The sequence below is a fragment of the Arvicanthis niloticus genome, chromosome 8, assembly GCF_011762505.2.
Source record: "Arvicanthis niloticus isolate mArvNil1 chromosome 8, mArvNil1.pat.X, whole genome shotgun sequence".
NCBI classification, from domain to species: Eukaryota; Metazoa; Chordata; class Mammalia; order Rodentia; family Muridae; genus Arvicanthis; species Arvicanthis niloticus.
This window is the reverse complement of record NC_047665.1, coordinates 29,389,427-29,461,515: the sequence shown is the minus strand read 5'-3', so window position 1 is coordinate 29,461,515 and position 72,089 is coordinate 29,389,427. Positions and strand designations below refer to the sequence as shown.

General features: G+C 38.3%; 2 protein-coding genes across 2 annotated transcripts; both read right to left on the bottom strand.

Annotated features, from left to right (window-relative positions):
- Nucleotides 1-13,674: 13,674 nt before the first annotated feature.
- On the bottom strand, nt 13,675-22,756 carry LOC117713559 (serpin B9-like). Its single transcript, XM_034509811.2, has 6 exons — nt 22,598-22,756; nt 21,338-21,475; nt 20,304-20,421; nt 18,739-18,881; nt 15,132-15,287; nt 13,675-14,085 (listed from the first exon to the last, which is right to left on the bottom strand). The coding sequence occupies exons 1-6, from the start codon at nt 22,643-22,645 to the stop codon at nt 13,675-13,677; spliced, it is 1,014 nt and encodes a 337-aa protein (XP_034365702.2). The 5' UTR covers nt 22,646-22,756.
- Nucleotides 22,757-41,537: 18,781 nt separating this feature from the next.
- LOC117714095 (serpin B9-like) lies at nt 41,538-52,188 on the bottom strand. The gene is made up of 6 exons (XM_034510722.1): nt 52,030-52,188; nt 50,285-50,422; nt 49,697-49,814; nt 46,570-46,712; nt 42,993-43,148; nt 41,538-41,948 (listed from the first exon to the last, which is right to left on the bottom strand). The coding sequence occupies exons 1-6, from the start codon at nt 52,099-52,101 to the stop codon at nt 41,538-41,540; spliced, it is 1,038 nt and encodes a 345-aa protein (XP_034366613.1). The 5' UTR covers nt 52,102-52,188.
- Nucleotides 52,189-72,089: the final 19,901 nt, after the last annotated feature.

Here is a 72,089-nt window from a genome sequence, read left to right as displayed (position 1 = left end):
ATGCGAACCAATGTTTGTTAGCCATTTAAAAGTTTAGGCACCCTCCAGACAGAGTTATTAAATTAACAGGCTGGCAAGCCAAGGACAGATAAGATTCTGCACTGAGCCTTAGCTATCTAAGACAGAAGTACATTGCTTTGTATAATGCATATTCCATGATGGGTAAGGAAGGCATTCTTGTCAGATTGACCTAAGACAGGCTCAGTCTTGTTAATTAAATAAAAAGGGGGGAGAGGTGAAGAGCCTTTGGGACTGCTTGACAAGAATCTGACATGAGCCAAGGACAAGGAAATGGGTTGCTTGGCAGAAATATGACATTGGCCAAGGACTAGGAAGTAGGCTTTAGGCAGGAATCTGACATTAGCCTAGAACAAAGACATAATTTCAGGTAGGAATCTAAATTTTAGACTAGATCGAGGAGTCGGCTTCAGACATGAAAACGACTTTGGGCTAGGACAGGGAAGTGAGCTCAGATATTTTGATCATCCTGATAATCCCTTAGAAACAGTAATCACAGGAGTGTTAAGGGAATTGTGTTTATTGTCTTGCTTGTTCCTTGACTATATGCATCTATTGTATTGCTAGACCCTCAACCTAGATCTGACCTTAATACACCCATGTAATTAAAATGGTATAAAAAAGGAGGAGAGGGATGGAATAGGGTGTTCTAGGGAGGGGAAATGGGAAAAGGGGATGACATCTGAAATATAAATAAATAAATAAATAAATAAATAAATAATCGAGTAAAAAAATTTAGAGGCAAGATGGGTCTAGCCAAATGAAGAAAGTTGTTACTGGAGGTATACTTTACAAGATCATTAATGGTACTTTATATGTTCATATTTTTCTGTTTCCTGTTTACCAATAGGTCTGTAGTCCCTGCCAGATATACCGGCTGGAATGGAATCCAGTAATCAGGCCAGTAAACATGAAATAAATCTTTGGAAAATGTGATCCAATATAAATCCTTCCTGGTCTAGGTTATGCATATCAGAAATTTTATCAGTGATGATAAACTAGCTAATATCCTTGAGAAACAACACCGCAGTTAGGGAGCTGGATGTGGAGAGGCAGAGGAGTTTTTTTGCTTACAGAGACCTCTTAGGTGATGCACACTCTGCTGTCCAGCTTTCAGAGGGTATCTCTCACAATGAGGTGAATCCTGCTGCAAAGAAGACCACCATGTGTTATAATAACCTGTCTTACTTTGCCATCTCAGCTGCACCTCTCCTCTTCTTTATTGGGTCAAAATGTACTGTTTTGTCCACTTTATGTTTTCAGATATTAAAATATAGCACTGGCAAAGCCATTACATGGGGTGTCTTAAGGAGGGGTATTATGATCCAAGCACTGTGCTAAGTTCACTACTTATGTTGCACACATTTGTCCTATCAGGTAGCCATCTCCTATTCAAGGCAGGTTAATAGGTAAATAATTAAAAATAGGAATTAACCTTCCTTGATATAATAATTATATGAATTGTTACTTGATAATGAATAATTAAAAATGTGTTTCTCTACACACAAGACAGATCTCAGCAACCCATGATTCAAATAATTTCAACATGTCTTATTCCCATTGCAGTAATTGAGACTGACCCCAGGGCCCCTAGCATGCCAGGTAAGAGCTCTGCCACTGAGATACCCTAGCATGCCAGGTAAGAGCTCTGCCACTGAGATATAATCACATACTGCCTTCATAAAAACAAATAAATAAGTTAATAAATAAAACAAATAAACTGTAACAAATCCTTTGCATTTGAAATTAATTTGCCCAAGTTAGCACTGAACATGGGATCTTCCTATCTCAGTCTTTTTAGCAGTTGGAATGGAAGGCCTGTGCCATGGGACATAGTATGAAATTAGTTATGCATTATTTTCTATATAATGTCTTGATGAAATATTCCTTCAAAGTTACTGCTCGGAAATCATTGCCACTAAAGAAGTGTTACTGGAGGAGACACTGTCTTCCTTCCTCTTTAGCCCCTAATTCATGAAACAATATGTGAATATTCCTACTATTCCTTCTAAGAAGCTCATATGCATATGAAAATTTATGAGTTGAGGTTACAGGTGACTTACCGAGATACCTGGACTGTGTGTTGTCTCCACCATATTCAGAGTTCTCCAAAAAAATGGGAGAAATCTCCTACTTCAATTCTAATCACTGGTAAGCAATACTTAGGTTTGGTGGAGATTTGATGCAAATGCTGTGACTGATTTTTAAAAGGCGAATAGTGAGTTGGAATAGAATACAATGGAATAGAGCCAGCTGATCATTAAAGGACACAGACATTAGAGAAATTATTTTGTAGATCACAGAGATGCAGAGGCAATCAAATGGCCTAGATGGTAGGACTTGAGAGGACGCAGGGGAGAACACAGTATAAAGGATACTGAGATCTTGCAGCACCATTGCCTGAATGAGAAGGTTCTGGACACCAACCCTCATTGCCACTGGACAATGAGCTTTTGAGAAAAGTCAGCTCTCTGAATGTCCAAGGGACACCACCTCCCAGTTATATTTAGTAACTCTCAGGTCCTGTGATTCCATCTCCTGGACTCAGCCTAGACCTTCTAACGCTGGTAGTAGTCTCACATTTTTGAGAAGAACAAGGTACCCTTACTCCCACTTTTTTGGGCATCCATTGTGGTGATCAAGATTTGATGCCACTAGGGTGCAGTTAGTAGGCTCTGCTGTTAAGGCAGGCACTTTATTCACTGCAGAATGGGGAAATCATGCTCAGTGCCAAGTCCAGCTTCAGAGGGGACTGCACTCGTCTCAACTAACTCTAGCCTCTGCATGGTGTGAATGAGTGGAACTTTGGGAATACCTTTCATGAAAAGAGCAAAAAAGCTAGAATCCTTGGGTTTCTTAATGACAGGGACAAAAGGGAGGTTAGAAAGATGTCTAGATCATCTGCTGGTTTTAGTGGATCCCAAGGCTCTTGTCCATCTGAGAGATTCAGCTTCATGTGTCCTGTCAGGTCTATATGAGACCAGACCCATGTGCATAATCTTGGTTCTAACTTAAAGAAGACTTTTCCAACTGTTGGTGTGCAGACTGCTCCATTGGAGGTCTCCTTGTAAAATAACAGAAACAGATACAGAAACAAGTTAGTAAATGGCATGGTGTTTTGTTCTTCATGCTTTGAAAAGGCACATTGTATTTAAATGCTCCAAAGACCAGAAGATATCCTCAAATCAAGTATCTTTGGTGTCTCAACTTTTTTTTCCTAAATTAGAGTAATGTAGTTTATCTGTGGGGCTGCTTTCTTGAATGCATGTTTGTGTCCTATGCCTAGTGAATTCATGAATTCAGAGGCTAGAAGACAGCATAAAATTTCCTGGACAAGATTGATTCCTAGATCTTGTGGATGTTTGTCTACATGGCCATGCTCATGGTAGTTTAGGCATTATGTCTCAGGACAGAAGCATTTCTAACAGAGTCCTTTTCCTCAACGCATTGATTTGTCCTTGAAAGCATACATTCTGTAGCTTTGAGTATACTTAGAAAGCTATATGACAGTCATTCCTGATGTTTACATTTACTGCTAATTATCAATAAACATCACCATACCCCTTTCCCAGAAACTAATAATCCATTTCCTCCTTTTTTTCCCAGCCATGAGTATTGCTGTGGACAAAATATTTAATTGTGTGTTTGATCTTCTTTTCCTACCCTAATGTTTACAAGTGTCATCCTTACAATTTCAAGATGTCAGAGACCCGGGCATGGACCACATGCATGCTAAACAATGCCACCTGTAGCAGGTTGATTTAAGTCAGATAATTTAAATCTGCTCAAACCAAATTTTTTGACCTTGCCACAGAAGGGAATTTCAGGACAAAAAAGTTTAAAGTAGAGTAGAAGCAATCAAATATATAATTTAATTCAATAATATACAAAGAGAAACCCAGTAGAAGGAAAAAGGGTAAGACATATAAGCATTCAGGGATTGCAAAGGAGTGCACTGATTCAGTGTCTTTGTGTATATGTGATTTTAGTGGCTCTTAAAGGGTATATCTTACAAAGTTGTTAAGAAACCCTATGTCTCTAATATAATTAATAGAGGGCTAATTTTTATTTTTGAGTTATTTAAGACACACATTTAACCATATATCGAATGAAGGTATATGAGACTAAGCTACATAAGCATAACTTCAATGTAAAAAGATGTCTTGCTGAAAAATAGGAACATTAGAAGGGCTTCACAGACACAAGTAATCTGACCATGACTATGGGATCACTCATCTAGTGTTTTCCTAAGAATATTAAGGCGGTATTCTGGTGAGCCTGAGTACTCACTTAGTAGCAAACTATCTGTCATACATCCAGTCATTAAAGGCTTTACACTCTACATGGTCTCATTTGTGGGTCATGGATTGTCAGCTTTTCACTAATATCTTCTTTGCAGAACTTTCCCAGTTCACTTTGGACTTCTTCAGGTTACTCAGAATTCTGGTGCTCAGCTTCATATTTCCACAAGAGGATGCTCAGTGCAGTTATCTCCTAACATCTGACCCACTAGAGAGGGACAGCAGCAAATGGACCTTTAGCTTGTGGCTTTCTTGTGCACCTTGCTTGGATAAACATTTGTCTTACTTACATGCAGCATCTGATTTCTCAGTTTCTCTCTGTTCTCTACCAGCAGAAAGCAATTTCACCCTCCTTTTATTTCCGAGTTTCTCTATTTCCTCTGCCTTGACCAATCACCTGTCTTATTATGTCCAGTCTTAGCTTGTCATCACAGGTCCACATTGAACTTTGGTCCTATATCACTGAAACAGATGACCCATAGTTATCTTGTTCTTTGTCCTTGTGTCCTCTGAGACTGTGTTTTCTTTCTGCTCTGCTTTTTCTTCTTCATCACTCCTGCTCACTCTAGTGTCTTCCCTGTCATGCTCCTCCTCAACTTCCACCAAGAAGCCACATTATTGTCACTTCTTGACTAGAATGATCTGACCTTTGTTTTTTCTTCCTTCGTTTTCCCTCTATATTCTACTAGACCATAGGCCCACACTTTCAAACAATGCTCCCTCTTAAGTGCACATACCCTACAGCAATACTCCTCTCCCTCCGTTTACTTCATCTTCCTCACCTAGTTTACTTTCAGCATCCTCCTCACTGGACTTTCAGCTTGATGGCACATTGTCATATTTTTCACTCATTAAGTATTTTTTAATTAATATTTTCATGTTGCTATTGGTTATGGCTTGTATCCTAGCTTACCAAAGCAGTTCTTCCCTATAACAAAGCTCTCTTTTGTTTTTTACATAAATGTGGCTATAGTGTCGCTTCACTTTTGAATTGTAAACTCTTAGGATAAAAGCGTGGGTTGTTAGGCTATTAAGACATAACTCGTATATCCATATATCTACTACTAGATATCCATATATCTACTAGAGGATATTCAGATACTAGGATCCCCAGTTTTCACCAGCACCACCTATGTTAGACCTCAGATCCTGGCTCATAATCCAAGCAAAAAATATTCACTCTACTAAAGGCCAAGATGTTAATAGAATCCCAGGTAAAATCTTACTCAGCATCTGATAAGACTTCGTAAACACCATATTTTAGTCCCCTACATCACCATTTCCTCTGGGCTCTGTATCCTTGTCCATAACCTAGGCTCAAGTCTTCCATTCCAGCAGAGGCCACACAAGTTCCAAAATCCCCAGGACACCCAGATTTCTAGAACCCCAGAGTCCTTACTAGCAGACTGCATGCTACTCAGGACAAAAGTCCAGAGAGGAAACAGAAAGAAAGTGAAATAACATCCAAAGAAAATTCATTCAAAAATGATAAACTCAGAAATTGGCAACTAAAACTCTACTAACTGCAAACATAGGTCTGAGAGGCCAGCATAAGAACACAAATAACAACACAATCTTAGTTAGGGTTTCTGTTGCTGTGAGGAGATACTATGACCACAGCAACTTTTATAAAAGAAAATATTCCATTGCAGCTTGCATATGGTTTCAAAGGTTTATGCCAATTATTGTCATTTTGGAATTTATAATAGCAAGAAAGAAGACATGGTACGGGAGAAGGACCTGAGAATTCTATGTCTTTATCTGCAGGAAGGAGACTGTGTAGGCCATATTTCAAAAACCTATACTCCAAGAAAATTGGAAAACCTAAAATAAATGAACAAATATCCTGGAAGATCCCACTTAACAAAATTAAATTAAGCTGAGATAAATAAATTAAATAGACATATAAAAGCTAAGGAAAAAGAATTAGTCACCAAAAATCTCTCGACAACAACAACAAGAAAAACAACAACAAGACATCACCAGATGGTTTCAGTGCCAAATTCTACCAGACTTTCAAAGAAGAGCTAAAATCAATAATTTTCAAGTTATTATACAAATTAGAAACAGACAGAATATTGCTCAATTCATTTTATTAGGCTACAGTCACCTTGATACATAAATCACACAGCCTCAACCAAGAAAGAGAAGTTCAGACCAGTGTCTCTCATAAAGACTTGTAAATATACTCAATAAAATACTTTCAAACAAAATCTAATAACATGTCAAAAACATCATCCACAATGATCAAGTATGCTTCATCCTATATGTAGTCATGGACCAATGTATGAAAATATGTCAACTGTAATCAACCATTTAAACATTGAAAAATACCAAAAGCATGTGATTACTTCATTAGATGCTGGAAAAATCTTTGACTATGTCTCTTTTTATGATAAAAGTCTTGGAGAGATCAAGCCCATACCTAACAATAATAAAGGCAATATAATGCAAGAAGATAGACAACATCAGTAAATGGAGAGAAACTCAAAGAAGTTGTACCAAAATGGGGAACAAGACAAGGCTGTCCACCCTCTCAGTATTGATTCAATATAGTCCTTGAAGGTCTCTCTAGAGCATTAGGGTAACTAAAGGAAATCAATGTAATACAAATTTAAAAGAAGGAAGTCAAAATATCACTATTTGCAGATGATATGAGAAAGTAAAAAGAGACCCAAATAATACCAGCTCACACCTACAGCTGATAAACACTTTCAGCATAGTGGCTGGATACAAGATTAAAAAAAAAAACCAGCATCCCTGATATGTACAACCAACCAAAGGGCTGAGAAAGAAATCGGGGAAACAATAGCCTTTACAATAGCCACAAATAATAAGAAATACCTTGGTTTAACTCTACTATAGAAAGAGAGAGACCTATATGACAAGAACTTAAAGAATTTGATGAAAGAAATTGGAGAAAATATCAGAAAATGGAAAGATCTCCTACGCTCATGGATCCTTAGGATTAACATAGTAAAAATGGCTATAGTACCAAAAGCAATCTACAGATTCAACACAATTCCTATTACGTTCCAACACAATTCTTTGCATGCCTTGAAAGAACAATAGTCAACTGTATTTGGAAAAAATACCCATGCTCACTTAAACAGTTGTGTAAAATCAATGAGTTTTCAGAGGTATCACCATCTCTGATTTCAAGTTCTACTGCAGAACTATAGTAATCAAACCCACATGGTATTGGCATAAATTCAGAGAGGCAGATCAATTGAATCCAGTTGAAGATCCAAGCCTCAGCTGCCCTCCATGTGAAGCTCATGCCTTCAAAACTCACATCAAGTTTCCACCTTTTACATTACAAAGTTCTACTGATGTAGCCTGCCCATCTTGGAGGAGAGATGTATGTGTGTCAACACTTTTGTGATGAGGAAATACTTCTTGTTGTCCCAAAAATCCATGAAGGTTTTCAGTGGTGATGATCTGTTTAATTGTCACAGCTGCTTCTTTAGCCCTAGCATGACCAGTACAGACTCCTAACTAAACAATCACACTAGTATGCCCTAGCTTGGGTCTCAAAGGACACCTTGCTTTATCTGAAACCTTCCAAATCTGGCTTACGCTGTGTCTTTCTTTCTTTCCTTCTTTCTTTCTTTCTTTCTTTCTTTCTTTCTTTCTTTCTTTCTTTCTTTTTTTTCTTTTTTGGTTTTTTGAGACAGGGTTTCTCTGTGTAGTCCCGGCTGTCCTGGAACTCACTCTGTAGACCAAGCTGGCCTCGAACTCGGAAATCTGCCTGCCTTTGCCTCTCAAGTGCTGGGACTAAAGGCATGCGCCACCACTGCCCGGCCACATTGTGTCTTTCTAGGAAACCTTATTTTCTATATTTCCACTTTGATGGCCCATGGATCTTCAGACATTCAAAAGTTGTTCCAGCTCCAAATTTCAAGTACTCCTATGTTCTTCCCACAAAGTAGTCCAACACAAAACTCACATAGTCAGGTCTGTCATGGCAACAGCCCAGTTCTTTTCATTCATTTCTGTGCTAGTTCATTTCTGTGGCTGTGATAGAATTCACTGACAAAAAGCAATTTTGAGGACAAAGGAGCCCATAGTGTTTATTCTTCCTCTGCTCTTGACTTAATACCTTTCTTTTCTGTCTTGATTTTTTTTTCAATAATGGAATGCAAACTGATATTTTAAGCTGAAATCAGTTTGATAGTTAGTAGGTATAGAAAAACCAATATAGTTCTGAGACAGTACAAATATCCTCATGAAATGTGGGGTTTGAGAAGCTCTGAGGCTGTTAAGTACATTGTGTACTTAACACAGGTTAGGTAAGCAGGTTGCCACGTGCATTGTTTCAGGGAGGATATGCATAACTAAAAACAAGAAAGGGTCCCAGGATGATAAGTATTTCCCCCTGCTTTCTTGCTTCAAGAAACATGTGCTGATCCAAAACATAGTTTTACCTCCAAAAGAAATAAGAGAATGTTTATTATGACCTAAATATCAGGAGATATGGCCAAGCAACACAGTTTTAGCCGTCCTGTATAGTATATGCCACTGTAGAAGAGGTTAAATAAAGTTTAGTAGTCAAAGAGTCACAGAAGAATAGAAAGCCACAAATTAATACAATTTACAAATACCATGATGGGAGTGGGGGAGACATGAGAAATTTGGGCCACTGCAAAATGAAGGGTATCTGCTATGATTGTGGATGCTATTTTATATTGTCTTAGCCATTAGGTTGATGAAAGCAAGTAGTCTGCTAAGGTAATAGACATCTAATAGTTTGTCTAATTGTCCACAAAGTTTTGTCCGCAGAAATATTTATGGGTTGGCAGTAATTTGTTATAGATCAACACAGTTTTGGTTTTTTTCTCTGCAGCACTCCAACTCTCTACAATCATTGTCTAATCTACTAAGTATTTTGAAGAATCTGTAAGACATTTTACTTTCAGAGAAATCCAGATGATATTAGAGAAACCAATATTTTAATGGAGTAAACTTTCTATTTAATGTGTGCACTGAAAAGTGTTGACTAGATTACTAAACTTGACTTTTTAAAACAAACACAAATATGGTTTCAAAAATTATCCTGTAGAAGGATTCTGCCTTAAAGGGCCAGCTTGTGTGACTCAGCATCTTGTCAAGTTGACATGAAAGGAACCAGCACACCTTTCTAACACCTATTCAGTATCTGGCACACACTGTGATTTCCTTATATCCTATGTAAAATACACCCAAATTCCTTTTCTTTGCTGCTTCAAATTGGCTACAAGCATCATCAAAAATCACTGTTCTTTTGTGAACATTTGGCATGTCCTAGTGTAAATTTATAGGAAATATTACCTAATGGAAAACATTACCAGAGTATGTCTTAGATTAGCTTTATCCAGTGTATGATCCTATGTACCAAATATTACTCTTCTTACTGCCCTCTCCTGGTAAGAATAATTTTCTGATATTAAATTGATGGAGTTTTTAATGGGCAGTTTTCTGATTATTAACTTGTTGGCTCATATCATCTAATTTTCACCTCTCTCTCTCCCTTCCCCCATCTCTCTCTCTCTCTCTCTCTCTCTCTCTCTCTCTCTCTCTCTCTCTCTCTCTCTCTCTGTGTGTGTGTGTGTGTGTGTGTGTGTGTGTGTGTGTGTGTGTGTGCCCTCATGCTCTTGGAAAGTTCAGGAAACTACTGGCTGGAGTGAGTTTACTTCTTACATGCAGTGTGTTCTAGGAATCAAAGGTAAGTAGCCAGACATGGCAGGAAGGACCTGCTCCTGTTGAGACTTCTCTCAGGTTCCTGGATTATAGAAACCTTAATTTGTCCTTTCTTATTTCCTATTGCTTTCTAATATGGCTTTTCAGTTTTACTGTGTTGTTGAACATATGTGTAACTCTGCCCTACCTCATTAGTTGAAGCATTGTTTTTCCTTTTCATTGGTCATCAATACTTTCTCTTCAACACAAAAATAATTATAAATACTAGGACAAAAATTGTATGTTCTTATATAAAAATAACCACATTGGGCTCTTACCTCATCACACCAAATATAAATTTTACTTTAAAGTGGATCTGAATTGTAAATATAATGGTCACAAGCCACTGAAGCCTTGGATGAAAACACAGGGGCAGTTTATTTTGGCCTCAAGTTTGGCAATGAGATTCTTAGCTCATGAAGAAGGATTGAGTAAAGTGTGTGTGTATGTGTGTGTGTGTGTGTGTGTGTGTGTGTGTGTGTTCATTGAAAAATTCAATCTGTTTGTACTAATGAGAATTATCAAGAAAGCAGAGAAAAAATTATGTATAATATACAGAATAGGTAAATCGACACACAGGGAGAGAAGATTGGTGACATAGGCATATATATATATATATATGTGTGTGTGTATATATATATATATATATATATACACATATATATGTATATATATGTGTGTGTGTATATATATCCTGTTCATAACATGATACAGTCACCTTTAATATCTTTTTACCATGCTCTACTTTTATCTTTTACTTCCCTCCCTCTGTGTATATATATATATATGTATATACACATATATATAACAATATATGTTATATATATACACACACATATATATTGTTATTCATAGAACAGTAAATACAATCAAATGCTAAAAAGGTAGAATAACTGGTGTTATCTAACCATTAATAAATCCTATGTCACTATTTAGAATATTTTGTTTTGTTTTTTATTTGTATTGGTTATTTTATTTGTTTACATGTCAAATGTTATCCCTGTTCACAGTTTCACCTCCACAAACTTCTTATCTTATATGCCCTCCCTCCTGCTTCTATCAGGGTGCTCCCCTATCCATCCACTCCTGCCTGACTACCCTTGCATTCCACAATTCGGAGGCATCCAGCTTCTACAGGACCAAGTGCCTCCCTCACCTTTAATGTCAGATAAGGTAATTCTATGCTACACATGTAGCTGGAGCCAAGGATCCCTCGTTGTGTACTCTCTGGTTAGTGGTTTAGTCCCTGGGAGCTTTGGGGTGTTCTGGCAGGTAGGTATTGTTGTTTTTCCTATGGGATTGTAATACTCTTCAGCTCCTTCAGTCCTTCCCCTAACTCCTCCATTGGGGTCCCTGTGCTCAGTCCACTGATTGTCTGCAAGTATCCACATCTCTATTGGTAGGGCTCTTGCAGAGCCTCTCAGGCGACAGCTATAACAGGTTCCTGTCAGCAAGTGCTTCTTGGCATCAGCAACATTGTCTGTGTTTGATGTCAGCAGATGGGATGGTTCCAGAGGTGGGACAGTCTCTGGATGCCATTTCTTTCCGTCTCTGTTCCACTCTTTGCCCTTGCATTTCCTTCAGACATGAGCAATTCTGGGTCAATATTTTTGAGATGCATGGGTGGCCACATCCCTCACTTGGGGGCCATGCCTAACCACTGGATAAAATCTCCAAGGTTCTCTTTCCCATTTGTTGGGTAGTTTGGCTAATGTCATCCCAGTTAGGTTCTGGGAACCTCTTGCTTCCCTGGCATCTGGGACTTTCCAGTGACTATCCCCACTTTCCCATCACCCATAGCTACATACCTCTGTTCCATTTCCTGACCCTCTGTACTTCTCCCCTGTATCCTCCCACACCTGAATCTATCCCCATTTTCCCTCCCTCTGCTCTTTTCCTCACAGGTCCCTCCCTGACTTTACCTCCCACAATTATTTTGTTCCCCCTTCTAAGTAGGACTCAAGCATCCATACATACATGTACAGAAGATTGGTGGTTACACAGGTAGAGGTAGGGAAAAATAAAATAAAATTAGAGAGCTGAAAAGGGATTGAATGTGTGGCATAGTACCAAAAGGGTACATATAAACCTATTGTTGTCTTTCTTCTCCTTGAGCTTCATATGGTCTGTGAGTTGTATTGTGGGTATTTCAAGGTTTCTGCCTAATACCCACTTATAAGTAAGTACATACCATGTGTGTTATTTTGTGACTGGGTTGCCTCACTCTGGATATATTTTCTAGTTCCTTCTACTTGCCTGCAAATTTCATGGAGTCTTTGTTTTTAATAGCTGAGTAGTACTCCATTGTGCAAATGTATAACATTTTCTGTATCCATTCCTCTGTTGAGGAACAAGTGGGTTGTTTCTAGCTTCTAGCTATTACAATTAAATCTCCTATGAATATAGTGGAGCATGTGTCCTTGTTATATGTTGGAGCAAAATTTGGGTATATATATGCCCAGGAGTGGTATAGCTTGGTCCTCAGGTAGAACTATTTCCAATTTTCTGAGGAACCATCGGAGGGATTTCATTTAGATTTCTTTATTTTAAATTTGTGAGTGATTCTGAGAAAGATTACATGGACCATGTACATTTGGGAGCTGTTTAAGCTTAAAGATAAAAACAGCACCTCTGAAACTTGTGAGAGGAAGTGTTAAGCAACCATGTGGGTGGTAAACAGTTTTCCAGGGTCCTCTGGAAAAGCAGAGAGTTGTCCAATCTTCTGAGCCATGTCTCCATTATGACACTCTAACACATTGAAGATACTTATGCCTCCTGTATCTGGCATAGTGTGGGCTCTTATACCTACATTATGGGTATATTTACAGACACAGGTGGAGTTATAAAGGAATCTAAGATACAAAAAGTTAACAGAAAAACCCCTGTAAGTGATTTAAATAAAGTTTCAAGTACACATTGCTTTGTGAGAAAGCAAAATTTATTTTGAAATGCATTTAAGGACTTCAGAGAATTTAACTATTATAATTATAGAGAAACATAGTAGTTCACAGAAGCATTTCTTCTGCATGGAGAATATATGGTAGTTCAAGCTAGTTTTTATGACAATTAAATAAATTGAAAACAGGTAGAAAAGGCTAGTGCATAGAGGATCACACTATCTGCACCTGTCCACAAACTTACACAATATTGGGCACATACCTGGTGAGTAGTGGGCAGAAAGGAAAATGAATTTCAAATGTGGATAAGGAGCAGATACCAGTGAAATGGCAGTAGCAGTCATCACCCACAGAAGCATTTAGTAGGATAAAGTCAGATTAAGGCAAGTGATGGCAAGAGTTGTGATACCAGGAAAAGACATGGTATATTGTTGACATGGTTTGTCTGTGGATTGACTGGTTTTTTTTTTCAGTTACCTTAGAGAACTTTGTAGGCTATCTCAAGGATTTTTCTTTACCCTCTAAACTATAAAGGAAATGATAACACTCTGTGGTCCTCTGACCTGGCATAGGGCACATCAGGGTAGGGGCAGCTGAATGTGGGCATCACTAGATAAGGATGAAAAGAAGAATGTCCTCTCATCCTGAAATATGGTTTCTACCCACTTGCCCATGCTCACAGAGTTCTATGGGTAGTGAATTTGCCAAAAGAGAACTCTCCCCATATAATAACATTGTCTTTAAGGAGATGAGAACCTGCCACAGAACAGGATGCTGTTGGTTTTGTTGTGCTTGATGAAGAAAAGGAAGGGGTGGTCAGCACAGAAAGTTGGTGGGGTATCAAAACTTAAACACATAGGTACAGCTTTTACGACAACGGTTGCTGAAGCCTCTGTTCCTTTTTCATGGACTTCTACCACACACTTGTGAAGACACTTGGACAGACACAGGTCTTTCTCAGTAGACATTCCTGATAAGTCAGCCTTGCTCGCATCGAAGACATCCATTATTCCCAAATGCTGCAACAGGGTGTTCATATCATACTGCTCTTGCAGTTGAAATTTTGGAAGATAAACATGAACCTCAGTGTGATTCATAAAATCTGGTTTGGTCCAGGCTGTTAACTTCTCAAAAGTGAGACTGTTTTCCACCTGACAATTCAGATTTAGAGACTTTTAGATTCAAAGTTGAAGTCTTAACCAGAGCCACACAGGTAATCCCTGATCATAGTACCATCTGTCATCATATACCAGCACTGCCTTTTCAAATGGCCAGACCATGTGGGCATCCCATTGTCCTGGTAGCTTGTTTCTGGTTTCCGTGATAAAAATGGCAGACAAGCAGCACAGGGTAGGAAGACCTGGATGTCCGCTCCTAAATCACTTGTGAGATATCTCTTTCTTTTTCTGACAAATGTCCCTATCTAGGTGATTATTTTTAAATTTTTAATTGATTTTGGTTTCTAAAACTAGACTTACTTTCAAAGATAGCAAATCATTGCTGCTTAAATAAAAATTAAGTATTGGAAAAGAAAAGAGCTGATGAAATACTAACGCATACCCTATTGAAGTGATGCCACAGTTAGAAAGCTAGATGCTGAGAGCCAGGGAGCTCTTTTGCTCACAAAGGCCCTTTATGTCCTGCACATTCTACTATCCACAATTCAAAGGATGGTTCACAGACTGTGGGGTTTCCTGCTGTATGGAAGACCCATGTTTGTTACAATGACTTTACCTGACTCTACCCTCCTCAGTTTTTAACCTTTGTCTTCCTCATTGTTAGGTTAAAATGGGATATTGTTTAAGTCTGTTTTCTGTTCTCAGTTAATAAAACATAATACTAAGAAATATCATAATATGGGTTATATTTATGGAGCAGGATTATGTTCCAAGTAATGTGCTAACTTTTTGCCTGAATTGCCCTGATTTCCTCCTATTAGGTTGTCCTCACTTATTCTAGTGATGAAGTCAGGTCATGTGACAAGGGCACATAGACCATGATGGCAGTCTTGGACACAGCTTTTATCCTAAAGTTCTGTACCAGCACACAGCTTGGAATTATGTCTGTGAGTACTATTCTCTCAAACAGAGTTGTCAGAGTGAAGACTCTGAGGTCTGTGTAATAAGCACTCAAAGCAATACTGGATTATTCTCAAAGACATTTGGAGTGGTGAATGCTACAGAATCTCCTGGCTCACCTTGCTGATGTCCACACCCTCATCTGGGAGCAGGACTATGAAACTCAGCTCCTTGCCCTCATAGGGCATCACCAACACTTGTGTCTGAATTTCCTTCACATAGGCGAGGTCAAATTCGTCTTCCTGATGCATCATCTGCACTGGCCTTGTTTCACTCTGAACAGATAAATACATGACATCAAATATATAATTGAGAGAAGTTAGAAGGTTTCCAAATGAGCTGCAGTTAATTCCAGCAGTGTTTTCTACACTCAGCATGAAAACAATATTCAAGTTCCAGTGTACACTTCCACAAAGTCTTTCAGTCTCTTCCTATATTCATTAACATAGTTGAGTGTAAGCAGACACAGGCCTGTCTCTGTTAGGATTTCTACTGCTGTGATAAAATACTACTACCAAAAGGACTTGGAAAGGAGGATTCATATTAGGACTCTCAGGTAATATTTGGTCATTTAGTGAAGTCAGAGCAGGAACTCAGGAAAAAGCCATGGAAGAATGATACTTATTGGCTTGTTCTTCATGGCTTTCAGCCTGCTTTTTTACTCAACTCAAGGCCACCTTCCTCGAGTTGTCATCACTATAGTGTGCTGATACATACTCCATCTCTGATTAATCAAGAATATTCCCAACAGATTTGCCTCTAGGCCAATTCATGAAGACAATTTCTCCATGTAGACTGCTGCTTTCCATTTTGGTTGCAGTTTGTCTCATATTGCCAAAGCAACAAGTAGGACAGGGATGAACTATAGATTATGCTATACAGAAATAGAAATGTGCCATCAAATATCCCCCATTGTTGGTGGGATTGCAAGCTGGTGCAACTACTCTGGAAATCATTCTGGTGGTTCCTCAAAAAATTGACCATATCATTACCTGAGGACCCAGCTATACCACTCCTGGGAATAGACCCAGAAAATGATCCCACTTACACCAAGGACATATGCTCCACTATGTTCATGGCAGCCTTATTTATAATAGCCAGAAGCTGAAAAGAACCCAGATGTCCTTGAACAGAGGAATGGATACAGAAAATGTTGTACATTTATACAATGGAGTATTACTCAGCTATTAAAAATCAATGAATTCAAGAAATTCTTAGGTAAATGAATGGAACTAGAAAATATCATCCTGAGTAAGGTAACCTAATCACAAAAGAACACACATGGTATCCACTCACTGATAATTGGATATTAGCCCAGAAGCTGGCAATACCCAAGATACACCTCACAGACCACATGAAGCTCATGAAGAAGGAAGACCAAAGTGTGGGTGCTTCGGTCCTTTTTAGGAGGAGTAACAAAATACTCAAGGGAGCAATTATGGAGACAAAGTGTGGGACAGAAACTGAAGGAGAGACTGTCCTGGGTATCTATCCCATGTGCAGTCTCCAAAGGTAGATGCTGTTGTGGATGTCAGGAAGTGCATGCTGACAGGAGCCTGATATAGCTGTCTCCTTAGAGGTCTGCCAGAGTCTGACATATTCAGAGGCAGATGCTCACAACTAACCATTGAACTGATCATGGGCTTCACAATAGAGGAGTTAGAGAGAAGACTGAAGGAGCTAAAAGGGTTTGTGGCCCCATGAGGAGAACAATAATACCAACCAACCAGAGCTCCCAGGGTCTAAACCACCAGCCTGGGAGCACATAGGGAGGGACCCATGGTTCCAGCTGTATATGTAGGGGAGGATGGCCTTGTTGGGCATCTGTGGGTGAGGAAGTCCTTAGTCCCATGAAGGCAGATGTCCCAGTGTGGGTAAATTCCAGGGTGGGGAGGAGGGAGTGGTTGGATGGGTAGGGCCTTTCTCATACAAGCAGGGGGGGGGTAGGATAGGGGTTCCTGGGCATGGGGGAAATGGGGTAAGGTGATAACATCTGAAATAGAAATAAAATATCCAATAAAATAAATAAATAAATAAATAAATAAATAAATAAATGTAAAGCTCTTCTTGGGTTTAAAATGTTCCACAAAGGCTTTTGTTCCAAACCTTTTTTCCACATGGTGGCAGTACTGGGAGCAGGCCAAACCTTTAAGAGGTAGGTTTAGTGGGTCAAAGTTAGTATTGGTGAGCAGATGTGTCTAAGGAGGAGATTGGCACTTCAGACCCTTCCTATTTCTCTCTTTTGTTTTCTGACTGGTGCAAGATGAACAAGCCTCCACCATACATTTCCACCAAGCTTAACTGTACCAGCACAAGCTGGAGTGATTGGGCTGACTGACCCAGGCTGAAACTACTTGAACCATAAGCCATAATAAATATATTCTCCTTTGAAGTGGATTTTCTCAGAAAGTTAGCTACACTAATATAAAGGTGACTAACACATCAGAGGTAGGATTTTCACCATTTAATATGGTCAACAATCACATTCAATGAGACCCCATAATCAATTACAAATAACAAAAAAATTATCATAGAGTGCAATATTTCCATAGTGCTATGAATGGGACTACAGAGAAATGTATCCTCTCAGTAAACAGCATGGACACTGGAGCACACATGCTCAAAGGTTCACAATGGGTCACAACTTTCCAGCATAACAATGAAGAAAGCTAAAAAACATAGACACTCAGAGGCTTAGGTTACAACTACATTCTGACATACCATCAGAGTGAAGGGAAATCCCAAGTTAAATTACAAATGGGAAACATATGGACACATATCTCTGCTTCTTTTTGATTCAGTAACAGTGTGATAATCCATCAAAATGCAAAAAAAAATGATTGTTAACTGATTACAAGTTGGGGGCCATCTGGATAGAATTTTGTGTATCTCCTTGTGATATAATCAAGTTGTTTTAGTCCAGAGGTAGACTTTAAATAAAGAAGTAGAACATTTAAATTACAGTGTATATTAAACATAAAACTTGGTTAGTTGCCATCCATAGTAAAGATTACATTTCTCAATTTCAAAAATCTCATTCCTTTAAGATATCTGTGAAATCATTTCTAGTAAATATTTAATGAGGAGTTAAATATTTATGAGGCTGAAAACTGCATTAAAATGTATTTTATAGTGTGTAGTAATAGGGCAAAATATTTTAGTATCTATGTAAATACATATTATACTCTAATTAGAACTGACATTTAACCACTCCTGTTCAATATTAAAAAGCTATAAATGCTGTTTAATAATGATAAATTGATTATTAATTTAAAATGATCATTTTTAGTAAAAATACTCTACTGTATGTATAAATGTTTATATAGTCACTTCTACTCTTATTCCTGCTTCATATATGTATTACATTACCATATCAGCACAGTTTTAGCATTCTTGATCTTAAATAAAAATCCATTTCTACTAAGGAATTATGAGAAATGATCAGAAGCTGTATGAGCCCTTAACAGAATGTACAATTACATAGACAGGAAATACCTTTTGTTCCTATAATTTCTTTTTATGAAATTTAAACTTGCTTTCAAATATACAAGTCTCAAATGGTTTTCTGTGCTTTCCTAACTTCTTTTCTGGCTGAAAATCTCGGCTAGCACCCTATACAGGATATGCAGTGTCTATGATGGAACCCTGAGTTACACATTTGCAATTAAAGTTCTCCAATCAATTTCTTCATCACGCTAGCAAGAAGTGTAGGACACTGCTCCTTACCTTGTTTATCTTAAAGGGCTTTTCCTTGGTCTCATCTTTGTCAAAGGTGTTACACCATGTTCCTTGGAAATATAAGGCATTGACTAGAATCAGCCTGGTCTCTGAATCAAGTGAGTCTTCTGACAATACATCTGAAATTTTGCCTTTTGGAGAAAGCAGAGAATTCATTCAGTATATATATATATATGTGTGTGTGTGTGTGTGTGTGTGTGTGTGTGTGTGTTAAACTGATATGACATCTGAGCAGATCAAAGAACCAGTTTTCAAGTTTGCTTAATTTGTTAATCATATTCAATAATAAATCAAAACATTTCACTAGCAGCCATGTTTGACTTGAGGTCATACACATTGGAAGAACATTACTTGTAAGTCTTTCAAGGAAATCAGGTTTGGGAAAAACAGAAAAAGAGACTCCAAGATGAAGAACAAAATAAGCAAAAAGGGTTGGAGGGGTAGGGAGGGAACCATTGTAACTAACCCCCTGGTGTGGCTAATGTTACTTCTTAAATTGATTGAGTCTAGAATCTGCTAGGAGTCAAGTCTCTGAGTAAGTAACGGGGAGGAAGACCTCCAGGGTGGACATCATCCTTCTTGTGCTGCCATATATGAAGGTCTGAGAGAGATGCAGCACTGCTTTTGTCTGCTTGTCTTCACTAACTGCTGGTGATGGAATCTGGCTTGTTCATATCACTCCACCTACCACTTTTAGCTGACACAGGAACTAAATAGCTTTGGCCATCATCTGATCTCAAAAGGTCATGCATAAGAATCCAATATGAAATAGGCAAATAATCGATGAATTCAAGAAAAATTCTCATTCTCTACTGTCTGTGTTTTAGAAGAAATATGATATACCAGGTGATGCAGTGACATCTGAAAGGTTCAAATAACAATGATCTCAAAGATCTCAAAGACAAGTTTTGGAACCTGTCACATCTGACATCAAAACACGTAAGGTTCAACCCCAAATTGGAGGCTCTCTTAGTTTAATGTAACTGAGCAGTTCTGACAGAGTGTCATTAATGGAAATCAAGTCTAGTGTCATCAAGTGTAAGTAAGGGAATAGATACAGGAACTGTGGAAGCAGAATCAGGAGTCCTCTTCAGAGGTAAAGGTGGTGCCAGCTGAGACATCAAGGACTTTAGTAAGAAGCATTCCCAGGACTAGATTATAGAGAAGGTCTACCCATTATTCATTGGTTCAGGAATGATTGAGTCACATGTCCTGTAACACTACAGATCATCCATGTCTTCAAAGGTAAAGTGTTACACTTATAGTTAGACCCATGAGTTCTTATTTACATCAGCCCCTCTGTCCTACTCGAAATACACAAACAATCTCTGGTTTTAAAATGTGTGTGTGTGAGTAGAACCTCCATGAACTCATTGAGCTCTAAATTATACCATGTGGCCTAGATTGTCTGCATCAGTTTGACTCTGAAATAATGGTGAGATTAGACCCTGGTGGGGAGAAGGGAAATTAAAGAAAGATGAGGGAAGGAAGAAGACAGATGGGTGCATAGAAAGAACAAGAATGTGGGATATGAAGGAACTTGAATTGCTGACCTTCAGTCTGTTTAGAGACCCATGTGTTTATGTGTTTCCTGGACTCCTCTGGAGCTTCAGCAAGGGAGAGCTGCTCCATCTCCGAGTGATAGAATTTAAGACAGGACTCCTTAAAGGTCTTTGGAGAGAAAATATTCCAGGAGGTGACATTGAAATATAAAATATCAGAAAGCTTTCCCACCTTCTGGTTAATATGGTATTAATAAATGAAATTAAGTGAGTTTAGATACTGCTTTGTAAAACAAACATCTTCAGATAATAGGCCTTTGCAAGTGTGAATTGTGAGATATAAATAAATAAACCTATAAGTGGAAAAATTTGAAATGTTTAGAGATATCATTAAAGAATTACTGTCTTTAATGAAGGTTAGGTTGGTGAGTCTTACCATGCTGGCTAAGCTGTCTCAGAACTCAACTCATGATCTTCTCCTGTCCCAGGTTTTGAAATGCAGCTTTATTGATGTGTACCTACACAGGGGCCAGTACTTAATCCTTACTTTTCTCAATTTCTTTAGGGTCCTTCGCCATGAATCTAAAGCAACAAGCATTTAGGTATCCTAATGTTATCTTTCAACTGGTGTTGGGAGCCGACTTTTAGCAGAAAGCGGCTATCAACTTTGCAGCCATCTCGAGCCATATACCCTGATAAGAGACTTGTTTTTCAACAGCCTACAACAGCTGAAGTACACTCTGACAAATATCTTGTTTATCCCACATATATTGTTTTGCTGTTTAGAGATCCCAGCTGCATGGTGCACGTGGTAAAAGATCTTCAGCTGTGTTCTCCTGCTTGTGCTTATAGATACCCAGGATTCCCTTGCAATAGGAGACAATAAGAGGAACAAATGGGAGACAGTAAACAAGAGTTGGTCACACATTTTGTTTTTTCTCCATTCTTCAAGTCTCTTCCCTTTCTTCCCCCCACTCTCTCTCTAGCCAAACCCTGACCCTCAGACCTGAGCAGCAGAGTAGTCCAGAACATTTTGGCCCCCAAGTGCGAGGCAGCTCAAGCCGGGACAAACTGGTACAACTTACTGGAAGTAATTCACAAGTACTATCTGCAAAGAGCCTGTTGGCCATTCTAAGGCAGTACTTTTTGTTTTGCTCATTCAGGTTTTGGAAAAGCAACTGGAAGCCCTGATGGATGTCTTCATCTGGGTTTAAATGAAGTGCCTGTGGAGGAAACAATGAAACATTTTTAGGCGAGGGATGAATATTTTAGTTGCAAAAGAAAATTTCAAGGTATCTCAGGCAGCCATGTAAATGAGATTCTGATGTAAGACGTGTAGATATTGAAACAATTAAAAGTAGAAATTGACCTTCCTCCCCAGTGTATAATTACAAATCTGTTGCTCCAAAATCAAGATAGATTGCAGCACCCCATTTTTTAAAGTAATTTCAACCCCCTTTTGCCTGTTGCAGTACTTGTGACTGACTCACATTCTCAACCATGTTAGGCAAGAGCACTGCCCCTCAGCCATAATCACATCTCCCTTTCTCCAACTTTAAAACAAAATAAAACAATAAAAGACCAAAAGAAATTTCTATTTAAACATAATTTGCCGAGGCTAGCCTTGGGCTTGGCATCTTTCTGTCTTAGACTCATTAATAGTTGGATTTAAATGACTCTGCCACCAGGACCAGCATAGACTACTTAAAACTATTCTATGTGAAGTCTGGATGAAATATTGAGAGTTTCCTTTAAGTTATTACTTGGAGAAAACTCATTTCCTTTAAAGTACTATTACTGGAGGAGATTCAGTCTTCCTTCCTCTTTACCTCAGGCTCCATCAAACAGTGTGTGGATATTGCTATGTTATGGTTCAGGATTAGCTACACAAACAACTTGGACAGCAATCTCGGTTGGACCTTGGTTGTTTATTGAACACACATTCTAAGACTGATCAATTATGAATGCAGGACAGGAGCCAAGGTGGGATCCTAGGCAGTTCTTAGGACAAATTGTGTGGGGAAAAAACCACAAACAGTTACATTTGCAACATTTAGGCTATCTAGATAAACAGTGCGGTTTGACCTCTAACCTGATGGGCTGGTTCTAGAGGCAAGGAGCCTAGGGATTTTCCAGAGTCCAGGAGGCTTTTTGACAAAGAGCAACATGAAATTATGATCAGGGCAAGGAATAAGTCAAATTAAATTCATGAGTTACAAAATGAAGGTTGAGTCAATATAGCACAACAAGTGTCAATTTATAACATTTAAAATTTAACACCTACTGATCCTTCTTAGCAGTTCTTGTGCATGTGACAGGAGTATGGTTTGTGACAGGGAACTTACCTGAGATATCTGGACTGCAGTGTCTCCCTTTGCCCCCAAGAGGACCATAGCTAGGGCAGAGGAGGTGCTCACAGGAGAATAACACACATTTCCTGAAGGTTTGTCTTGACAGAGGATCTTCAGAATATGGATGGCAAAGGTGCCATTTGCTTCAGACAATATATTATTCATAATACAGAGTCTAGAGGCAAAGAAGAAATGGAACTCAACACAGAGCTAAAGGTTCATTGTTCTGATGAAGATAAACAAAGGACTTTAATTCTGGTTTTCATTTCAAAGCTCTTAACTGCTTTAAAGAGAATTTCAAAAATTCATACTATGTTACAGTCCTTTGAATGTTAAGGTTATTAGATAAGTGTGGTCATAACAGGAATCCAAATTAGCTTCTTTCTCATCTGCATAGATAGAAGGAAAGGTCACCAGGAAAGCATACAAAGAACAAGCTGCAAGGTAGGCTCTAATTTTAGTTCATAAAGACTTGATCCTCTCTTCTGAAGAAGGTTGCTTCAAAGATAAATAGAAAAGGGAAAAAGGAGAAATCGAGGGAATGGAACAGTCATGAGAATCTAGCCCCTCTTGCCTGGCTTTGGCAATACTGCATCCTAGACTAGGTATGTATAGAAACATTATGAGATAACCAGGCATGAACACAGTGCCCTCCACAACTGCCAGTTGCTACAGGATGCTGAATGAGACCCAAGGAGAAGGTGTTACTATCTACTCTGTTGTGTAGAGGACAGCATCCCCCTGCATTGGCTGCTCAGGGACCATGAATCAGCTGAAAGTACCCAGGCTGCTTTTGTCTTGAGCATGCTTCATCTCCCAGATGAAAGGACAGTTTGTCCCAGACTACCTGACACCTTAACCCAAGTCTGAGTCACTGTGCCTTCCATGGCTGTGATGTCACTGTCATATGACCATCAAACCCTGGGAGTGTGTTCCAGTGTTCTTCCTACTTTGCTAAAAATACAGACCAAAGTCCCAGGGAGCCTCAGAACACCCTAGTACATACTCCTTTCCACTCTTCAGACATAAGGACACAGCATCCTGAGTGTACCTAGATTTTTAGAGTTCTCTCATTGAGTCTCTCCCAAGACTTTGGGAAGAATGTTCTAGCTGCTTAATCTCAGTGACTTACCTGTGGTTGGGCATCTTATCTGATCTCACCTTACCACACTGATTATTGTCTCCACCATACTCAAGAGTTCTGCCTTGGCAAGAAAGATGCCTCGCAACCCACTTTAAATTAAGAGAAATCATGCTCAGGATAAAAGGGGATTAGTGGCTCAAACAATATGGGGTGAATAATTGTAAAATGGTTCAAAGAGGTGGAGCAGAATTCAGATGGGGTAGAGCTTGCTGACCTTTAAAGAGCACAAAAATAAGAGATTTTGCAGATCCTTGAGTAATCAAATGCAAAGGTAGTCGAATGTGCTGAGGGATAGGACCAGAGAGGAAGAAGGACAGATGACCCTGGGAGAAGGCCACTGAGATCTTGCCTAATCCTGACATAGATGGGTCAATACAGCTTCTAGCCTCCAGTCCTAAGCAAGCCTCATTGCCAGTTCTTACTGGAGTTGGTAGAACAGTGACTTCTGTGAATAACCACCAGATTGACCTCCATACTGTATCTTTTCCTAACTCTCAGATCCAGATTTACATCTCCTGGACTCAGTGTAAACCTATTAAATCTGTTCTTTTGGAGTCCCATTGCCCTGGATTGAGCAGGTTACCTTACTTCCAACGTTTGTGGTCTCACGCTGCAGTGTTCAATGGTCTATGACCCTGGAATGCAGAGTAACTGCTTAGCCAATTCAGATACTCTTTTTATTCATTGAAGGGTGGGGACATCCTGTTCAGGGCCCTAGGCTAGTAGTAGGGGGAATGGCCTGGCTTCATGCAGCTCTGGCCTCTGCAGGGTAGGGATGACTAGGGGTTGAGGAAGTAAAACTGTTAGGATCCTTGGTTCTCTGGCTGACAAGGAATCAAGGTAGAAGGTCGACAGGATGTCCAGAGCACCTTGTGACTGTAACTGTCCCTGAGGCTCAATCCATGAAAGGCATTCAGTGTGAAGGTAGTTACTCCAGGTGTCCTGTCATGTCTACACTTGTCCAGACCCATGTGCAGAATCTTGCTGTTGACTTCCAAAGCAATTTTCCATCTTCTGGGAATATAGGACTAATGTTGCTACATCAGAGGACTCCTCCTTGAAAAAGTCCATAAAGAAACACTGATGCAAATTAGTACAGGACATTCTACTGTCTATCCCTGGATAGCGTACACTATATTTTCATGCTTGAAAGAGATGATCTCTAGAAGTAGAATTCTGAGATTAGAATTCTGATCTTATGTGTCTCACATTCTTTAGTTTTTTGAAATTAAAATAATGTAGTTTTGTGTGGGGTTGTTTTGCCTGCCTTGTATGTCTGTGTACTATGTGCATTCCTTGTGCACTCAGCATTCAGAATCCAACATGAGATTTCCAACATGAGAACAGGATTGTTAGATCCTGGGCTATTTGCCCACTTGTCCATGTTGGTAATAGCTTAGGAACTATGTTCCAAGACAGATACATATCTATATAATAAAACCTTGTTCTCAACTTATTGACTTGTCATTCAAAGTATATATTCCTTGGTTTTGACAATACTTACAAAGGAATATGACAGTCATTATCATATAATTCCTGATGCATATGTTTGCTGCCCATGATCAGTATGTATCCTGAACACCTATCCTCTTTGCTTAACAACCACTGATCCATTTTCTTTTTGTTTTTCCAAGTCATGAGCAGTACTTGTGAATGAAATATATATTCATATATTTGTTCTTCTCTTACTAATCTAATGTTTCCAAGGCTCAACCTTACTCTTTCCAGATGTCAGTGAGATGGGCATGTACCACAGAAGTGCTATCTATCCAGTGCCACTTTCAGTGGATTGAGTTTTCAGAGAATTTATGCCTGATCAATTCACAATTCTTGACTTTACCATGGAATGAATTCCAGGAGGAGTCTGTATGAAGTTGAATTGGATTTATGAAGAAGCCATGGTGGGGTCTCAAGGAAGAGCATGTCCTCAGTGTCTCAAGAGGAGCTTCATTTGTGTTTTTTTGTGACTCTCAATAGATGCTCAGTAATCCTCATAAAACATTATAATTAATAGAGTTCTATTTTTTATTTTTTTAGTTACTTATGGACAAACATTTAAAACTACAGTGGATGAAGTTATATGAGACCAAGACACAAAGCCGAACTTCAACATAGAAAGATACCTTGCTGGGAAACAGGAACATTATGAAAAAATTCACAGACAGAGAAAAGCTCTCCCTGTCTACAAGATCACTCATCTAGTTCTACCTGAGACTGTCAAGGTTTTGGTTTGCTGGACCTGAAAGATCATTCAATTTCAAGGTATATGAGCTGCATGCAGTTTAGAAAAGATTTCCACTCCACATGCCTTCTTTGGAACTCATGGATGGCAAGCCTTTCACCCATCTCTTTCTTCCTGAAGCTTTTCTGGTGTACACTTTGGGCTTCTTTATGGTGTTCATCTTCTGCTTGTCTGTAGGTTCAGACAAAAACTACTTACAACACTTGTCCTCTAACTCCTGACCCAGCAGTGAGTAAGAGAAACATAGACATTTAACCTGTGGCTTTCTTGCTCATCTTCTTTGAGGAAAGGTTTGGCTTCCTTGCAAAAGGCATCTGCTTCTGCAGCCCCCCTCCGTTCTCTACTAGCAGAAGAGGATTTCAAAAATCCTGTCCCTCTATGTTTCTCTGTTTCCTCTGCTTTGCCTATCAAGCCATCTGATCATCTCCCATCTTAACATGGGTTTTCTGGGCCACTTTTTACTTTAGTCTCATATCACTATAGAACCTGGGAAATAGTTATCTTCCTTTTCATCATTTTGTACTCTGACATAGTATCTCCTTTCTGCTCTGCTTCTCCTTCCTCACCCCTGCTCCATCCAAAGTCTTTCTTGAGATCCTCTGCTACTTCTATGAACCAGAGGCCACTTCTCCTCTTCTCAGCTAGAATGCTCTAGGTTTTTGGGAGCAGGGGTGGCCTTTGGTCCCTGGATGAAGTCTGTTCTAACATGGGCCTGCTCTTTAAGAGTGCTCATTCTTAGGAGCATAGATCCCATAGCAATATTATTCCCTGTCTATTCTATCTTCCTCACGTCTTCGTGATCTTCATCTTCACTGTGTTTTTTGCTTTATTGTACATGGTCCCCATGTTTCTGTATCTAACATATTTTTTGTATTCAAATACTTTCATATTGTTGCTTCTTGGGGCTTGCAACCCATTTGTTTACAGCTATTCCTTTGCACCTCTCTACCCACCAATTTACCAAAGCTCACTTCCTTGGTTTTCACACAAAGTAAGACTATATGGGTAACTAAAGGATTATAATCTGGTAACTCTAAATTATGTGTTACAAGGCAGTTAAGACATTCCTTATATTGTAAATAAGTTATTTACTGTTAATGTTTACTATGAACATTAATGTATAAATGTTTGCATATTTAAACATGTGTATTGGACTTGAATTGGGTATCTCTCAAGGAATTTCTTGCTGATAAGGAATATATATATATATATATATTTTATATATATATATATATATATATATATATATATATATATATATATATTGAATATCTACCTAAGAAGTTTGTAGGTTTGAAGTGAGTAGTTTCTGTGCTATGTCCCTTTCAGTCAGGTATGAATTACAGTTTCTTTCTGTGTGTGGTTACCTTTATTTTAGACAATGGGTTCAATGTGGGGCATCATTTTGGTTTTGAGTTTTATTTACCCAATGACTAGTAATGTTAATCATAAGCTCATGTGCTCACGGGCTCTTTAATTTTTTTTCTGGAAGAATGCCTACTCAAATTCCTTCCCTATTTTTATTTTTGGGGTCATAATGATTATCATCATATTTCTAATAAATTGCACAACTTAAAATTTATAATTGTCTGTGCTCTGGTTAACTTTCATATTTATGGTAAATTCTAAATCCTCCCAAGACTGATAATTTTTACACTGTATGCTCATGTCAGGTGACTCTTCCATCTCTGTGAGACATGATTAGTGGAAAGATCGACCTTAGCATAGTCATAACCCTGTTCTGCTCCATCCTAGAACTTGCGTGGTCTCTGTTGAGAAAACTTTCTTTTTACAGGTTCAATCTCCCCTTTGATGGCTAATGTCATTCCCATTAGGTCCTGGGAACCACTTACTTCTCTGGCCTCTGGGTCTTTCTAGTGGCTACCCCCAGTTCTCCTTCCCACAGTGTTGTAGACCTCTGTTCAATTTCTTGAACATCTGTATTTCTCTCCTGTCTCATCCAACACCAGATCCTGCCCACTTTTACCTCCCCCTTCTCTTTCCCTCCCAGGTTGTTCCCTCCTTCTACCTCTCATAATCATTTTGTTCTCTCTTCTGAATAGGACTGAAACATCCACACTTTGGTCTTCCTTCTTTTGAGCTTCAACTGGTCTGTGAGTTGTATCACTGGTATTTCAAGCTTTTGCCTAATATTCACTTAATAGTGAGTAAATATCATGTGTGTTCTTTTGTGACTTGGATAAATCACTATGGGTGATCTTTTCTAGATCCATTCAAATCCCTGTGAATTTCATGAAATCATTGGTTTTAATAGCTGGGTAGTATTCCATTGTGTAAATGTACCATATTTTCTGGATCCATTTCTCTGTTGAGGGACATCTGGGTTATTTTCAGCTTCTGGCTATTATAAATAAGGCTTATATGAACATAGTGGAACATGTGTCCTTGTTACATGTTGGAGCATCTTTTGGGTATATGCCAAGGATTAATAGAGCTGGGTCCTCAGATAGAACTATTTCCATTTTTTGCAGAACTGCCAGAGTGATTTCCAGAGTTGTTTTACCAGCTTGCAATCCATAGGCATGGCACCTGGTTGAGAGATGAGAGACTCACTCATTTCAGAAATTTTAATCCATAATTGTTCCTGTCTAAAGGGACAAAGGGTGAAGCAGAGACTGAAAAGCCACCCAGAGACTGCCCCACCTAGGGATCCATTCCCTCTACCAGCACTAATCCCAGACAATATTGCTTATACCAAGAAGTGCTTGCTGACAGGAGCATGATCTGGTATAGTTGTCCCATGAGAGTTTATGCAAGAGCCCAACCAATAGATATACAGATGCTTGCAGCCAACCAACAGACTGAACAAGGGGACCCCAATAAAAGACATAGGGGAAGGACTAAAGGAGCTAAAGGGATTGCAATCCCATAGCAAGAACAACAATATCAACTATCCAGGCACCACAGACTTACCAGGGACTAAACCACCAACCAAAGAGTACACACGGAGAAACCCTTGACTTCAACTACTTATGTAGCATAGGATTGCCTTATCTGTCATCAATGAAAAAGGAGGCACTTGGTCCTGTGGAGGCTGGATGCCTCAGCCCAGGGGAATGATAAGGTGGTGAGGCAGGAGTGGGTGGGTGAAGGAGTACCCTCATAGATGCAGTGGGAGGTGGAATGAAATAGGTCCTGTGCAGAGGGAAAACTGGGAACAGAGATAACATTTGACATGTATTTAAATAAAATAACCAATTAAACAACAACAACAATAAAAACAACAAAAACAACAAAACAACCCCCAAAGTAAAACCCCTTTCATGCCTCCATCGCTCTCACTTAAACTCCTTTAATCAGACTTAGTAACTGGAGACTATATTTGTTCCCTGGGATTCCTGAAAATAAGAAAAATAATGAAAATAAGAAAAATAATGAAAATAAGAAAAGCAGAAGACATGATAGAGTTAAGCAGCCAAGAAAAAAATGTGTCTTGCTTATTAGGGTCTCATTGTTGTCTGAGTCCTCTCTGTCCTGCAATGTGATCAAACACACTGAAAAATATCTCTCTGGGAGACAATTTCCTAAGGATGGGCCTGGGATATTGCTTTTATCGGAATAGTGTTCAAATAGTTGTTATCCAAAGTGAAGTACAACTGTCTCTTTAGAGTTCCTTTTTACTTTATTGGGCAGACTGGTTACAGTTTTCTAATTGATTCTAACACCCAACTTTAGGGTGTAATAAATAGGCCTCTATTTGAAACAAATGTCATAATAATAATACAAGTGCAGACCAAGATCCAAACACATCCACTTAGTGTCAAAATGTCCCAAACCAAAACCACTGGTCTATAACAGCTTGATTTTGGTAACCTTGATTTGTAACTTCCTTGTGCAACATTTTCTGGTTGACTTAAAATCAGGGAATCACTAGAAGGCCCAAGGTTGGCCTCAAGCTTAAGATTCTCCTGCTCCATCTCCCCAATGCAAGGGTTTCTAATGTGAGCAAAGACAAACCTTTTTAAAATTATCTTACTGGCACTTTACATTCATTTTTTTTTTTTTACCTATGAACATTGTAAAACAGAGAGGATTATTATGTAAGAGCTACTTAAATCTGCTAAATCATACACACATGATGTCACAACTTCAGCAACTATTCCAAACCAATTAACAGGCTGAAATACTCAACATGTAATGCAGTCTTAGGGAAGAATGATCATAGTAGAGGTTATGGAGCACAGAGAAAGCCTTATGGAACTGAGTCTCTAGAAAGCTTTTGCTTTTGTTTCCCTAAGACACTTCACCTAGATCTAACAGACAGCACATTCCATTTGCAGTTACTAGGAAACATTTCCCTCAAAAGACTAAGGCTAAACTGGAAATCAGAGCAGAGCCTCCTCCATGTCTCCTCCTTCCTACTGTGTAATACATCCAATAAAGTTAAATTATTCAGTGGAAATAAAGGAGAGTTGACAATAAATATAAGCACTACTGTTAGAAATTTTTTAATTGTAATTTTATTTACTGTTTCTCTGGAAAGGCCACAGCACATGTACTCTGATCATTGTGCTGGTCAGAGGTGAGTTTTGGGAAGACATTTCTCATATTCCAACTATACCTATGAAAAGAGGCAATTCTTGCCTAGTGGCTGTTTCACCATGACTGTTTCCAAGGACCTCTCCATTCCAGGAAGGGAAGGGGGCGTGGTGGAATTTTCTAAAGGCCCTGAGCTGGCCTCTTCACATCTACTTCTCTTAGGTCCCTGTATACCTCCTGTCAAACCCAGATCCTTTTATCTTTTTTTCTTTCAAAGAAGAGTAGACCTCCAAGAGACAACCACCAATCTGTACAAACCATGATACAATAAGACAAGGCAAATGCCCTCATATACAAGCTGGACAAGGCATCTCTATAGGAGGAAAATAGCTCCAAGAACAGGCAAAACAGTCAGAGGTATAGTTGCTAGTAACCTCATAATAACAACAAGCTTACAGCAACAACCTATAAGCCTATAAGCAGAGGACATGATACATACCTATACAGGCCCTGTACCTGCCACTTCAGGTTCTGTAAGCCAATATAAGCCCTCCTTGGTTGATTTCGTGGTTGATGTTCTCCTGGAATACTCCATCATGCCTGAGTCTTAAAATCATTCCTCCCCATAATCCACTGGCTTTCTTGAGTCCCAAGGGGAAGGACTCTATAGAGACCTCCAATTTAACTCTTTCTGCATTTTGTCTGTCTTGTGCATCTCTGCAACTGCTCCAAGAGAAAGCCTCTCTGGTAATGACTAATCAAGGAACCTAACCTAGGTCTCTGCTAACCAATCCTTAGTCCCTCACCATCCAGGAAGACTCAGGCATAGGCTGCTTCTTGCAGAGCAAAACACCTACTTTTTAAAGTTCTTTCTGCTTAGTGTAATAGTGTAATTATTGAGGAAAATCTAAATAAAATATTTATCTTAAAATAGAACTTAAATCTCACTCAGTTTGTTGAGTGATGCCACTAGGCATCCCAATAGTTTTCTATAGAGAACATTTGAGCCATATGGGTTTCTGGGACATGGTTTCCTGTTCTGTTGAAAACACTGGCTCTTCCTTGCCCAGATAGAAAACTAATGGGTGATTGGAATGGTACACAAAGACTTTGTGTTCACATTGTGTCTGAAATCTTTGCTGAACCATTTCCAAACTTCATGTACCCACTCCAGTCCATGTGTCCACTCCAGGTGTCCATCACATGCCCTCTGTGTTTCAGCAAAACATCCTTCCACAAGACAGCTGCCAGAAAAACATCTCATGACACAACTGAGTTTTCAAAGAAACTAGAAATTTCTACTTCATTAGTCTTCAGTCAGATATAGTTTGGGTGAAGATCCTTTTCTAAAATGTAGGCTGCCATTGTCTTACAGAAACTTTTCAGTTTCATGAGGTCCCATTTACCAATTATTCATCTTAGAGCCTAAGCCATTAATGTTCTGTTTAAAAAGTTGTCTCCTGTGTAAGGAGTTCAAGGCTACTTTATGTTCTATTATATTTAGTGCATCAGGATTTATGGTGAGGTATTTGATTCACTTGGACTTGAGTTTTGCACAGGGAGGTAGATATGAATCTATTTGCATTATTTTATATACAGTCATCCAGCTAGACCAGCACCATTTCTTAAAGATGTTTTCATTTTTCCGTTGTATGGTTTTACCTTCTTTGTAAAAATCAAATGTCAGTATGTGTATGAATTTATTTCAGGGTCTTTGGTTTGATTGGTCAAAATTTTTGTACATATACCAATACTGTTCAGTTTTTATTTCTATTGCTATGTAGTATACTTTGAAGTCAGGGATGAGGTTACCTCCTGAAGTTTGTTTCTTGGTCAGGAATGTTTTATCTATTCTGTTTTGTTTCCCATATGGAGTTGAGAATTGCTCTGTCAACATCTGTAAATAATTGTGTTGGAATTTTGATGGGAATTGCATCGAATCTGAAGATAGCTTTTGACAAGGTGCTCATTTTTGCTGTTAATCCTATTGATTCATGAGCATGGGAGATCTTTCCATCTTACCTTCTCCACTTTTTTTTCTTCTAAGACTTGAAGTTCTTGTCATATAGGTCTTTCAATTGCTTGGTTAGACTTACACCAAGATATTTTATATTATTGCTGGCTATTGTAAAGGGTGTTGTTTTCCTATTATCTTTCTTGGACCATTTAATATTTGTATAAAGGAGGGCAACTGATTTTTTTAGTGTTAATTCTGTATCCAGCCACTTTGCTAAAGGTGTTTATCAGCTGTAGATGTTCTCCATGTAATTTTTAGGTTGCTAATATATACAATTATATAATCAAATACATATAATCAAATAATACAAATAATGATACTTTCACTTCTCCTTTTCCAATTTGAATCCTCTTGATCTCCTTTAGTTGTCTTGCTGCTTTAGCTAGAACTTCAGTACTATCTGGGTAGATAGGGTGAGAGTGGTCAGCTTTGTTCTGTCCCTTATTGTAGTGGATTTGTTTAAGTTTCTCTTTTTTAATTTGATAATGCCCATTGTGTTGCAGTATATTGTTTTTTATTTTGTTTAGATATGTGACTTGTATCCCTGATATCTCCAACACTTTTAACATGAAGGAATGTTGAAAGCTTTCTAAGGCTTTTTCAGCATCTAATGAGATGATAATGTATTTTTTTAATATGGTGGATTATGTTGAGGTATTTTTATACATTAAAGCATTCCTATATTGCTGGGATGAAGCCAACTTGATCCTGGTGTGTGATGTTTTTTATGAGTGCCTGAATTCAGTTTACAAATACTTTGTTGAGTATTTTTGCATCCATGCTTTAAAAAAAAATTGTCTGAAATTCTTTTTCTTTGTTGAGTCTTTGGGTGATTGATGTATCAGAGTGACTAAGGCCTCTTTGAATGAGTTTGGCAGTGTTCCTTCTGTTTTTATTTTGTGGAATAGTTTGAGGAGTATTGGTATTAGCTTGTGTTTTAAAGTCTGAGAGAATTCTGAATTAAAACCATTTTGCTCTGTTTTCTTTGGGGGTTCTCTTTTAACTACTGCTTCTATTTCCTTAGGGGTTAGAGGTCTGTTTACAGAGTTTACTTGATCTTTATTTAACTTTGGTAATTGGTATCTGTCTAGAACATCATTCATTTCATTAAGTTATTCCTATTTTGTGGCTTGCAGGCTTTTGAAGTAAGAACAAATGATTCTTTGAATATTCTTTTTGTTCTGATTTTTCTTAATTGGATAGTATATCTGTTAGTTAGTTTGACCAAGGGTTTGTCTATCTTGTTGATTTTTGTCAAAATACTAGCTCTTGGTTTCATTGATTCTTTCTATTGTTTTCTTTGTTTCTAATAGATGGATTTCAGCCTTGATTCTGATTATTTCCTGTCTTCTACTCCTCTGTTGAGTGTTTGCTTCTTTTTTTTCCCAATAGCTTTCAGGTGTACTTGTAAACTACTGGTATGAGAACTTTCTAATTTCTTTATGGAGGTACTTATGTGCTATGAACTTTGCTCTTAGCACTATTTTTATTTTGTCCCATAAATTTGAATATGTTGTGCTTTCATTTTCATTAAATTCTAAAAGTCTTTAATTTGTTTCTTAATTCCTTTCACAATGTAGCAAAACATTGAGTAGAGTTGTTCAATTTACATTAAAGTGTAGGCTTTCTTGTGTTTCTTTTGTTGTTGAAGCCCAGCTTTAATTGGTGCTGGTTTGATATAACACAAAAGGCTATTTCAATGTTCTTGTATCTGTTGAGGATTGTTTTATGACCATATGGTGAATTTGTCGAAGGTGCCATGAGGTACCTGAGAATAAGGTAGATTGTTTGGGTAAAATATTCTGTAGATTGCTCTTAGGTCTATTTGATTCATAATGCCAATTAGTTTCATTATTTCTCTGTTTAGTTCTTGTCTAAATGACTCTGCCAATTGATGAAAATGGGGTGTTTTATGTGTGGGGTTCCAAGTGCAATTTAAGCTTTAGCAATGTTTCTTTTATAAATGTGGGTTCTCTTGTGTTTGGGGCATAGATGTTTTGAAGTGAGATATCATCTTGGTAGATTTTTCCTTCAATTAGTATAAAGTGTCCTTCCTTGTCTCTTTTGATTAATTTTGGTTTAAAGTCTATTTTATTAGATATTAGAATGGCTACTACAGCTTGCTTCTTGGGTACTTTTCTTGAAAAAAATTTTTTCAGCCCTTTATTCTGAGGAAATATCTTTATTATCTTTGAGTTGTGATTATTATGTGCAGCAGAATATTGGATCCTGTTTTCACATTCATTCTTTCAGTCTGTGACTTTTTATTTAAGAATTGAATCCATTTATGTTGAGAGATATTATGGTCAGTGATTGTTATTTTTTTACTATTTGATGTTGGGTGTGTGTGTGTGTGTGTGTGTGTGTGTGTGTGTGTGTTCACGTGCATGCTTTCCTTGATTTTGCTGGTATGAAATTATGTATTTTATTTGATGCAGTTTTAATTCTTGAGTTGGAGATTTCCTTCTAGTATTTTACATAACAGTGGATTTGTGGTTAAATAGTGTTAGAATTTGGATGTGTCTTGAAATGTCTTGCTTTCTCAATCTATGGTTATTGAGTATTTTGGTGGGTATATTAGTCTAGGTTGGCACCTGTGGTTTTCTAGAGATCTGACCAGGCCTTTCTAGCTTTTACTTTTAATTCTGATAGTTCTGCTTTTTTACATTATCTGGCCTTTTTCCCTTGTGACTTTTAATATTTTTACTTTATTCTGTAAATTCTATTTTTGATTATTATGTGCCAAGAAAAATTTTCTTTTCTGGTCTATTCTAATTTGTGTTCTATAAACTTCTTTTATGTTTATATGTATGCATTTCTTTATGTTGGGAAAGGTTTCTTCTGTGGTCTTGTTTAAAATATATTCTGGCCATTGGGGCTGGGAATTTTCACCTTCTTCTATTCCTATTTTTTTAATTAGGTGTTTGTATGGTATCTCAGAATTCCTTTCAGATTTTTTTTTAGCTTTATCATTTTCTTTGACAGATTTATCAGTTCCTACTATTGTAGCTTCTATGCCTGAGATTCTGTCTTCCATCTTTTGTAGGATGTTGCTAATGCTTGCATCTGTTGTTCCTATTCTCGTCTCTAAGTTTTCCATCTCTAGGATTTTCTCAGTCTGTATTTTCTTTATTGCTTCTATTTCCAATTTCAAGTCTTGAACATTTGTATTTATTTTCTTCACCTGCATAATGATATTACCTTTGTATTTTTAAAGAAATTTAACCATTTCCTCTTTAAAGGTATCTATCATCTTTATAAGATTATATTTAAGGTAATTTTCTTGTGCTTTGGTTGTGTTAGGATATACAGGGTTTCCTGAAGTAGGGTAGCTGTACTCTAAATGTGTCATATTGCTCTGAATTTTGTTGTGTACTTTCAAGGGCCGAAGACATTTAGCTATCTGAATGGCTTTAGTCCTTGGATGTTTCTGCTGTAGTAGGCTTTAGGAGGGGGCCTAACCTTGATGATCCTGGTGTTGCAGGTTTCTGATGGTTATCCTTACATTGCATGTTTCAAGATCAATAGGTCTGATGAAGTTGGACTGAGAAGTGGTGAGAGAATGGGATCCAGTGGGGATATCAGATTGCTTGGGACAGATGGGGGTGTCCCAAAGGACTCAGCAGGCAGGAAAGATGTGTGCTAGGAGGAAATTTAACCTATATGCTTCTGGATTTACAGCAAAATTCTTTATATTTTTTTGTTGTACTATATTTTAAAAAGTTCCAGAGACTGATGTAATTTAGTGAACTTTGTATTTATATTTTTTCCTTAGTACACAAATTCTAAAACTGTTTCTCTTCATTTTTTAGCTCTATTCATTATTATAGTCAGAAAGTATCTCTAGATTATGAGACAAAAAATGTATTACAGAAAGACATATAATGAAAAGGAATGTTTGAGAAGTTACAAAATAAGGTTTTCATGAAATATCATGATGATAAAAATATCATGATGATAAACATGATTTGGCATGAATGGAATTACACTTCTATAAATCTTACCCATGGCATTTTTTTATGAAAAAGGATCCAAGATGTCTACTTTCTCAAAACAGAGTACACTATGTCTAACTTAAAGTTTCAGAGCTAAAGGATTGTTTAGAAAAATATTCACATAAGTTAAGAAGACATGGCTATAGTCACAATGATGTGAGAAAAGTTTACAAAGTAACACACAATGGGGTACATTTAATCCATTGCAATGTTTTTAGATAATATGGGATAAATTGGTAGTTGAACAATCTCTAAAGAAAGAAGAGCTACAGATTCAGGAGAATATTCCACAGGCCACCATTGGAGCTTTGATCAAAATTTAGTATATCTTCATCAATTAATCCCACTCTTGGATAGATTCTGCACTTTAGATTAATGTGTGGAATTCATTAATCAAGTGAGGCTTGAAATATATCATGAAGTAAGGTATTGTAAAAACTCTCAAAAATTTAATGACTTTCATATATCATTTCCTATTAATTATGTCCTAAACTCTTATCAAAATGATAAACAGAGAGTAAAGTATAAAAATCAATACTCATGGAATTAATCTAAACATGATATATTTCTACTAATTCTCAGAAAGGTATCTTTTACCCAGATTATAAAACATATAAATGTAAGAAAGACTGGCCAATGCCTAACTCTTCTTCATATCCTTTTGACCATAACTAGAAGTTTGTTTGTTTGTTTTTTTTTTTTACATTACTGATTGACATGGTGTATTTGTTCTTTGTTCTTTGGATAATTTGTGGTTTCTTTTTTCTCATACTTTTCTCCACCTTTTCAAGTTCCTTACACTGGAGAGGAGAGAAATAAAGATAAAAAGAAAAGTGTTTGGCATTATCATTCTGGCTAATTCTGGCTGATTAGGAATGTTGACTTTCATGGGTCAAGTTTGATTTTCACCTCAGGATAATAATTTCTCCTTTTTCTTCCTTTCTCCTTCTTCTCCTTTTCTCCTTCTCCTTCTCCTTCCCCTTTTCTCCTTTTCTCCTTTTTTCCTCCTCCTTTTCTCCTCTTTTCTTCTTTTCTCTCCTTTTCTCCTTTTCTCCTTTTTTCTCCTTTTCTCCTTCTCCTTCTCCTCCTCCTCCTCCTCCTCCTCCTCCTCTTCTCCTCCTCCTCCTCCTTCTCCTCCTCCTCCTCCTCCTCCTCCTTCTTCTTCTCCTCCTCCTTTCTCCTTCTCTTTCCTTCTCCTCCTCCTCCTCCTCCTTCTTCTTCTCCTCCTCCTTTCTCCTTCTCTTTCCTTCTCCTCCTCCTCCTCCTCCTCCTCCTCTTTCTTCTTCTTCTTCCTCCTCTTCTCATTCTCCTCACCTTCTCCATTCCTTTTACCCATATTCATCTCCTTCTCCTCCTCCTCTTCTCCTCCTTCTTTTTCTACTTCTACTTTCTTCCAGTTCATGGTCTTTAATAAACCATAATGAACAGTGACCAAACAACAAAAAACAACACACCACACTTCTCGAGGCCACAGCATTTATATATCCTCTGAAAATTCTCAAGAACTGCAAAAGCCACACAATCTCAGAAACTATCTGCCACTGGCAAAATTATACTCCTAATAGAGCATGAGTTAATCAGTCACTTTCTAGGGATGATTTTAAGCAGCCTTATGAGATTAAGATAAAAAGATATTCTCAGATTACTTTGTGTCTTTCTATAAAACAACGTTTCCACTACAATATGAACATATATATTTGGTGACACCTCAAAGTGTATCTAGTAAAATAGAAATAAGAAAATGGACTTACTGGCTATTCTTTACAGGCTATTATCACCTTTACTATATCTAAAGGTAAGTACAACCCAGAAACTATAGGACATGGTTGTGAATAAATTTTGCTCAATTTAAAGTAGAAATATCTACTTCTATCCCACATCAATGAGACCAGAAGACACATTTTTATTCCACATCATTCGTAACTTTTTAAAATGTTTTCAGTTCTTTTATTTATTTACATTTCAAATGTTGTCCCCCTTCCCAGTTTCCCCTCTGCTAACACGCTATCCCATCCCCCTCCCCCTGCATCTATGAGGGTGCTCCTCCTATGACCCATTCACTCCTGCTTCTTCACCCTAACATTACCCTAGGCTGGAAAATCAAGCCTTCAGAGGACTAAGCATCTCCCATCCCACTGATGCCAGATGAGGCTATCCTCTGCTACATATGCAGATGGAGCCATGGGTCCCTCCAAGTATACTTTTTGTTTGGTTGTTTGGTCCTCAGGAGCACTGAGGGGAGTTTGGCTGGTTGATATTGTTGTTGTTCTTTGGGGTTGCAAACCCCTTTAGTGATTCCCCTAATTCCTCCATTGGGTTCCCCATGCTCAGTCCAATGGTTGACTGCAAGCATCCACATTTCTATGGATCAGGCACTGGCAAAGTCTCTCACAGACAACTATATCAGGCTTCTGTAAGCAGCAAGAACTTCTTAGCATCTTCAATAGTGTCTGGGTTTGATGTCTATATATGACATGAATCCCCAGGTACCCACCCATACCTGCCTCACCACCCTAGCATTCCACTATTCGGAGGCATCCAGCTTTTACAGGACCAAGGGCCTCCCCTATCTTTGATGTCAGATAAGGTAATTCTCTGCTACATATGTAGCTAGAGCCAAGGATTCCTCCTTGTGTACTCTTTGGTTAGTGGTTTAGTCACTGGGAGCACTGGTGGGGGGGTGTGGTCTGGCAGGTAGGTATTGTTGTTTTACCTATGGGGTTGTAATGCCCTTCAACTCCTTCAGTCCTTGCTCTAATTCCTCCATTAGGGTCCCTGTTCTCAGTCCAATGGTCGTCTACAAGCTTCCACATCTGTATTAGTCAGGCTCTTGCAGAGCCTCTCAGGGAAGAGCTAAACAGCCTCCTGTCAGCAAGTGCTTCTTGGCATCAGCAATAATGTCTGTGTTTATGTCAGCAGATGAAAAGGTTTCCTAGTTGGGACAGTCTCTGGATGCCATTTCTTTCAGTCTCTGCTCCACTCTTTGTCTTTGCATTTCCTTTAGATATGAGCAATTTGGGGTTGATATTTTGAGATGCATGGTGGCCACGTCCCTCGTCTGGGGGCCATGCCTAACCACTGGATATAGTCTCTAAGGTTCTCTTTCCCATTTGTTGAGTAGTTTGGCTAATGTCATCCCAGTTAGATCTTGGGAACCTCTTGCTTCCCTGGTATCTGGGACTTTCTAGTGACTTTGCCGTTTCCCATCCCCCATGGTACATACCTCTGCTCAATTTCCTGACCCTCTGTACTTCTCCCCTGTATCTTCCCACACCTGATCCGGCCCCCATTTTCCCTCCCTCTGTTTTCTTCCTCACAGGTCCCTACCTGACTTTACCTCCCATGATTATTTTGCTCCCCCTTCTAAGTAGGACTGAAGCATCCATACAGACATAGACAGAAGATTGGTGGTTACACAGGTAGAGGGAGGGAAGAATAAAATAAAATTAGAGAGCTGAAAAGGGATTGAATGTGTGGCATAGTACCAAGAGGGTACATATATACATATTGTTGTCTTCTTTCTCCTTAAGCTTCATATGGTCTGTGAGTTGTATTGTGGGTATTTCAAGCTTTTTGCCTAATATCCACTTATAAGTAAGTACATACCATATGTGTTATTTTGTGACTGGGTTACCTCACTCAGGATATATTTTCTAGTTTCTTCTATTTTCCTGCAAATTTCATGGAGTCATTGTTTTTAATAGATGAGTAGTACTCCATTATGTAAATGTATCACATTTTCTGTATCTATTCCTCTATTGAGGAACATGTGGGTTGTTTCTAGCCTCTGGCTATTATAAATAAATCTTCTATGAATAGAGTGGAGCATGTGTCCTTGTTATATGTCAGAGCATATTTGGGTATATATATGCCCAGGAAACGTATAGCTGGGTCCTCAGGTAGAACTATTTCCAATTTTTTGAGGAACCATCAGAGGGATTTCATTTAGATTTCTTTATTTTAAATTTGTTTGTGTGTAAGTTATTCTGAGTAAGATTACATGGACCATATACATTTGGGAGCTGTTTAAGCTTAAAGACAAAAACAGCACCTCTGAAACTTGTGTGAGAGGAAGTGTTAAGCAGCCATGTGGGTGGTAAACAGTTTTCCAGGGTCCTCTGGAAAAGCAGAGAGTTCTCCAATCTTCTGAGCCATGTCTCCATTATGACACTCTAACACATTGAAGATACTTATGCCTCCTGTATCTGGCATAGTGTGGGCTATTATACCTACATTATGGGTATATTTACAGACACAGGTGGAGTTATAAAGGAATCTAAGATACAAAAAGTTAACAGAAAAACCTCTGTAAGTGATTTAAATAAAGTTTCAAGTACACATTGTTTTGTGAGAAAGCAAAATTTATTTTGAAATGCTTTTAAGGACTTCAGAGCATTTAACTATTATAATTATAGAGAAACACAGTAGTTCACAGAAGCATTTCTTCTGCATGGAGAATATATGGTAGTTCAAGCTAGTTTTTATGACAACTAAATAAATTGAAAACAGGTAGAAAAGGCTAGTGCATAGAGGATCACACTATCTGCACCTGTCCACAAACTTACACAATATTGGGCACATACCTGGTGAGTAGTGGGCAGAAAGGAAAATGAATTTCAAATGTGGATAAGGAGCAGATACCAGTGAAATGGCAGTAGCAGTCATCACCCACAGAAGCATTTAGTAGGATAAAATCAGATTAAGACAAGTGATGGCAAGAGTTATAATAACAGGAAAAGACATAGTATATTGTTGGCATGGTTTGTCAGTGGATTGACTTGGGGGGGGTTGGCTATCTCAAGGATTTTCTTTAACTCCTAAACTATAAAGGAAATGATAACACTCTGTGATCTTCTGACCTGGCATAGGGCACATCAGGGTAGGGGCAGCTGAATGTGGGCATCACTAGATTAGGATGAAAAGAAGAAATTCTCCTCATTTTAGAATATGGTATCCACCCACTTACCCATCCTCACAGCGCTATAGGTGTGCTGGAGTTGCCAAGAGAGAACTCTCCCCACATAATAAATGTGTCTTTAAGGAGACGAGAACCTGCCACAGAACAGGATGCTGTCGGTTTTGTTGTGCTTGATGAAGAAAAGGAAGGGGTGGTCAGCACAGAAAGTTTTGGGGGTACAAGGACGAAAACAGGCAGGAATAACTGTCATAGCAACAGCTGCTGCAGCCTCTGTTCCTTTTTCATGGACCTCTACCACACACTCGTGAAGACACTTGGACAGACACAGGTCTTTCTCAGTAGACATTCCTGATAAGTCAGCCTTGCTTGAATTGAAGACATCCACCATTCCCAAATGCTGGAAAATGGTTTCCATATCATACTGCTCTTGCAGTTGAAATTTTGGAAGATAAACATGAACCTCAGTGTACTTCATAAACTCTGGTTTGGTCCAGGCTATTAAGTTCTCAAAAGTGAGACTGTTTTCTACCTGAAAAAACAGAATTAGAGACTTTTAGATTCAAAGTTGAGGTCTTACCCAGAGTCACACAGGTAATTCTTGATCATAGATAGTACCATCTGTCATCATATGCCAGCACTGCCTTTTCAAATGGCCAGACTGTGTGGGCATCCCACTGTGCTGGTAGCTTGTTTCTGGTTTCCATGGTAAAAATGGCAGACAAGCAGTACAGGGTAGGAAGACCTGGATGTCCTCTCCTAAATCACTTGTGAGATATCTTTTTTTTTTCTGACAAATGTCCCTATCCAGGTGATTATTGTTTAATTTCTAATTGCTTTTGGTTTCTAAAACTAGACTTACTTTCAAAGATAGCAAATCATTGCTGCTTAAATAAAAATTAAGTATTGGAAAAGAAAAGAGTTGATGAAATAGTAACACATACCCTATTGAAGTGATGCCACAGTTAGAAAGCTAGATGCTGAGAGCCAGGGAGTTCTTTTGCTCACAAAGGCCCCTTATGTCCTGCACATTCTACTATCTACAATTCAAAGAATGGCTCACAGACTATGGGGTTTTCTGATACACAGAAAACCCATATGTGTAACAATGACTTACCTGACTCTACCCTCCTCAGTTTTCAACCTTTGTCTTCCTCATTGTTAGGTTAAAATGGGATAGTAAGTCTGTTTTCTGTTCTCAGTTAATAAAACATAATACTAACAAAGATCATAATATGGGTTATATTTATGGAGCAGGATTTTGTTCCAAGTAATGTGCTAACTTTTTGCCTGAGTTGCCCTGATTTCCTCCTATTAAGTAGTCCTCACTTATTCTAGTGATGAAGTCAGGTCATGTGACAAGAGCACATAGACCAGGATGGCAGTCTTGGGCACAGCTTTTATCCCAAAGCTCTGTGCCAGCACATAGCTTGGAATTATGTCTGTGAGTACTATCCTCTCAAACAGAGTTACCAGAGTGAAGACACCAAGGTCTGTGTAATAAGGACTCAAAGCAATACTGGATTATTCTCAAAGACATTTGGAGTGGTGAATGCTACAGAATCTCCTGGCTCACCTTGCTAATGTCCACACCCTCATCTGGGAGCAGGACCATGAAACTCAGCTCCATGCCCTCATAAGGCATCACCAGCACTTGTGCCTGGATTTCCTTCACATAGGCGAGGCCAAATTTGTCTTTCTGCCACATCATCTGCACTGGCCTTGTTTCACTCTGAACAGATAAATACATGACATCAAATATATAATTGAGAGAAGTTAGAAGGTTTCCAAATGAGCCGCAGTTAATTCCAGCAGTGTTTTCTACACTCAGCATGAAAACAATATTCATGTTCCAGTGTACACTTCCACAAAGTCTTTCAGTCTCTTCCTATATTCATTAACATAGTTGAGTGTAAGCAGACACAGGCCTGTCTCTGTTAGGATTTCTACTGCTGTGATAAAATACTACTACCAAAAGGACTTGGAAAGGAGGGTTCATATTAGGACTCTCGGGTAACATTTGGTCATTTAGTGAAGTCAGAGCAGGAACTCAGGAAAAAGCCATGGAAGAATGATACTTATTGGCTTGTTCTTCAAGGCTTTCAGCCTAATTTTTACTCAACTCAGGGCCACCTTCCTTGAGTTGTCATCACCACAGTGTGCTGATACATACTCCATCTATCATTAATCAAGAATATTCCCAACAGATTTGCTTCTAGGCCAATTCATGAAGACAATTTCTCCATGTAGACTGCTGCTTTCCATTTTGGTTGTAGCTTGTCTCATATTGCCAAAGCAATAAGTAGGGCAAGGATGAACTATAGATGATGCTATACAGCAAGAGATACATGCCATCAAATATCCTCCATTGTTGGTGGGATTGCAAGCTGGTGCAACTACTGTGGAAATCAGCCTGGTGGTTCCTCAGAAAATTGGAAGTAGCATTACCTGAGGACCTACCTATACCACTCCTGGGCATATACCCAGAAGATGCTCCAACATATAACAAGGACATATGCTCCACTATGTTCATAGCAGCCTTATTTATAATATCTCGAAGCTGGAAAGAACCCAGATGTCCTTCAACAAAGGAATGGATACAGAAAATGTGATACATTTACACAGTGGAGTATTACTCAGCTGTTGAAATCAATGCATTCGGGAAATTCTTAGGTAAATGGGTGGAACTAGAAAATATCATCCTGATTGAAGTAACCTAAACACAAAATAACACTCATGGTATTCACTCGGTGATAATTGGGTATTAGCCCAGAAGCTCGCAATACCCAAGATGCAACTCAGACCACATGAAGCTCATGAAGAAGGAAGACCAAAGTGTGGGTGCTTCAGTACTTCTTAGAAGGAGTAACAAAATACTCAAGGGAGAAAATATGGTGACAAAGTGTGGGACAGAAACTGAAGGAGGGACCATCCTGGGTATACATTCCATGTGCAGTCACCAAAAATAGACGCTGATGTGATTGTCAGGAAGTGCATGCTGACAGGAGCCTGATATAGCTGTCTCTTTAGAAGTCTGCAGAGTCTGACATATTCAGAGGCAGATGCTCACAGCTAACCATTGATCTGATCATGGGGTTCCCAATGGAGGAGTTAGAGAGAAGACTGAAGGAGCTGAAAGGGTTTGTGGCACCATGGGGAGAGCAATAATACCAACCAACAAGGGCTGCCTGGGAGCTCATAGGGAGGGACCCATGACCCCAGCTGTATATGTAGGGGAGGATGGCCTTGTCTGGCATATGTGGGAGAGGAAGTCCTTTGTCCCATGAAGGCTGGATGCCCAGTGTGGGTGAATTTGAGGGTGGGGAGGTGGAGGTGGGGAGGATGGTGGGGGCACATCTTCATAGAAGCAGGAGGAGTGGGGATAGGATAGGGGTTCCTGGGCATGGGAAAATGAGGTAAGGGGATAACATCTGAAATATAAATAAAATATCCAATAATAAACAAAAAACAAACAAAGAAGTAAATTTAAAGCTCTTCTTGAGTTTAAAATGTTCCACAAAGGTTTTTGTTCTAAACCTTTTTTCCACATGGTGGCAGTACTAGGAGCAGGCCAGACCTTTAAAAGGTAGGTTTAGTGGGTCAAAGTTAGTACTGGTGAGCAGGTGTGTCTAAGGAGGAGATTGACACTTCAGACCCTTCCTATTTCTCTCTTTTGTTTTCTGACTGGTGTAAGGTAAACAAGCCTCCAGCATACATTTCCACCAGGCTATACTGTACCAGCACAACCTGGAGTGACTGGGCTGACTGACCCAGGCTGAAACTACTTGAATCACCAGCCATAATAAATATTTCCTCCTTTTAAGTGGATTTTCTCAGAAACTTAGCTACACTAATATAAAGGTGACTAACACATCAGAGGTAGGATTTTGACCATTTAATATGGTCAGCAATCACATTTAATGAGACCCCATAATCAATTACAAATAACAAAAATTATCATAGAGTGCAATATTTCCATAGTGCTGTGAATGGGACTACAGAGAAATGTATCCTCTCAGTAAACAGCATGGACACTGGAGCACACATGCTCAAAGGTTCACAATGGGTCACAACTTTCCAGCATAACAATGAAGAAAGCTAAAAAAAACTCAAAGGCTTAGGTTAAAACTACATTCTGACATACCATCAGAGTGAAGGGAAATCCCAAGTTAAATTATTACAAGATGGGAACCGTATGGACACATACCTATGCTTCTTTGTGATGCAGTAGCAGTGTGATTATCCATCAAAATGCAGAACATTATTGTCAACTGATTACAAGTTGGGGACCATCTGGATAAAATTTTATGTCTCTCTTTGTGAGATAATCGTGGTGTTATGATTGTCCAGAGGTAGATTTTAAATAAAGAAGTAGGACATTTAAATTACAGTGTATATTAAATATAAAACTTGGTTAGTTGCCATCCATAGTAAAGATTACATTTCTCAATTTCAAAAATCTCATTCCTTTAAGATATCTGTGAAATCATTTCTAGTAAATATTTAATGAGGAGTTAAACATTTATGAAGCTGAAGACTGCATTAAAATATATTTTATAGTGTGCAGTGATAGGGCAAAATACTTTAATATCTATGTAAATACATATTATACTCTAATTAGAACTGATATTTAACCACTCCTGTTCAATATTTAAAAGCTGTAAATAATGTTTAATAATGATAAATTGATTATTAATTTAAAATGAGCACTTTTAGTAAAAAACACTCTACTGTATGTATAAATGTTTGTATTGTCCCTTCTACTCTTATTCCTGCTTCATATATGTATTACATTACCATAGCAGCACAGTTCTGGCATTCTTGAAATTAAATAAAAATCAATTTCTACTATGGTATTATGAGAAATTATCAGAAGCTGTATGAGCCCTTAAAAGAATGCACAATTACAAAGACAGGAAATACTTTTTGTTCCTATAATTTCTTTTTATGAAGTTTAAACTTTCTTTCAGATTACAAGTCTCAAATGGTTTTCTGTGCTTTCCTGACTTCTTTTCAGGATGAAGATCTTGGCTAGCACCTTATACAGGTTATGCAGTGTACTCTATGGAGCCCTGAGTTATACATTTGAGATTAAGATTTTCCATTCAATTTCTTCATCACCCTGGCAAGAAGTGTAGGATTCTGCTCCTTACCTTGTTTATCTTAAAAGGCATTTTCTTGGTGCTGTCTTTGTTAAAGCGTTTACACCATGATCCTTGGAAATATATGGCATTGACTAGAATCAGCCTGGTCTTTGAGTCAACTGAGCCTTCTGACAATACATCTGGAATTTTGCCTTTGGAGGAAGCAGAGACTTCATTCAATATATATATAATAATATATAATATCTAAGATGTAATATGTGATATGTGATATGTGATATGTGATATGTGATATGTGATATGTGATATGTGATATGTGATATATGATATATGATATATGATATATGATATATGATATATAATGTATAATGTATAATGTATAATGTATAATGTATAATTAATATATAATATAATATATAATAAATATATAATATATGATGATATGTGATATGTGATATGTGATATGTGATATGTGATATGTGATATGTGATATGTGATATGTGATATGTGATATATGATATATGATATATGATATATGATATATGATATATGATATATGATATATAATATATAATATATAATATAATATATAATATAATATATAATATATAACATATAACATATAACATATGACATATAACATATAACATATGACATATGACATATGACATATGACATATGACATATGACATATGACATATGACATATGACATATGACATATGACATATGACATATGACATATAACATATAACATATAAGATATATGATATATGATATATGATATATGATATATGATATATGATATATGATATATGATATATGATATATGATATATGATATATGATATATGATATATGATATATGATATATGATATATGATATATGATATATGATATATGATATATGATATATGATATATGATATATGATATATGATATATAATATAATATAACATATAACATATAACATATAACATATAACATATAACATATAACATATAACATATAACATATAACATATAACATATAACATATAACATATAACATATAACATATAACATATAACATATAGTATATAGTATATAGTATATAGTATATAGTATAATGTATAATGTATAATGTATAATGTATAATGTATAATGTATAATGTATAATGTATAATGTATAATGTATAATATATAATATAATATAATATATGATATATGATATATGATATATGATATATGATATATGATATATGATATATGATATATAATATATAATATATAATATATAATATATAGTATAATGTATAATGTATAATGTATAATGTATAATGTATAATGTATAATGTATAATATAATAATATATAATATAAATATAATATATGATATATGATATATGATATATGATATATGATATATGATATATGATATATGATATATGATATATGATATATGATATATAATATGTAATATGTAATATGTAATATGTAATATATAATATATAATATATAACATATAACATATAATATATAATATATAATATATAATATATAATATATAATAATATATAATATATAATATATAATATATAATAATATATAATATATAATAATATATAATTAATATATAATATATAATATATAATATATAATATATAATATATAATATATAATATATAATATATAATATATAATATAATATATATAATATATAATATAATATATAATATATAATAAATATATAATAAATATATAATAAATATATAATAAATATATAATAATATATAATATATAATAATATATAATATATATAATATATAATAATGTTTGTATATATAAAACATAAACTGATATGACATCTGAGCAGATCAAAGAACCACTTTTTCAAGTTTGTTTAATTTGTTAATCATATTAAATAATAAATCAAAACAAGTCACTAGCAGCCATGTTTGACTTGAGGCTATACATATTGGAAGAACTTTACTTGTAAGTGTCTCAAGGAAATCAGGTTTGGGAAAAGCAGAAAAAGAGACTCCAAGATGAAGAACAAAGTAAGCAAAAAATGTTAGAGGGGTAGGGAGGGAACTATGGTAACACCCTGGTGTGGCTAATGTTAGTTCCTAAATTGACTGAGTCTAGAATCTGCTAGGAGGCAAGTCTCTGTATGGATCTATGAGCACATTTCCCAGAAAGAGTAAGTAATGTAGAGGAACACCTCCATGGTGGACATCATCCTTCTTGTGCTGCCATATATGAAGGTCTGAGACAGATGCAGCACTGCTTTTGTCTGCTTGTCTTCACTACTTGCTGGTGATGGAATCTGGCTTGTTCATATCACTCCACCTACCACTTTTAGCTGACACAGGAACTAAATAGCTTTGGCCATCATCTGATCTCAAAAGGGAATTCATAAGATTCCAATATAAAATAGGCAAATAATCGATGAATTAAAGAAAAATTCTCATTCTCTACTGTCTGTGTTTTAGAAGAAATATGATATACCAGGTGATGCAGTGACATCTGAAAGGTTCAAATAATACAATGAACTCAAGGATCTCAAAGACCAGTTTTCTGACATCAAAACATAAGGTTCAACCCCAAATTGGAGGCTCTCTTAGTTTAATGTAACTGAGCAGTTCTGACAGAGTGTCATTAATGGAAATCAAGTCTAGTGTCATCAAGTGTAAGTAAGGGAATAGATACAGGTACTGTGGAAACAGAATCAGGAGTCCTCTGCAGAGGTAAAGGTGGTGAGAGCTGAGACATCAAGGACTTTAGTAAGAAGCATTCCCTGGGCTAGATTATAGAGAAGGTCTACCCATGAATCACTGTTTCAGGAATGATAGAGTCACATGTCCTAGAACACTGCAGGTCATCCATGTCTTCAAAACTAAAGTGTTACACTTACAGTTAGACCCATGAGTTCTTATGACATTTACATCAGCCCCTCTGTCCTACTCAAAATACACAATCTTTAGTTTTAAAATGTATGTGTGTGAGTAGAACCTCCATGAACTCATTGAGCTCTAAATTATACCATGTGGCCTAGATAGTCTGCATCAATTTGATTCTGAAATAATGGTGAGAGTAGACCCTGGTGGGGAGAAGGGAAATTAAAGAAAGATGAGGAAAAGAAGAAGACAGGCGGGTGTATAAAAAAAGAATGTGGGCTATGAAGGAACTTGAATTGCTGACCTTCAGTCTGTTTGGAGACCCATGTGTTTATGTGTTTCCTGGACTCCTCTGGAGCTTCAGCAAAGGAGAGCTGCTCCATCTCCGAGTGATAGAATTTAAGACAGGACTCCTTAAAAGTCTTTGGAGAGAAAATATTCAGGGAGATGACATTGAAAACTAAAATATCAGAAAGTTTACCAACCTTCTGGTTAATATGATATTAATAAAATGAAAATAAGTGAGTATAGATCCTGCTTTGTTCAGCAAACATCCTCAGACAGTAGGCCATTGCAAGTGTGAGTTATGAGATATAAATAAATAAAACTACAAGAGAACAAATATGAAATGTTTAGAGATACCATTATAGAATTACTGTCTTTAATGAAGGTTAAGTTGGCGAATCTTACCATGTTGCCTAGGCTATCTCAGAAGTCAACTCATGACCCTCTCCTGTCCCAGGCTTTGAACTGCAGGTTTATTGATGTGTACCTGCACAGTGGCTAGTATTTAATCCCCACTTTTCTCAATTCCTTTAGGGTCCTTCCTCTTGGATCTTAAGCAACAAAGCATTTGGTACACAAATGTTATCTTTCAACTGGTACAACTTACTGGAAGTAATTCACAAGTACTATCTGCAAAGAGCCTGTTGGCCATTCTAAGACAGTACTTTTTGTTTTGCTCATTCAGGTTATGGAAAAGCAACTGGAAGCCCTGATGGATGTCTTCATTTGGGTTTAAATGAAGTGCCTGTGGAGGAAACAATGAAACATTTTTAGGCAAGGGATGAAACATTTTAGTTGCAAAAGAACTTTTCAAGGTATCTCAGGCAGCCATGTAAATGAGATTCTAATGTAAGACATGTAGATATTACAATTAAAAGTAGAAATTGACCTTCCTCCCCAGTGAAGAATTACAAATCTGTTGCTCCAAAATCAAGATAGATTGCAGCAACCCATTTTTTAAGTAATTTCAACCTCCTTTTTGGCCATTGCAGTACTTGTGACTGACTCACATTCTCAACCAAGCTAGGCAAGAGTGCTGCCACTCAGCTATACTCACAACTCCCTTTCTCCAACTTTAAAACAAAATAAAACAATAAAAGACAAAAAGAAATTTATACATAAACATAAGTTGCACAGGCTAGCCTAGGGCTTGGCAGCTTTCTATCTCAGACTCCTTAATAGTTGGATTTAAATGACTCTGCCACTGTAAGGTCCCCACGAAGGGAGGACCTCACCCAAGCCTTAGGAATTTGAGGCCACTCAATAACTCCCAAGACACCGAAGTTGATGCAATCAGCAAGAAGTATATTTTGATCAGCATGCTGAGGTCAAGACCCATGACCCATGCAGGGATCGTGGGGGTCTGACCCCAGGGCTTTGGAGACAGAGAAAATTTAAAGGCAACAACTACAAGGAAAAAACCACAACCCAGGAGAGAAACCACAACACAGGGGAAGTGAAGGAGGGTTATTGGAGAGTACCTGTGGAAAGTCCCAGCCCATTATTTAGTTTGTGACAGGGTCCAAGGAACAGTCATGGGAAACATTTTGTATAGGCTATTCTCAAAGAGCCTATTTGTAATCAACCATCTATCTTGTGGTCAGCCAAGTTCCTGAAACACGGAGCTCATGACCAGGCTGACCTGCACTCGTGGTTCTAGGAGTTTATTTTTTAACCCTTTCACCACCAGGTCCAGCATAAATTATTCATGCAAACTATTCTATGTGGAGTCTGGATGAAATATTGAGAGTTTCCTTTAAGTTATTACTTGGGAAAACTCTTTGCCTCTAAAGTAATATTACTGGAGGAGATTCAGTCTTCCTTCCTCTTTGCCTCAGGCTCCATCAAACAGTGTGTGGATATTGCTATGTTATGGTTCAGGATTAGCTACACAAACAACTTGGACAGCAATCTCGGTTGGACCTTGGTTGTTTATTGAACACACGTTCTAAGACTGATCAATTATGAATGCAGTGGACAGGAGCCAAGGTGGGATCCTAGGCAGTTCTTAGGACAAATTTTTGTGTGGGAAAAACCACACACAGTTGCATTTGCAACATTTAGGCTATCTAGATAAACAATGTTCTCTGACCTTTAACCTGATTGGCTGGTTCTAGAGGCAAGGAGCCTAGGGATTTTCCAGAGTCCAGGAGGCTTTTTGACAAAGAGCAACATGAAATTATGATCAGGGCAAGGAATAAGTCAAGTTAAATTCATGAGTTACAAAATGAAGGTTGAGTCAATAGAGCACAACCAATGTCAATTTATAACATTTAAATTTTAACACCTGCTGATCCTTCTCAGCAGCTCTTGTGCATGTGACAGCAGTGTGGTTTGTGACAGGGAACTTACCTGAGATATCTGGACTGCAGTGTCTCCCTTTGCCCCCAAGAGGACCATAGCTAGGGCAGAGGAGGTGCTCATAGGAGAATAACACACATTTCCTGAAGGTTTGTCTTGACAGAGGATCTTCAGAATATGGATGGCAAAGGTGCCATTTGCTTCAGACAATATATTATTCATGATACAGAGTCTAGAGGCAAAGGAGAATGGAATTCAACACAGAGCTAAAGGTTCATTGTTCTGATGAAGGGAAACAAGGGACTTTAATTCTGGTTTTCATTTCAAAGCTCTTAACTCCTTTAAAGAGAATTTCAAAAATTCATGCTATGTTATAGTCCTTTGAATGTTAAGGTTATTATATAAGTGTGGACATAGCAGGAACCCAAACTAGCTTCTTTCTCATCTGCATAGATAGAAGGAAAGATCATCAGGAAAGCATACACAGAACAAGCTGCAAGGTAGGCTCTAGTTTTAGTCCATAAAGAGTAGCACCTCTCTTCTAAAGAAGGTTTCTTCAAAGATAAATAGAAAAGGGAAAAAGGAGAAATCAAGGGAATTGAACAGTCATGAGAATCTAGTCCCTTTAGCCTGGCTTTGGCAATACTGCATCCTAGACTAGGTGTGTAAAGAAACATTCTAAGATGTCTAGGCATGAATAACACAGTGCCCTCCATAACTACCAGTTGCTAAAGGATGCTGAATGAGACCCAAGGAGAAGGTGTTATTATCTACTCTGTTGTGCAGAGGATAGCATTCCCCTACAGTGGCTGCTCAGGGACTTTTATCAACTGAAAGCACCCAGGCTGCTTTTGTCTTGAGCATGCTTTATCTCTCATATGAAAGGACAGTTTGTCCCAGACTACCTGACACCTTAACCCAAGTCTGAGTCACTGTGCCTTCCATGGCTGTGATGTCACTGTCATATGACCATCAAACCCTGGGAGTGTGTTCCAGTGTTCTTCCTACTTGGCTAAAAATACAGACCAAAGTCCCAGGGAGCCTCAGAACACCCTAGTACATACTCCTTTCCACTCTTCAGACATAAGGACACAGCATCCTGAGTGTACCTAGATTTTTAGAGTTCTCTCATTGAGTCTCTCCCAAGACTTTGGAAAGAATGTTCTAGCTGCTTAATCTCAGTGACTTACCTGTGGTTGGGCATCTTATCTGATCTCACCTTACCACACTGATTATTGTCTCCACCATACTCAAGAGTTCTGCCTTGGCAAGAAAGATGCCTCGCAACCCACTTTAAATTAAGAGAAATCATGCTCAGAATAAAAGTGGGAATTTGTGGCTCAGACAATATTAATTTTGAAATGATTTGAAGAGGTGGATCAGAGTTCAGATGGGGTAGAGCTTGCTGACCTTTAATGGGCACAGAAGTAAGAGATTTTGCAGATCCTTGAGTAGAGGGCAAAGGTAGTCGAATATGCTGAGAGGTAGGACCAGAGAGGAAGAGGACAGATGACACTGTCATCTTGCAGAACCTAATCCTGACATAGATGGGTCAGTACAGCTTCTAGACTCTAGCCTTAAGACTGGGCTAATTAAGCCTCATTTCCAGTCCTTACTGGAGTTTGTAGAACAGTGACTTCTGTGAATAACCCCCAGAATAACCTCTATACTGTCTCTTTTCCTAACTCTCAGATCCAGAGTTACATCTCCTGGACTCAGTGTAAACCTATTAAATCTGTCCTTTTGGAGTCCCATTGCCCTGTGTTGAGCAAGGTTACCTTACCTCCAGTGGTTGTGGTCTCACGCTGTAGTGTTCAATGGTCTATGACCCTGGAATGCAGAGTAACTGCTTAGCCAGTTCAGATACTCCTTTTATTCACTGAAGGGTGGAGACGTCATGTTCAGGGCCCTAGGCTAGTAGGAGGAGGAATGGCCTGGCTTCATGCAGCTCTGGCCTCTGCAGGGTAGGGATGACTAGGGGTTGAGGAAGTAAAACTGTTAGAACCCTTGGTTCTCTGGCTGACAAGGAATCAAGGTAGAAGGTCAACAGGATGTCCAGAGTACCTTGTGACTGTAACTGACCCCAAGGCTCAATCCATGAAAGGCATTCAGTGTGAAGGTAGTTACTCCAGGTGTCCTGTCATGTCTACACTTGTCCAGACCCATGTGCAGAATCCTGCTGTTAACTTCCAAAAGAGTTTTCCATCTGCTGGGAATATAGGACGAATGTTGCTACATTAGAGGACTCCTCCTTGAAAAAGTCCATAAAGAGACACTGAGGCAAATTAATTCAGGACATTCTACCCTCTATCCCAGGATAGAGTACACTATATTTGCATGCCTGAAAGAGAAAAGATCTCCTAGAATTCTGATCTTATGTGTCTCACATTCTTTAATTTTTTTGAAATACTCTATACGTAAGAGCCCACACAATTAGAATTGTTAACCCAATTACCTAATTACATTAGAGTGCTAGAGACATGCAGACATCCAGGGCCATCTTCTTTCCTCTCTCCTCCCTCCTTTCTTCCTCATTCCTTCCTCCTCCCAACTCTTAGCTCTGCCTACCTCTTCTGCTGCCCAATAACAGAACTCCAGCCAAAGGAACCCAATAATGTCCACATAAAAAATGCTGGACAAGATTTCCTTACTCTCCAATTCCACTTGTGCTACCCACAAGTTCTTTCTCTGCTTTTTCTGCCATAATACAGGTGACTCTCCCCAGGAGTCTTCTATATAGAGAGGTTGCAGACATTGGGAATGCCAAATTGAATCTTCCAGTCACGGTCACATAATGCTCTCAAACCTTCCTATCAACATTCATTGGGAAAAACAATGGAGAATGGGAGCCCTGTGTATGCTCTACCACAATGGATTTGCTAAATTACCTTGTAGCAAACCTACATGTGTACTGCCAACATACTTCTACAAGAAAATCAAACTTGGGTAGACCTTAAGCAGTGACTCTGTACCCAGTCCAACAACACCCAGAAGAAGCTGGACTCCCAGGTTCTCTAACATACCCAGGATCACAATTGAGGAGGCTAGAACATCTTCTCCAATACCTGGAATAACTTTGACCCCCAGGATCCAGGGACTCAAGAACCCCCACCCAGTCAGTGTCAAGGGTTCCTACTAGTTTGGACCTGCACCCAGAGCTGACCTAGGGTTCTGTCTCTTCACTCACTCCTAAAACACCCAGGGGGAGCCCAACTCCCAGGTGTTCTGAAACACCCAGGATCACAGGAGCGTCCACAACATTTGCCTCAACACCCAGAGTAACTGGGAACCCAGTATCCGGGGATACAGGAAACCCCACCCAGCCAGAGGCACATACTTCTTCTGGTCTGAATATGTGCCCTGAGCAGACCATGGGTGCTGGCTCTGTACCCTGTCCCACTACACACAGAGGAAGCTCTATTCCCAGATGCTCTAGAATGCCCAAGATCACAGTTTGAACCTCCACCCAGAGCAAACCTGGGGTGCTGGCTCTGCCACCCATTCCTACAACACCTGGAGGAAGCCTGGCTTCCAGGTGCTCTGAAACACTTGGGATCACAGAAGAAGCCACAACATCTGCTCCAACACCCAGAGAAACTGGGACCCTCAGGATCCAGGGATGCAGGAACCCCCACCTGGCCAGCAGCATGGGTTCCTTCCAGTTTGAACCTGCACCTGGAGCAGACCTGGGGTGCTGGCTCTGGACCCACTCTTACAACACCTAGAAGGAACCAGACTCCCAGGTGCTCTGAAATGCCCAGGATCACTGGATCACAGAGGAGGCTTAACTCCCAGGAGATCATACATACACAGGAGCACTGGGACTCTGACATACTCAAGATCACAGTGGAGGCCAAAACTTCTTTCCCAACACCTGTGTGACTGGGACCCCCATAGGACCCAGAGAAACACAAACTCCTGCCCAGCCAAGGGCATGGGTTACTTCCAGCTTGCACCTATGCCTAGAGCAGACCCAGGTCTCTGGCTTTTCACCCACCCCTGAAACCCCAGAGAAAACTTGACTCCCAGGAGCTTGGACACAATAGGATCTCATGAGCTTGGTCACACCAGGATTTCAGGATCCCAGAGGTAGCTTGACTCTCAGGACTTCTGACACACCCAGGATCTTAGGATCACTAGATCACAGAATCACAGGATCACAGAGATAGCTGGACTCTGAGGAGTTCTGAAAAAACCAGGATCACAGGAGATACAGGCTCCAGTCAGAGACAGCAAGGGCAGGTAGCACTAGAGATAACCAGATGGTTAGAGTCAAGCTCAAGAGCATAAGCCACAGAAACCAAAGCAAATTGGCATTATCAGAACCCAGTTCTCTTCAAAGCAAGGCCTGGATACCCCACTACACTGGAAAACAAGATGTTGATTTAAAATCACATCTCATGATTATGATAGAGGAATTTTAAAAGGACACGAATAACTCTCTTAAAAAATACAAGAGAACACAGTTAAACAGGTAGAAGCACTTAAAGAGGAAAGACAAAAATCCCTTAAAAATTACAGGAAAACACAAACAAAAAGGTGAAGGAATTAAACAAAACCATCTAAGATCAAAAATAGAAATAGAAACAATAAAGAAATCACAAAGCAAGACAACCCTTGAGATTTAGAGCCTAGAAAAGAGATCAGGAGTCATAGATGCAAGCATCAGCAACATAATATATAAGATAGATGAGAGAATCTCAGGTGCAGAAGATACCATAGAAAACATTGACAAAACAGTCAAAGAAAATGCAAAATGCAAAAAGCCCTGACTGAAAACACAGAGGAAATCCAAGACACAAAGAAAAGACCAAACATAAGCACAACAGGCATAGAAGAGAGCAAAGTTTCCCAACTTGAAGGGCCAGTAAATATCTTCAACAAAATTGTAGAAAGAAACTACCCTAACATAAAAAAGAGATGCCCATGAACATACAAAAAGTCTACAGAAATCCAAATAGACTGGACCAGAAAAAAAGCCCTCCTATTGCATAGTGATCAAAATACCAAATGCACAAAACAAATATTAAAAGCAGAAAGGGAAAAAGGTCAAGTAACATATAAAGACAGACCTTTCAGAATTACACCTGACTTCTCAACAGAGACTATGAAAACTAGAAGACCCTGGGTAGGTATCATACAGAACCTAAGAGAACACAAATGCCAGCCCAGGCTACTATATCCAGCAAAAGTCTCAATCAATGTAGATGGAGAAAGCAAGATATTCCATGACAAAACTAAATTTATACAATATCTTGCTAGAAATTCAGCCCTACAAAGGAAAACAGAGGGAAAACTCCAACACAAGGAGGGAAAATATATCCTAGAAAAGCAAGAAAGTAATCTTTCAACAAACCCTAAAGAAGATAGCCACACAAACATAATTCCACCTATAACAACAAAAATAACAGGAATCAACAGTCACTTTCCCTTAATATCTGGTAACATCAGTGGATTCAACTGCCCAATAAAATGACAGTGACTAAAGGACTAGATATGTAAACAGGGCCCAGTATTTGCTCCATATAGGAAACATTTCAGTGACAAAGACAGATACTACTTCAGAGTAAAAGGCTGGAAATTTTTTTGCAACCAAACAATCTCAAAAAACAAGTGGTGGCAGCCATTCTAAAATCAAATAATATCACCTTTCAACCAAAAGTTATGAAAAAGATAAGGAAGGAGACTTCATATTTGTCAAAGGAAAAGTTTACCAAGATGAACTTTCAATTCTGAACATTTATCTCCAAATGCAAGGGAACATACATTCATAAAAGAAACTTTACTAAATCTCAAAACAGACATTGTACCTCACACAATAACAGTGGACTTCAACACTCCACTCTCAGCAATAGGCAAACCATTGTAACAGAAACTAAACAGAGATGCAGTGAAACTAACAGAAGTTATGGACTAAGAAGAGTTAACAGATATCTACAGAGAATTTCCTGAGTGATACCAAATTTAAGTCCAATGACTATATGTCTATACATGAATTTATATATGAATGTTAATAGTAAATTTTAATAGTAGATAACCAATTTACAATGCACAGAATGCCTTAACTGCCTTGTAACCCTTAATTTAGAGTTACCAGATCAAATCCCCTTGGAAGGCACTTCTATAGTTTTACTTATGTATGAAGAACAAGTAAGTGAGCTTTGGTATTTTGGATGGAACAGAGGTAGCATTTGCTATAAACCACTGTGTTGCAAGCCCCATGCAACAACAATATGTAAGTATTAAATATAAAAAAATATACATTAGGTGCAGAATGGATGAAGACCATGTGCCATTAAACAAAAAATACAGTGAGGATGATGATTATAAAGACTTGAGGAAGATACAGTAGATTGTAAATAGTATTTCTGTGGGATCTGTGCTCCTAAGGATGATCACTGTTTTAAAAAGCAGGCCCATGTTGTAACAGACTTCATCCAGAAACCAAAGCCCACCCTGAGAAAAATCCAGAGCATTCCAGCTGAGAAGAGATAAAGGTAGCCTCTAGTTAACAGAAGAAGAGGAGGATGGCAAAAAAGACTTTGGATGAAGCAGTGGTGAGAAAGAAAGAGAAGCAGAGTAGAAAGGAGACAATGTCAGAGGACACAAGGACAAAGAGGAAGAGATCTATGTGTTAACTGCTTTAGTAATGTGGAACCAAAGTAAAAAGTGGCCCCCAAAACCCAAGTTAAGACTGGGGATAGTTAGATTGGTTGGTGGTTAAAGCAAAGAAAGTAGAGAAACAAAGGGACAGAAGGTAGAAGTCCCCTTCTGCTGATGAAGAACAGATGGTGAGAAAGGAAGCAGATGCTGCATATAAGGTTGCTAATCCTTGCCTCCAGCAAGATGAACAAAAAAGCCACAAGCTAAATATCCTTCTGCTGCTGTCACTTCCTGATTGCTCAGGGGTTAGAGGACAAATGTGAGCAGCATCTCCTCTGAACAGGTCAAGCAGAAGAATATGAGCACCCTAAAGAAGCCCAAATTACACACCAGCAAAGGTAGAGAGAGGAGGAGACTGGTGAAAAACTTATCACGCATGAGTTCCAAATATGGAATGTGGGGTGGAAATCTTTATTAAACTGAATATACAATGGATAGCTTGAAATTGAGTGACTTTCCAGACTCTGCAAATGGAAATCTTGACATTCTCAGGGAGATCCTGTAAAGAAGGAGAGTTTTCCTGTGTCTGTGGAGTCTTTCGTAATGTTTCTGTTTTCCAACAAGTCATCTTTCTATGTTAAAATTCTGTTTATGTGTCTTTATTTCATATAACTTCATTTATGGTAGTTTTAAATGCTTATACTTAAATAACTAAAAAAATTAAAACATGAATTTCTATTAATTATGAAGGGAAATGGGGAACTTAGAATCTTTTAAGATGTAATTATTGGGAGTCAACAAAACCACGGGTGAAGCTACTGCTGAGACAGAAGGCATTCTCTCCCTTGAGACACCAGCATGCTTACATGTGTCTTGTCCTAATGCTTCCTATAGGGGCTCTTTGTATATTGTTGTGCTTAAATATGTATTTGTTTGCTATATTTATAAATCTAACTCTAATTCATTCTGGTTCCTCCTAGAATTCCTTTTTGTGGCAAAGTCAAGAATTATAAATTGAAGAGACTTAAATTCTCTAAGAGTAATTGAACCTCCTTCAGGAGGAATTGTTTAGCAAGACTGTTGTCCATGCCCATGTCTGACATCTTGAAACAATAAGGATGAGCCTTGAAAATATTAGGTTAATAAAAGAAGACCAAAAAACATGAATACATATTTCATTCACAAACACTGCTCATGACTGGGAAGCACATGGAGAAAATGGATTGATGACTGCCTGTGGGGAAGAAATCTCGCGGGCGGCAGAGTCCCAGGGCGGTCCGGCATCAGGGTCCTGGGCGGGCTTCCCGCGCTGCCAGCGGAGGATCCCACATTCATGCAGCTGTCAGTGGGCGTGCCGGCGGCTGAATCGGCAAGGTTCCAGGGTTCCAAAAGCTGGGAATCAGGCGGAGAGACCATGGACACGTGGAGTCCGGTTTTCCAAAGCTTTTATTGTTCATGGCATGGTGAATGGACGCAAGTGGTACGTGCTTCCCCCAAAAGCCAGGGGAGACCAATCTTATAGGGAAGGGAGAAAGGGGAGGGAATAACTTAATTAGCTACGCCCCTGGCCTTTTGATAATTCATTAATATTTAAATCTCTGGAGGTGGAGACTTGTTAGTCACACCCTCTACCTGTCCTACGTGACTGAAGGTAACAGGTTAAATGGAGTTACCTCGTCCAAGGCCCAACAACTGCCAGGCAAGGAGGGTGGTTGTGTAGGATGGATACTGATAATGAGCAGTAAAAATATACATCAAGAATTATATGATGATGACTGTCATATACCCTAGAAATTATAGTCACAGCCAACAAATGTATGCATTGACTGACAAATCGATACATTGAGAACAATGTTTTCTGATATAAATGTGCTTCTGTCCCAGTACAGAGCTCCTAAGCTATCGCCATCATAGACAGGTAGGCAAATAGCCTCAAAATCTAACAAATACTCCTGTCAATACTCCTGTCAAGAAAGTCTCATGTTGTCTTCTGGCCTCTGAGTATACCAGGCATCCACATAGTACTCAGATATAAGTCTAAAACACTCTAAATGCAAACCATATTATTTCTATTTTAAAATTATAAATATGTGAGAATTCTAAGAGGTCTTTCTCTTTGCAGCATGCAAATACAGTGTACCCTATCCAGGCATAAAGTGCACAATTTCTGTAGTAAGTTGTCTATGTCTCTTTCTGACCTTTTGCAAGGAGGAGCTCTCTAATGTACTAGTCTATACCAAGAAGATGGAAGAATCTCATTGGAAACTTAACACTATTATTCTGCATGTGGGTATGGGGTAGGGAAGCCTTGACAGACACCTGGAACAAACACCTTCACACCTGCATCCTTCACATTGATAGTGTCTTGGGCTCGACTATATCCACAACATATTTCAAGATATCACTATAAAATTGTTGTCTTTGATGAAGATTAAGTTTGGTGAATCTTCCTGTGTAGCCTAGACTGGCAAAAAACTCATGATCTTTCTGTCCCAGACTTCTACATACAGATTTATAGATGAGACACTACACAGTAGCTAGTATGTCAGCCTTACTTTTCTCAGTTTCTCTAGGGTCCTTCTCCCTGGATCTATAGAAACAAGCATTTAAGATACAATTGTTATCTTACTAGTGATACGATACAACTTACTGGGAGCAACTCACAAGAATTCTCTGCAAAGAGCCTGTTGGCTTTTTAAAGACAGTAGTTACTTTTTGGCTCATTCAGATTACAAAGAAGCAACTGGAAGCCCTGATGGATGTCTTCTTCTGGCTTTAAGTCAAGGGCCTGTAAAGGAAAAGATGAGATATTTTCAGGCCAGTGATGAAACATTTTGAATGCAAAAGGACTTTTCAAGCAGAAGTTACTTTTTCTGGGAAATGTGCTCATAGGCCTATATATAAACATGCCTCTTAGCAGATTCCAGACCTAATCAAGATTGCAACTGATATGAGCCATCCCAGGAAGTAACAATGAATCACTCCTACCACTTTTGCTGTTTTTTTGTTTGATTTGTTCTTCATCTTGGAGTCTTTTTTCTGCTCAAACCAGCATTCCTTAAGGGGAGTAACAAATGATGTTCTTCCAATATATATGACCTCAAGTCAAACATGGCTGTTAGTATTTGTTTTAATTTATTTTTTAATATTTTTAACAAATTAAGAGAACTGGAAAAGGTGGTGCTTTGAACTGATCAGAGGTCATATCAGTGTATAACTCACATGTCTATAAAAAGAACCTGAATGAAGTCTCTTCTTTCTCCAAAGGCAAAATTTCAGAACTGTTGCCAAGTGACTCAGTTAATTCATGGACCAGACTGATTCTTGTCAATGCCTTGTATTTCCAAGGAATGTGGCCTCACACTTTCACAAAAACTTCACTAAGGAACTGCCCTTTAAAATGAACATGGTAAGGAACAGTAGCACAAACTTCTTGCTAGTGTGATAAAGAAATTGCAAGAAAATTTTTAATCATAAATGTGTAACTCAGGGCTCTGTGGTAGGGATTGCATATCCTATATAGGGTGCTGGCCTTGATCCTAGGTCTGGAAAGACAGAAATTAGGAGAGCACAGAAGAATATTTGAGTCTTATATTTATGAAAACAAGGTTAGACTTCACAAAAAGAAATTATAGAAACAAAGTATTTCCAGTCTTTGTGATTTTGCATTCTGTTGATGGCTCATACCCCTTCTTGTCAAGTCTTATAAAAACATACTTTCCACTTCAATGCTGAAACTAATTTTCATTTAAGTTCAAGAATGCCAAAACTGTGCTGCTAAGGTAATATAAGACATATTTGGAACATAAGTAGGAGTAGAAAGGGATATACAAGTATTTACTTAAAATGCTCATTTTAAATAATTCATTAATTTATTATTATTAAGCACCACTTATAGCTTTTTTTAATTTTTGAACATCAAAACTTAAAATCTCAAGGTTAAAGTATAATTGTTATTTACATAGAATTAAAATATTTTGACCTATTATTATAAAACATAATTTAATGCAGTCTTCAGTCTTATGAATTTTATATTCACCATTACAATTTTATTAGAAATAATTTAACAGTAATATAAAATTGAGATTTTTTAAAACATGGAAATCTAATCTTTACTATGAATAGCCACTATCAATTTTTTTTTGTTTGTTTTTTTGGGACAGGGTTTCCTTTTTATTGGATATTATGTTTACATTTCAGATTTTATCCCCTCACCCCATTCCCCCCACCACCCAGGAACCCCCTATTCCATCCCCCCTCCTGCCTCCACAAGGGTGTGCCCCCACCTATCCCCCACTCCACCTCCCAACCTTCAAATTCCTCCCTGCTCGTGTTTAGCCTTCATGGGACCAAGGATCTCCTCTCCCACCCATGCCTGACAAGGTCATCCTCCCCTAAGTATACAGCTGAAGACATGGGTGCCTCCTTTTGTGCTCCCAGGCTGGTGGTTTAGACCCTGGGGAGCTCTGGTTGGTTGGCACTGTTGCTCTCCTCTTGGGGCCACCAACCCTTTCAACTCCTTCAGTCTAACTTCTCCATTGGGAACCCTTGATCAGATCAATGGGTAACTGCAAGCATCTGCCTCTGGATATGTCAGGCTCCAGCAGACCTCCAAGGAGACAGCTAAATCAGGCTCCTGTCAGCATGCACTTCCTGACATTCATATCGGCGTCTATCTTTGGTGACTTCACATGAGATGGATACCAAGGTAGAGTGGTCTCCAGATGGCCCCTCCTTGACTTTCTGTCCCACACTTTGTCACCATATTTGCTCCTTTGAGCATTCTGTCACTACTTCTAAGTAAGACCGAGACATCCACACTTGGTCTTCCTTCTTCATGAGTTTCATGTGGTTTGTTAGTTGAATCTTGGCTGTTTCAAGCTTTTGGGCTAACATCCGCATATCAGTGAGTAAATACCATGTGTGTTCTTTTGTGATTGGGTTACTTCACTCAGGATGATATTTTCTAGTTCCATCCATTTACCTAAGAATTTCTCGAATTCATTATTTTTAATAGCTGAGTAGTACTCCATTGTGTAAATGTACCACATTTTATGTATCCATTCCTCTGTTGAAGGACATCTGGGTTCTTTCCAGCATCTACCATCACAACAATCTGTTGGTTGCTGTTTTTTCTACTAAAAGCAGTAAGGGAAAACAGTGAAGTAACATATAAAGGCAGACCTATAAGAATTACACCAGACTTCTCACCAGAGACTATAAAAGCCAGAAGATCCTGGACTGATATTATACAGACCCTAAGAGATCACAAATGCCAGCCCAGACTACTATACCCAGCAAAACTCTCAATCAATATTGATAGAGAAACCAAGATATTCCATGACAAAACCAAATTTATACAATATCTTCTCACAAATCCAGCACTTCAAAGGATAATGGACAGGAAACTCCAACACAAGGAGGGAAACTACAACCAAGAAAAAAAACAAGAAAAAAAACAAGCAAGAGACAGGGTTTCTCTGTGTAGCCCTGGCTGTCCTGGAACTCACTCTGTAGACCAGGCTAGCCTCGAACTCAGAAATCTGCCTGCCTCTGCCTCCCAAGTGCTGGGATTAAAGGCATGCGCCACCACTGCCCGGCCACTATCAAATTTTAATGTTTAATATACACTGTAATTAAAACCTTCCCAAGTGTAATACTTCTATATTTGAAATCTACATCTGGACTATCAGAACCAGAATACCTAAATTAAATCACAAGAAAATACACAAAACTCTGTCCAGATGGCCCCAACTTGTATTCCATAGAAAATAATTTTTTTGCTTTGTGATGAGTTATCACACTGTTACTGCTTCACAAAGATTTATAGAGCTATGTTCATATGATTTCCATTTTGTAGTGATGTAATTTGGGATTTCTCTTCCCTCTGATAGGATATCAGAATGTAGCTCTACCCTAAACCTATGAGTGTCTCTTCTCTTCAGGTTTATGCTTTTTGATGGGCTAGAAAGTTGTGACCCATCATTAAACTTTGAGTATGTGTGCTCCTGTGTCCAGGCTGTTTTCTGAGAGGATACTTCCATCTACAGTTCCACTTACTACACTATGAAAATAGTTCACCATATGATATTTTTATGTTATTTATAATTGATTATGGTATTTCATTAGATATCACTGTTGACCATATTGAATGGTGAAAATCCTACTTCTGGTGTTAGTTCTCTTTATATGAGTGTAGCAAACTTTCTGACGTAATCAACTTAAAAGGAGGAAAGGATTATTATGGCTAATGGTTCCAGAAGTTTCAGCCCAGGTTCCAGAAGTTAGCACAATCAATCCAGGTTGTGCTAGTACAGTATATCCTGGTGGTAATGCACTGGTAGAGGCTCATTCACACCACTCTAGTCAGGAAACAAAAGAGAGAGATAGCAATGGTCTACAGTGCCAATTTTCCCTTTACAAGCACATGCTCTCCAATACTAACTTTCTCCCATTGGGCCCTACCTCCTAAAGTTTTGGCCTGTTCCCAGTACTGACACCATAACGAAAAAGCTTTAGAATATGAGCTGTTGTGGGGCATTTTAATCCCAAGAAGGACTTTATTATTAACATTTGATATCACATTTTTCTTGCTGCATATCATTGTCTATATTTCATCCTTGTCCTTGTTGTTGCTTTGGCAATCATAAAAGCTACAACCATTTCAAAACAAAAACTCTACCTGATCTGCTCCTGTCTGGACACCTGATCCTGAAACATCCTAGAGGGACCACTGAACCCAGAGTGGCAGGTAAGAAAACTCACACACTGCCCTACGCCCACCCCAGACCCATAACTGGGTGCAGGCAGCGCTCAGGTCCCAGCAGACACTCAAACCCCACACCTGCGGAATACCACTCCCCTTCCGCCCCTAACCTGGGTCTGGTGCCTGGAGCAGACACCTGCCTGGTCTGCTCCCCTGTGGACATCATATCCTGAGACATCCTTGAGGGACCACTGAACTCAGAGCAACAAACACCATAACCAGAGACATCCTAGAGAAACAACTGAACTCAGAGCGACAGACACCATATCCCAAGACATCCTTGAGGGGCCACTGAACGCAGAGCAGCAGGCACCCATCTCCTGAGACATCCTAGAGGAGACACTGACCCAGAGCAACTGAAGCTCAGGATTAAAAGATCACAGAGACATCTGGACCCTGAGGAGTTCAGATAAAAGATAACTGGAAAGGCAGGCTCTAGTCGAAGACAGTAAGTACAGGCAGCACTGGAGTTAACCAGATTGTGAAACGCAAGTGCAAGAACATAAGCAAAAAATCCGAAGTTACATGGCATCATCAGAACCCATTTCTCCCATCATAGCAAGCCCTGAACACCCTATCACACCAGAAAAGCAAGATTCAGAATTAAAATCGCTTCTCATGATGATGATAGAGGACTTTAAGAAGGACATAAATAACACTCTCAAAGAATTTAAGGACAACACAAGTAGACAGGTAGAAGCCCTTAAAGAGGAAACACAAAAATCTCTTAAAGAATTGCAAGAAAACACAACCAAACAGGTGAAGGAATTAAAGAAAACCATCCAGGATCTAAAAATGAAAGTAGTAACAATAAAAGAAATCACAAAGGGAGACTACCCTGGAGATAGAAAAAATAAAAAAAAGATCAGGAGTCATAGACACAAGTATCACCAACAGAATACAAGAGACAGAAGAGATAATCTCATATGTAGAAGACACCATGGAAAACGTTGACACAACTGTCAAAGAAAATGCAAAGTATGAAAAGCTACTAACCCAAAACATCCAGGAAATCCAAGACACAACGAGAAGGCCAAACCTAAGGATAATAGGTATAGATGAGGGGTGAAGACTCTCAACTTAAAGGAACAGTAACTATCTTCAATAAAATTATACAGGAAAACTTTCCTAACCTACAGAAAGAGAAGTTCATAAATATACAAGAAGCCTACAGAACTCAAAATAGCTTAGACCAGAAAATAAATACCTTCCACCACACAATAATCAAAACATCAAATGTACAAAACAAAGAAAAAATACTAAAAGCAGTAAGGGAAAAAGGTAAAGTAACATATAAAGGCAGACCTATAAGAATTACACCAGACTTCTCACCAGAGACTATAAAAGCCAGAAGATCCTGGACTGATATTATACAGACCCTAAGAGAACATAAATGCCAGCCCAGACTACTATACCCAGTAAAACTCTCAATCAATATTGATGGAGAAACCAAGATATTCCACGACAAAATACACAATATCTTCCTACAAATCCAGCACTTCAAAGGATAATTGGTGGAAAACTTCAACACAAGGAGGGAAACTACAACCTAGAAAAAGCAAAAAAGCAATCTTCCAAAAACCCCAAAAGAAGATAACTATACAAACATAATTCCAACTCCAATAACAATAATAACAGGAAGCAACATTCATTTTTCGTTAATATCTCTTAATATCGATGGACTCAATTCTCCAATAAAGAGGCATATATTATCAGACTGGATACATAAACATGACCCAGCATTTTGCTGCATACAGGAAACGCACCTCTGTGAAAAAGACAGACACTACCTCAGAGTAAAAAGATGGAAAACAATCTTCCAAATAAATGGTCCCAAGAAACAAGCTGGAGTAGCAATTCTAATATCAAATAAAATTGATTTTCAACCAAAAGTAATCAAAAGAGATAAGGAAGGACACTTCATAGTCATCAAAGAAAAATGTACCAAGATGAACCCTCAATTCTGAACATCTATACCCCAAATGTAAGGGCACCCACATACATAAAAGAAACTTTACTAAAGCTTAAAGCATACATTGCACCTCACACAATAATAGGGGGAGATTTCAACACCCCACTCTCAGCAATGAACAGATCATGGAAACAGAAACTAAACAGAGACACAATAAAACTAACAAAAGTTATGAACCAATTGGACTTATCTGATATCTATAGAACATTTCATCCTAAAACAAAAGAATATAGCTTTTTCTCAGCACCTCATGGTACCTTCTCCAAAATAGACCATATAATTGGTCACAAAACAGGCCTCCACAGATACAAAAAGATTGAAATAATTCCTTGTACCCTATCAGACCACCATGGACTAAGGCTGGTCTTAAATAATGACAAAAACAACAGAAAGCCCACATACACGTGGAAACTGAACAATGCTCTACTCAAGGATGACTTGGTCAAGGAAGAAATAAAAAAGAACTTAAAGACTTTTTAGAAATTAATGAAAATGGGGACACATCATACCAAAACTTGTGGGACTCCATGAAAGCAGCACTAAAAGGAAAACTCATAGCTCTAAGTGCCTACAAAAAGAAACTGGAAAAAGCATACAGTAACAACTTGACAGCACACCTGAAAGCATTAGAACAAAAAGAAGCTAATATACCCAAGAGGAGTAGATGGGAGGAAATAATCAAACCAAGTAGAAACAGAAAGAGCTATACAAAATATCAACAAAATCAGGAGGTAGTTCTTTGAGAAAATCAACAAGATAGATAAACCCTTAGACAGACTAACCAAACGGCACGAAGACAATATTCAAATTAATAAAAATCAGAACTGAAAAGGGAGACATAACAAGAGAAACTGAGGAAATTTAAAAAATTGTCAGATCCTTCTACAAAGGCCTATACTCAACAAAATTGGAAAACCTGGATGAAATGGACAATTTCCTAGACAGATACCAAGTATCAAAATTAAATCAGGAGCAGATAAACCATCTAAACAGTCCCATAACACCTAAGGAAATAGAAGCAGTCATTAAAAGTCTCCCCACAAAAAAAAAAAAAAAATCCAGGACCAGATGGTTTTAGTGCAAACTTCTATCAGACCTTCCAGGAAGACCTAATACCCATTTACTTCAAACTATTCCACAGAATAGAAACAGAAGGAACAATACCCAATTCATTCTATGAAGCTACAATTATGCTCATACCTAAACCTCACAAAGACCCAACAAAGAATGAGAACTACAGACCAATCTCTCTTATGAATATTGATGAAAAATACTCAATAAAATTCTCACAAACCGAATCCAAGAACACATCAAAACAATCATCCATCATGATCAAGTAGGTTTATCCCAGGAATGCAGGGATGGTTCAATATTCGGAAATCCATCAATGTAATTCACTACATAAATAAACTCAAAGAAAAAAAATCACATGATCATCTCACTAGATGCTGAGAAATCATTTGACAAAATTCAACATTCCTTCATGTTAAAAGTCTTGGAAAGATCAGGAATTCAAGGCCCATACCTAAATATTGTAAAAGAAATACACAGCAAGCCAGTAGCCAACATCAAACTAAATGGAGAGAAACTTGAAGCAATCCCACTAAGATCGGGAACTAGACAAGGCTGCCTACTCTCAACCTACCTATTCAATATAGTACTGGAAGTCCTAGCCAGAGCAATTAGACAACAAAAGGAAGTCAAAGGGATACAAATAGGAAAGGAAGAAGTCAAAATTTCACTATTTGCAGATGATATGATAGTATACTTAAGTGACCCTAAAACTTCCACCAGAGAACTCCTAAACCTAAGAAACAACTTCAGCAAAGTGGCTGAATATAAAATCAACTCAAACAAATAAGTAGCCTTCCTCTATTCAAATGATAAAGAGGCTGTGAAAGAAATTAGGGAAGTGACACCCTTCAGAATAGTCACAAATAATATAAAATACCTTGGAGTGAATCTAACCAAGCAAGTAAAAGATCTGTGTGACAAGAACTTCAAGTCTCTGAGGAAAGCAATCAAAGAAGATCTCAGAAGATGCAAAGATCTCCCATGCTCCTGGATTGGCAGGTTTAATTTAGTAAAAATGGCCATCTTGCCAAAAGCAATCTAAAGAGTCAATGCAATCCCCATCAAAATTCCAAATCAATTCTTCATAGAGATAGAAAGAGCAATTTGCAAATTCATTTGGAATAACAAAAAACCCAGGATAGCAAGAACTATTCTCAACAATAAAAGAACTTCTGGGGAAATCACCATCCGACCTCAAACTGTATTACAGAGCAATAGTGATAAAAACTGCATGGTATTGGTACAGAGACAGGCAGGAAGATCAATGGAATAGAAATGAAGATCCAGAAATGAACCCACACACCTTAGATCACTTGATCTTTGACAAAGGAGCTAAAACCATCCAGTGGAAAAAGGACAGCATTTTCAGCAAATGGTGCTGGTTCAACTGGAGGTCAGCATGTAGAAGGATGCAAATCAATCCATTCTCATCTGTTTGTACAAAGCTCAAGTCCAAGTGGACAAAGGACCCTCACATAAAACCAGATACACTGAAACTAAAAGAAGAGAAGGTGGGGAAGACCCTCGAATACCTAGGCACAGGGGAAAAGTTCCTGAACAGAACACCAATGGCTTATGCTCTAAGATCAAGAATTAACAAATGGGACCTCATCAAATTGCAAAGCTTCTGCAAGGCAAAAGACACTGTCAATAAGACAAAACAGCAACCAACAGATTGGGAAAAGATCTTTATCAATCCGATAGAGGGCTAATATCCAATATATACAAAAAACTTAAGAAATTAGACTCCAGACAACCAAATAACCCTATTAAGAGATGGGGTACAGACCTAAACAAAGAATTCTCAACTGAGGAAATTCGAATGGCCGAGAAGCACCTTAAGAAATGTTCAACATCCTTAGTTATCAGGGAAATGCAAATCAAAACAACACTGAGATATCACCTCACACCAGTCAGAGTGGCTAAGATAAAAAATTCAAGTGATGGTAGATGCTGGCGAGGATGTGGAGAAAGAGGAACACTACTCCATTGTTGATAGGAATGCAAGCTGGTACAACCACTCTGGAAATCAGTCTGGTGGTTCCTCAGAAAATTGGACATAGCACTATCTGAGGACCCAGCTATACCACTCCTGGGCATATACCCAGAAGATGCTCCAACATATAACAAGGACATATACTCCACTATCTTCATAGCAGCCTTATTTATAATAGCCAAAAGCTGGAAAAAACCCAGATGTCCTTCAACAGAGGACTGGATACAAAAAATGTGGTACATTTACACAATGGAGTATTACTCAGCTATTAAAAATAATGAATTTGAGAAATTCTTAGGTAAGTGGATGGAACTAGAAATTATCATCCTGAGAGAAGTAACCCAATCACAAAAGAACACACATGGTATTTACTCACTGATAAGAGGATGTTAGCCCAAAAGCTTGGAATAGCCAAGACTCAACACACAGACTACATGAAGCTCATGAAGAAAAAAGACCAAGTGTGGATACCTCGGTCCTACTTAGAAGGAGTAACAAAAATCCTCAAGGGAGCAAATATGGAGACAAAGTGTGGGACAGAAACTGAAGGAGAAGCCATCTGTAGACCATTCCACCTGGGTATCCATCCCAGGTACAGTCACCAAAGGTAGACACTGATGTGGATGGCAGGAAGTGCATGCTGACAGGAGTCTGAAATAGCTGTCTCCTTGGAGGTCTGCCAAAGGCTGACACATTCAGAGGCTGATGCTCACAGCTAACCACTGATCTGATCAAGAGTTTTCCAATGGAGAAGTTAGAAGACTAAAGGAGCAGAAATGGTTTGTGGCCCCATGAGGAGAGCAACAATACCAACGAACCAGAGCTCCCCAAGGTCTAAACCACCAGCCTGAGAGCACATAGGGAGAGACCCATGACTCCATCTGTACATGAAGTGGAGGATGGCCTTGTTGGGCATATGTGGGAGAGGAGATTCTTGGTTCCATGAAGTATGAACACCGAGTTGGGGGGTGGGGGGATTCGAGGGTGGGGAGGTGGGAGTCAGGGGTAGGTGGGAGCTCATCCTCATAGAAGCATGAGGAGGGGGGATGGGATAGGAGGTTTCTAGGTGGTGAGGGAAGAGGGGTTAGGGGATAAAAACTGAAATGTAAACATAATATCCAATAAAAATAAATTTTAAAAAAGAAAGAAAATATACCAATGTATTCCACCATATAAACAAATTGAAATAAAAATATCACTTGGACATTTTATTAAATGCTGAAAAAACTTTGACAAAATTCAATACCCATTCATCTTAAAACTGTTAGAGAGATCAGGGATACAAGGCACATATGTAAACATTATCAAAGAGATTTACAGCAATCAAATAGACAACATCAACCTAAATGGAGAGAAACAAAGAAATTTCACTAAAAATCAGAACAAGATAAAGCTTCCCACTCTTTCCCTATGTATTCCACATAGTACTTGAAGTTCTTGCCAGAACATTAAGACAACTAAAAAAGATCAAGGGGATATAATTTTAAAGGAAGTCAAAGTATTCCTATTTGTAGATAATATGGTGTCATACATAATCAACCCCAAAAATTCTACAAGAGAATTCCTACAGCAGATAAACAGCTTCATCAAAGTGGCTGGATACAAAATTAGCTCAAAGAAATCAATAGATCTAATTTACATAAATGATAAGCTGGCTGAGAAAGAAATTAGAGAAACAATACCCTTTATAAATAGCCACC

What these genes read in the sequence shown, in the direction of transcription:
- LOC117713559 (XM_034509811.2), bottom strand. Translation starts at nt 22,645, where the DNA reads ATGGTCCTCTTGGGGGCAAAGGGAGACACTGCAGTCCAGATATCTCAG. An exon ending in CTGCAGTCCAGATATCTCAG is followed by an intron (nt 21,476 to 22,597) that starts GTAAGTTCCCTG and finishes TTTCCTCCACAG; the next exon opens with GCACTTCATTTAAACCCAGA. An exon ending in AGCCCTTTAAGATAAACAAG is followed by an intron (nt 15,288 to 18,738) that starts GTAAGGAGCAGT and finishes TTATCTGTTCAG; the next exon opens with AGTGAAACAAGGCCAGTGCA.
- LOC117714095 (XM_034510722.1), bottom strand. Translation starts at nt 52,101, where the DNA reads ATGAGCACCTCCTCTGCCCTAGCTATGGTCCTCTTGGGGGCAAAGGGA. An exon ending in CTGCAGTCCAGATATCTCAG is followed by an intron (nt 50,423 to 52,029) that starts GTAAGTTCCCTG and finishes TTTCCTCCACAG; the next exon opens with GCACTTCATTTAAACCCAAA. An exon ending in TGCCTTTTAAGATAAACAAG is followed by an intron (nt 43,149 to 46,569) that starts GTAAGGAGCAGA and finishes TTATCTGTTCAG; the next exon opens with AGTGAAACAAGGCCAGTGCA.